The sequence below is a fragment of the Mustela putorius genome, unplaced genomic scaffold (genome assembly GCF_011764305.1).
Source record: "Mustela putorius furo isolate JIRA1106 unplaced genomic scaffold, ASM1176430v1.1 tig00000224_pilon_pilon_pilon, whole genome shotgun sequence".
Taxonomy (NCBI): domain Eukaryota; kingdom Metazoa; phylum Chordata; class Mammalia; order Carnivora; family Mustelidae; genus Mustela; species Mustela putorius.
In genome coordinates, this window is record NW_025421321.1 from 3,342,177 (window position 1) to 3,414,265 (window position 72,089).

The 72,089-nt window shown below is 40.5% G+C and overlaps 1 protein-coding gene and 1 pseudogene across 2 annotated transcripts; one reads left to right on the plus strand and one right to left on the minus strand.

Moving 5' to 3' along the window:
- Nucleotides 1–607: 607 nt before the first annotated feature.
- LOC101682727 (sulfotransferase 1C1) lies at nucleotides 608–48,436 on the minus strand. Of its 2 annotated transcripts, XM_045077608.1 has the most exons (9): nucleotides 48,242–48,436; nucleotides 30,004–30,186; nucleotides 27,643–27,771; nucleotides 10,961–11,058; nucleotides 5,299–5,425; nucleotides 4,276–4,370; nucleotides 2,178–2,358; nucleotides 1,798–1,944; nucleotides 608–1,298 (listed from the first exon to the last, which is right to left on the minus strand). In XM_045077608.1, the coding sequence occupies exons 2-8, from the start codon at nucleotides 30,173–30,175 to the stop codon at nucleotides 1,832–1,834; spliced, it is 915 nt and encodes a 304-aa protein (XP_044933543.1). In that variant the 5' UTR covers nucleotides 30,176–30,186; nucleotides 48,242–48,436; the 3' UTR covers nucleotides 608–1,298; nucleotides 1,798–1,831. The 2 variants fall into 2 exon arrangements, with proteins under 2 accessions (XP_044933543.1, XP_004764411.1); XM_004764354.3 differs by having other exon boundaries at nucleotides 608–1,944.
- Nucleotides 48,437–63,718: 15,282 nt separating this feature from the next.
- LOC123391385 lies at nucleotides 63,719–65,906 on the plus strand (annotated as a pseudogene).
- Nucleotides 65,907–72,089: the final 6,183 nt, after the last annotated feature.

The following is a 72,089-nucleotide window of genomic DNA, read 5'->3' on the forward strand; positions in this document are numbered from 1 at the left end:
AGTATATAGAGGAATGTGTGTGTGTGTGTGTGTGTGTGTGTAAATGTGTAACATGTGATTAGAATAAAAGTTATTTAAAATGTACCCATGGGGTTCACTTCATCACTTTCCTCAGAGCAGCTCAGTAGTGTGCGGAAATCCTGTATCGGATTACTTGTCACTGAGGTTAATGATTTTCATACTTACTTTAGAAAGGAGAACATGATAGAATGCAAACAGGGCTTTGTTCCTGGGTGGGGTTGTTATTTTCCTGTATCTTAAGATTTAGTGGCATTGGAAAGCACCACTCCCACAGGCTGCACCTTCCTGGCATTCTTTTAAAATAATACACTGATCTTCACACTACTTATGTAAATAATGCTGGCACTTTCTTGAGACAGGTTTTCTTGAAAAAAAAAAAAAAAAAAGACAGAACATGATTACATGTGTAGTTGAATAATTTGGCAATCCTGATAATTTTGAAAAGAGCCTCTTTTTTCTTTCTTTTTTTAAGATTGTTTTATTTATTTATTTGACAGACAGAGATCACAAGTACGCATAGAGCCAGGCAGAGAGAGAGGAAGGGAAGCAGGCTCCCTGCTGAGCAGAGAGCCCGATGCGGGGCTCATTGCAGGGCTCAATGCGGGGTTCGATTCCAGGACGCTGGGATCATGACCTGAGTCGAAGGCAGAGGCTTTAACCCACTGAGTCACCCAGGCACCCCCTAAGAGCCTCTTTTTAAGAAGCATGAAATGTGATCTTCATAGTTAAGATTTTCTTGAAGTGCATGTGGTGCTGGTATTTTATTTTATTTGGGGGAGGGAAGACTAATTTAAGGATTTTTCCCCCCCTTTCTAGCCCATCTGAAATATAAATATTTTCTGCCTTCCAGCTTTGTGTTGGCCTCAGAAGTGAACTGTTTATTGTTTGTCATGTGCTGCTCATCAGTCATTCCCACTCTGGCCCTTCTCTTTGGTCTTGAGACCATATCCAGCTTGAGACTGCCTGAATCAGGCACAGCTCACTAGCACTATCTGTGTCTCATAACCTAATACCTCCAAGAGCTGGACCATCTTCTGTGTTTCATTCTTATTGGTTAAGGATAAACCCTGGTTCCCCTTATGCATTCTTCATAGCATTCACTTCTCCTCTGCTTCTTGTTCACTTTCTCTTGTGTTGAAGTTTTATTATTTATTTCTCTGCTTTCATGAATTCTGCGTCTGTACAGCCAGGCTATTGCGAGCTAGTGATGGGGTTATGTCATGTGTCTTTCACATCCCACCATCCCTTCACACGGTCATACCAGGAGCCCCACAGCACTGGAGGGAAAAAGAGAGAAGGGGGGGCATCAATATCTACTTGAAACTTACAAAATGAGCATGGATATCTCAAATAAAAGGGACAAAGGCAGAAGACAAAGACCCTGGCCATAATTCTTATTTGCAGAAGACAGGACTTTTTAATATTTAGGGAGAGAATAAAAAGTATTCTGAATTCCTTGGTTTATATTTCAGCTCTTTGATTTATGGCCACATGAAATATTGTGTAGTGGCCAGGAATCATAATCTTTCTTTCCCCTGCATCACTGCATGGTGCCTAGATTAGTGTTACACAAAAGATAATTGTCTATGTGAATGGTCATGTTATTTAATTTTAAACTTCTACTCAAGACTTTATTTCATCAAACTTCTACCCAGGATTTGATTATACTGGGATGAAGTATATCATAGTGGCATGGAACTGTGGGTAGTGTAGGAAAGGTCAGGATTAGAGGATGGGTGTGTGGTAGTTTTAAGTATCCTTGATTATGACGCTCACATGTCTAAAATCTAGGAAGGAGATCCTCTTGCCCTCAGATCTCTGTGCGGAAGGTCAGGGTGCTCCCTGCCATCTTCTTCTGGTAGTCCTTGTCAAATTCTTCATTCTGGGCCACAGTGAAATAGTTCTTCCAATCCCCAGGCATCCCTGAAATAAGGCAAAATCTCAGAGGTTGCTGTAGGAGTACAGGGAGGAGGGAGCATGCATCCTTGGAACCAGCACAAGAATGGGGGAAAGAAGGAGGTTTGCCTCTGAAAAATTATGCAGTAGTGTCATTGACAGGAATGAATAATGGGGCATAAAACATGACTGGGAAATCTAAGCAGATGATGGATATCACAGAGTCCAATCTGGCACTTGAGAATATAAATCTTACATACCTTTCCTCATAAAAGGGGAGATAGATTGGTCCATGAGGATGGTGGGCAAAGTGGTGTAGTTGGCCATTGGGTTTTGCTTCATTACGTCGAAGGAGGTGTGATAGAGGATTTTATTCAGGACTTCTTCTGGCATTTCTTTCTCTAGGAACTTCAATATCTTCTGAATTTCCCTCTTTGGGTCCTATATGTAGAGCAATTATACAAAGCAAATAAATTTGGGCTTTCTATTACAGATGACATTCTGTTTGAACAAACAATATTTGGGAGGAATAAGTTAAGGGATCAGTTCAAATATATTCAACAACTACCCCTTAGGTGATAACTATGCGCAAGGCACTGTACCATCTCAGTTGCTGCCATGACACAAAGATGAGAGCTGTTCCTGCCCTCAGGAGTTCACCCCGCAATAGAGGGATGAATGAAGACATAACTAACTGCAAAACCTCACCCAGAAAACATGCTGCTGGCACACAGAGAGTGTCATGAGATTTGTTGAAGGGAGTAATTGTGTGTCTTGGCAGAGATCAGGAAAGGTTGTATAAAGGAAGGGAAAAGTTGCAGGTGAAGCACAGTATGATATACTCTTGTATTTGAGCTATAAAAGATGGCAAAAATATCTTTGAGTTTAACAGAAGCTTAGTAAGGGGATAGATACAAGAGATCTCAAGTTGACCCAGAAATGCAAATTATTGTGCACTGGTTCTTTCTGATCAAAGAGTTGCAGAAAAGGAGCTAAAACACTTAAAAAAAAGATTTATTATACTATGCAGCCATCAAAAGAAATGAAATCTTGCCATTTGCGACAACATGGATGGAACTAGAGCGTATCATGCTTAGCGAAATAAGTCAAGCAGAGAAAGACAACTATCATATGATCTCCCTGATATGAGGAAGTGGTGATGCAACATGGGGGCTTAAGTGGGTAGGAGAAGAATCAATGAAACAAGATGGGATTGGGAGGGAGACAAACCATAAGTGACTCTTAATCTCACAAAACAAACTGAGGGTTGCTGGGGGGAGGGGGTTTGGGAGAAGGGGGTGGGATTATGGACACTGGGGAGGGTATGTGCTTTGGTGAGTGCTGTGAAGTGTGTAAACCTGGTGATTCACAGACCTGTACCCCTGGGGATAAAAATATATGTTTATAAAAAATAAAAAATTAAAAAAAAAGGGGGTTCTTACACTGGAAACAGGATTATAGGAGAACATTTATTTTTTGCCTCATTGCAATGTTTTATTTATAGATTTTTGCAATGAGCATGAAATACACTTCTTCTAAAAAAAAAAGATTTATTTATTTACTTGATAGAGAAAGGACAGGGGGAAGGGCGAAGAGGGTGAATCCTCAAGCAGATGACCCACTGAGCATGGAGCTGGACACAGGGATCATTCCCACGACCCATGAGATCACAACCTGAGCTGAACCAAGAGTCAGACACTCAACTGACTGAGCCTCTTAGATGCTCCAGGGAGCTATAGTCTTTAAGTGTATTTCTCAACATTGGCATGATCAGTAGTTTGCAATTCTAGGATACTAACCCTCAGAGCAGTGAGAGTGAATCTGTCATGCTTCTCATACACAGTGACTTGAAAAGCAGAAATCTGTCCTCTGCCACAGTAGTGGGACCAATACTGCCTATGTTTATATGGACTAGACTTCATTTCTGATGTGGGACTGGGGTGTGGAACAGGGAGAAGTAAACTTTCCCTGAGCATTCACTGAACACAACTAGGCACTTTATAAATGTAATCTCATAAATCCTTATAATAATTTCATGAGATCAAAATGAGATGATACCCATTTGTAGCTGAAGACACGTGATTCATGAGTGTCAGGATTAATTCAACTATAAAGACATGTGATATTTCCTTAGGGGGAAGGATCTTCTGGAAACTGTGAACTGAAGCAAAGAAAATTGAGAAGAGCAGAAAAGTAGCTAGAACTTTTGAGGATAAAATTGAGTTGGGAAGAGTGTCATGGAGAGAAAGGACTTGCACTGAAGGCTCTTCTATGACAAGCCCACATGCCAGGGTCCCAAATGTGGTTTGCTGCACTGGAGAACATGGTGGGTCTAATGGAGATTGTACTGCCTTTCACCTCCTTCATGTCCTCATAGAAGAGGTAGAGAATACGATGCTTGTCTTTCGCATCCCACCATCCCTTCACATGGTTATACCAGGAGCCCCACAGCACTGGAGGAAAAAAGAGAGGAGGAGGGACATCAATATTTACTTGAAACTTACAAAATGAGCATGGATATATCAAATAAAAGGGACAAAGGCAGAAGACAAAGACCCTGGCCAGAATTCTTATTTGCAGAAGACAGGGACTTTTTAATATTTAGGGAGGCAATGACAAGTATTCTGAATTCCTTGGTTTATATTTTGACTCTTGAATTTACTGCCACGTGAGATACTGTGTAGTGGCCAGGAATCATAATCTTTCTTTCCCCGGCATCATCACTGCATGGTGCCTAGATTAGCATACACAGTAAACAGTGTCTCCTAGCGGGCTGATTTTCATTCTGAAAAATCTGTACTTACTAGATATTTGGGCACATTTACTCTCTGTAATAGTGACTTGGGGAAGAGAGGTGCACTGGGTGTCTTTTGTTGGCCCTGCCAAATCCATTCTGCACCCTCCTCCACCCTGCAAGGTTGACCTCGAAGGACTGTGTCACTGGGCTCCTTTGTGCTCAGGCTTCCACCTGGGATTTGCCAACAAATGGCCCTGAAAGGCTTTGGAGGCAGGAGGAGAGTGAGAAGGATGTGTTTATTTCCCTGATGCCCTTCCTTCTGACTCACTGTGGTGGACTCTTTCTCCTACTGGAGGCCTCTGCTCCTATTAAGGGGCCTTGTCCTCTCTCCAGGGGGCAATGGCTCCCTGCTGGTGTTCACCTCAAAACCTGTTGGTTTCTTTAAACTCTGCCTGTGCTTTCTAAAGAGTCTCTTAGCTAATTTCTCCCCAAATGATCCAGTTTGTATATGTCATTGACACCCTCCCATGACCTTGATGACCACAATCATTCAGTGAAAACTCTTCCTTTCTGATGTCAGTAGTGAACAAGGAAATGTGAAAAATGAATGAGCAAACATGAGCCCATAATTTCCTTTAACTTACCTTTTCCAGTTTTGAATGACTCAATATACTCCTCCCATGAACCAGGGTCAGGCATCATTTTAGTCATTCTTGAGAAATGGTAGTAGGACACCAGACAGTCCTTTGGATTTCTAGCCACATAGATAATCTGAAATCAACCAGCAAGGCGATTGAGACAGACAGCAAACAAAATAGAGAAAATTATTGCTTAATGCAGAGGACCATGACATTAGAAGAATCTTAGATAATCCTATTTGAGTAACTGAACTTGCATGCATTTTCTGCGAGCAGGATGACCACATTTTCCAGTTTGCATAGACAGTGTTCCATTGTATATCTGTTGTCTTAGATAATGATTAGGAGCATGCTTTCCCCCTCTCAAAAGTATCCTGATTTGAAGGAGATATACTATAGTTGCCCTAATTATAGTATTTATGAAGGCCACTGTTGTATTTTCCAGTATGTGAAAAGTAGGTCTTCCTTGGCTCATACTAAGCAAGGACTCTAATTCGGTTATTGCACAGGGGTTAGCTAAAGCAGTCAGCCGTCTAGTCTAGTCTCCCCTGTACATGATGAACTTCAGCCTTATAGATGAATGATCATTCATACTTTTCATTTGTGGTAAGATTGTAGGATCTTTGAAGGCAGTGCTAAGTCTGTTTTTGGAACTGCTTGTGATGGTTCTTCTTATTGGAAAAGCAGGGTTGTGGTATGGCTGGGGAGAGCTGACCTCTTGGCTTCTTGTCCTGCTGTTTCCTGCCCACCTGTGTTGCTGTGTGCATTCTCAGCAGAGCTGGGATGGAGGTGCACATTAATGGTTTCTCAAGCATTTCCACATGTCTCACTGAGCAGAATTTCTGTGTCCTAACAGAACCACTCACCCACTGACATTTCCCTCTTAGGCAATTGTCCCAAGCTCTTGCTTTCCCTACTGCCTTTCCATAGATTGCTGCTGTATAGGAACATGGACCAGGTCTGTTTCTCTGCCTCTTTTCCTACTGCTCAATTTTTCTCTGATATTTATGAGAGCATGTAGGGAACCCAAAGGTGTGACACAGCTGTAACATCTTGCCATAATATAAATGTCTTTCTTTCTTTTTCTTTTCTTCTTTTATTTATTTGAGAGAGAGAGAGAGAGAGCAGAGCAGGGGGAGGAAGAGGCAGAGGGAGAAGCAGACTCCCTGCTGAGCAGGGAGTTGGATGTGCAGCTTGGTCCCAGGACCCTGAGATCATGACCTGACCTAAAGGCCGACGCTTAACCAACTGAGCCATCCAGGTGCCCCTGTAAATGATTTTCTTTTTTTTTTTTTTTGAAAATTTGAGAAAATTTTAATATTCTTTTCTGAAAAATGCAGGCTACGAAATGCATATTTTAGCATATTAGCTTTTTTAAAAAATTAATTAATTTATTTTCAGAAAAACAGTATTCATTATTTTTTAACCACACCCAGTGCTCCATGCAATCGGTGCCCTCCATAATACCCACCACCTGGTACCCCAACCTCCGACCCCCCCGCCACTTCAAACCCCTCAGATTGTTTTTCAGAGTCCATAGTCTCTCATGATTCACCTCCCCTTCCAATTTACCCTAACTCCCTTCTTCTCTCTAACACCCCTTGTCCTCCATGATATTTGTTATGCTCCACAAATAAGTGAAACCATATAATTGACTCTCTCTGCTTGACTTATTTAACTCAGCATAATCTCTTCCAGTCCTGTCCATGTTGCTGTAAGTGATTTTCTTTTCTTTTTTTAAAATTTTTTATTTTTTATAAACATATATTATTATCCCCAGCGGTACAGGTCTGTGAATCACCAGGTTTACACACTTCACAGCACTCACCAAAGCACATACCCTCCCCAGTGTCCATAATCCCACCCCCTTCTCCCAAATCCCCTCCCCCCAGCAACCCTCAGTTTGTTTTGTGAGATTAAGAGTCACTTATGGTTTGTCTCCCTCCCAATCCCATCTTGTTTCATTGATTCTTCTCCTACCCACTTAAGCCCCCATGTTGCATCACCACTTCCTCATATCAGGGAGATCATATGATAGTTGTTTTTCTCTGCTTGACTTATTTCGCTAAGCATGATACGCTCTAGGTCCATCCATGTTGTCGCAAATGGCAAGATTTCATTTCTTTTGATGGCTGCATAGTATTCCATTGTGTATATATACCACATCTTCTTGATCCATTCATCTGTTGATGGACATCTAGGTTCTTTCCATAGTTTGGCTATTGTGGACATTGCTGCTATAAACATTCGGGTGCATGTGCCCCTTTGGATCACTATGTTTGTATCTTTAGGGTAAATACCCAATAGTGCAATTGCTGGGTCATAGGGCAGTTCTATTTTCAACATTTTGAGGAACCTCCATGCAGTTTTCCAGAGTGGTTGCACCAGCTTGCATTCCCACCAACAGTGTAGGAGGGTTCCCCTTTCTCCGCATCCTTGCCAGCATCTGTCATTTCCTGACTTGTTTATTTTAGCCATTCTGACTGGTGTGAGGTGATATCTCATTGCGGTTTTGATTTGTATTTCCCTGATGCTGAGTGATATGGAGCACTTTTTCATGTGTCTGTTGGCCATCTGGATGTCTTCTTTGCAGAAATGTCTGTTCGTGTCCTCTGCCCATTTCTTGATTGGATTATTTGTTCTTTGGGTGTTGAGTTTGCTAAGTTCTTTATAGATTCTGGACACTAGTCCTTTATCTGATATGTCGTTTGCAAATATCTTCTCCCATTCTGTCAGTTGTCTTTTGGTTTTGTTAACTGTTTCCTTTGCTGTGCAAAACCTTTGATCTTGATGAAATCCCAATAGTTCATTTTTGCCCTTGCTTCCCTTGCCTTTGGCGTTGTTCCTAGGAAGATGTTGCTGCGGCTGAGGAGGAAGACGTTACTGCCTGTGTTCTCCTCAAGGATTTTGATGGATTCCTTTCGCTCATTGAGGTCCTTCATCCATTTTGAGTCTATTTTTGTGTGTGGTGTAAGGAAATGGTCCAATTTCATTTTTCTGCATGTGGCTGTCCAATTTTCCCAGCACCATTTATTGAAGAGGCTGTCTTTTTTCCATTGGACATTCTTTCCTGCTTTGTCGAAGATTAGTTGACTGTAGAGTTGAGGGTCTATTTCTGGGCTCTCTATTCTGTTCCATTGATCTATGTGTCTGTTTTTGTGCCAGTACCATGCTGTCTTGATGATGACAGCTTTGTAATAGAGCTTGAAGTCCGGAATTGTGATGTCACCAATGTTGACTTTCTTTTTCAATATCCCTTTGGCTATTCGAGGTCTTTTCTGGTTCCATATAAATTTTAGGATTATTTGTTCCATTTCTTTGAAAAAGATGGATGGTACTTTGATAGGAATTGCATTAAGTGTGTAGATTGCTTTAGGTAGCATAGACATTTTCACAATATTTATTCTTCCAATCCAGGAGCATGGAACATTTTTCCCTTTCTTTGTGTCTTCCTCAATTTCTTTCATGAGTACTTTATAGTTTTCTGAGTATAGATTCTGTGCCTCTTTGATTAGGTTTATTCTTAGGTATCTTATGGTTTTGGGTGCAATTGTAAATGGGCTTGACTCCTTAATTTCTCTTTCTTCTGTCTTGTTGTTGGTGTAGAGAAATGCAACTGATTTCTGTGCATTGATTTTATATCCTGACACTTTACTGAATTCCTGTACAAGTTCTAGCAGTTTTGGAGTGGAGTCTTTTGGGTTTTCCACATATAGTATCATATCATCTGCGAAGAGTGATAATTTGACTTCTTCTTTGCCGATTTGGATGCCTTTAATTTCCTTTTGTTTGTAAATGATTTTCTTAATGCTTGTGTCAGTTATTGCCTTTTTGTAAGCCTGAGTAATTGCAAAGGGGCAGTCTGGGCTATACAGGGGACATATTCATTGTGTTTGTGGTAAGAGTCGGATGACCGGGTGTGACATAATGTCCAATACATTTTTTGCTGATCCATCTGTGTGATCTTCTCTGGTTGCAGTAACAAATTCCCAAAGATATAGTGGCTTAAAACAATAAGAAATTTATTTTCTTATGGTTCTGGAGGCTCAGGTCAAGCTGTTGGGAGGGCTGGTCCCTTTGGTGATGTTAGGGGAGAATCCCTTCCCTTGCTGTTGCTAGCATCTGGAGGCAACCTACATTCCTTGGCTCTTGACCCAATCCCTGGCTTCACTTGTCACATCTCTAACTTCTTTCTCTGATCTCTTGTGTCCTTCTTATAAGGATCCTTGTGATGATATTTAGGTACACCTAGATAACCCAGGATATAACCTTCCTTCTCAAGATCCCAAACTTAATCACATCTGCAAGCTCATTATATCATATAATGTCACATTAAGTTTCTGGTGATTAGGACATGGATATCTTTAGGCGGTGAATATTTAGCTTACTACTGTATCATAAAATGAAAATCTTGGCCTAAGCTCTCTAAGGTAACTTCCTACTCAAATAATTCACAACACTGAGAAGATAAAGGGAGGTGGTGTCATTGAGATTCTTACATTTTTAGAAGGCCTAATTTTATAAAAAGAAGGTGCTAGTATGATGACTAACAAGATGTTATTGTGTTTTCTGACATTGTATCTACACTATCATTTGGAAACAATATTGCTTCTTGAACAGCAACAGGCACATATGAGTGAAATTATCGATCTATGGGTATAAAGCAGGGAGTTTTCACAAGTCAAGGTGATCTGGGTGTAATCCCAGGGAAGCAGATCAGGAATGGGATAACACTTTGATATATCAAATCCCATTCAATTGTATTGTACCTTGTTTGGAGATGGGCAAGATGAAGAGCTGGTGATGCAGAGAATCCCAGAAAAAAGAGAGTAAAAAACAATCACTTGCACTGTGTATCATAATACTGCATGGAGGAGAGAGTGTTTTAGCTCACAGACTTGACCCTTATTTAAACCTTGGTAAGGTTTAAATCTGGGTTTCTAAAGTAGCTTGTTCACAAGGAGAAGACATGCTGGTTTAGTTGATATAAGCATTTGATTCTGCTGGATGGCTACACTTTTCATGGCAAATTTATAAGTCAATATTTGACTTATATTCCATATATCATTGACTTTAAGAGTCCCTGATGAAGCAGATTAAAAAGAAACACTAGTATATTTGATGTACATTGCACATCAAACCTGAATTTGAAAGTGTCAAAATAAATGAAAATTTCTGAAAATGGAGGACACAGTGGTATAACGGTTCCTGCGAGCTTTGCTCCATGAGATTTTCTCTAAGGGTGGCCAGTGTGGTACCATCTTCCTTTGTCTTTCTCTACCTTTCTATCCACAGGTTTTCCCTAAATAAATCCCTTTTATGTCTTCTTTGGACTTGACTTCTGCTTCATAGATGATTGGAACTAAGATAATATCCTTCTTCAGGAAATATGTGCTTTGTTTCACCTCTTCCTCTCTGGCTATAGCTTAATCAGCAGCTAACCAGAATGATTTTGTCTGAAAATTTCCTAGTATGTACCCAGAAATAATATTTTGAAAGAAAGCTGGATCCAACATGGAGTATGTGGGAATGTGGGAGTAATCCCACCGTCTGCCCTATACCTCCACTGGTTATTTATCTTTCAATGTCTTTGATTGTTTCTAGTTAGATGGAGATATTCTCTGTCCTTACTGACTCAAACTGGGTTTGAAAAGTTGGCTTTTCCTACCTTTGAATTTTCTTTCCAGAAAGAAGGTGGTAGCAACTGAGCAGGCAGGTGAGTCTTCAAAGTTCTAGGAGAAGGCATTTTGCTGGCCAGATCCAGACCTGGAAAGGAAGGCCACACCATTTAGCTGAATACTTTTTATCAGCTCCACAAATTCAATATTATGGTTTTGTAAAATATCTGAAATGAGGTTTATGAAATAGCTGGCTCTGCCTAAAATTATGGTTTTACATGCTTACCTCCTAATGACAACTTTACCATCTACAGATAGAGGAAAGCACTAATAAGATACTGGAAACCATTGAGACAACAGCACTCTCCTTATTTGCTGGGTATTGGTTATACTTGTGTGGGAAGATGAAGATGTTTTGGGAGGTATGAGGTTGGTGCAGCTATGATCCCAACAAGCACTTGGATATTTTGTCCTTTGGGTTTTTCTATTACTACAATGGGAAGTAGGTTAAGGCTGCTGGAGAAGAGCTGGCTTCCTTAAGAGAGGTGGGTTATTATTGGTTAGCTCTACAAGGCCAGAAGTTCCATGTATGTAGCTTCAGGCTTTCTTTTAGACTTTAGTTTCCAGGCCAAGAACTGCAACAGCTGCCAAACACCAGCACTGTGCTCTGTGCTGGGATGTATTTTCAGATGAAAAATTGAGCCTTACAGTGGTCAAGTAATTTCTCCAAATTAGTAAGTGTGACAGCTAGGACTGGAAATCCATTCATCTTGTGGGTGTGGAAAGCCATTGAGGGGGAGGCCTAAGAAACTTTGTGGAAAGCAGCAGAGAGGCAAGGAACAACTAGGTAAATCACAGATAAAATCCTCCTTGGAAACAGAATGTCCAATGCTGAATGTTAAAATACCAAATACAGGCACACATGGGTGGCTCAGTCAGTTAAGTGTCTGCCTTTGGCTCAGTTCATGATCCCAGGGTCCTGGAATCAAGCCCCAAATCGAGCTCCCTGTTCAGTGGGGTGTCTGCTTCTCCTTCTCCCTCTGCCCTTGTGCCTCCCCTGCTTGTGCGTGCTCTCTCTCTCAAATAAATAAAATTTATTTCATACAAATAATAAATACAGACTGGGATTTGGCCACATGCAGCACCAAACTCAGGAGAAGTGGCTTGCAAATGAGGCAAACTGGCAGCTTTGGTTGGAGAAGCAGTTTCTGTTAGAGAATCAGATATATCGAGAAGGGGAGACATCCCCTGGAGACCCAGCAGTGATAAGAAAGAAGAAAGTAAGAGGAAAAAAATTAAAAATCCTGCAGAAACAGAAGACATAGCCACTAATTCTCCACCCCTCCCTGCAACCACCAATAAATAAAATGGCACAGCAGAGGACAGATTGGACAGAAAATGATGCTTTCAAACTAGGAACTATGGCAATTAAATGAATACAAACAGAAAAAGCAGGTCTCATGAAGACAAAACTGCTATAAAAACCAGAAAAGGCAAATCAAGGCCTTAACCTGATAAACATTCTACCCCCAAACTCAACTGTAAACCTAAACAAAATTGTAACATGATACTCTAAACTTAATTAAATATCCAAAACAAACATTTGGAAATATGAACAACTAACTCAGAAAAATTAGGAACCAAAATAGAACCCTCCACCCCCCCCCCCAAAAAAAAGAGGAAAGGTGACAAATGAAAAAAGACTTGATGGAACTCAGGAGAGAAATAGAAGAAGACACAATAACATAAGAAGTGAAGATTAAATCATAAGGTTGACAATGAAGGATAGGTTTGAAAGAAAATTTAATAAGAAAGGAGTCAAAGAAAAGCAAGAGATAACCAAGCAACAGGCAGTGAGGAAATAAAGGGGAAAAAAAGTGGTCAGAGAGAAGGTGTCTGAGCTGGAAGACAGGCGCAGTGGCTATAATGTGAACATATACTGCAGTTCTTGAGAAGAAAATAAAAACAGTGAAATAGAACTAGTATTTAAATCTGCAATCTGAGCAAACTTTCTGAAAAGAGGACTTTAATTTGTCTCTATTGAGATTTTAGCTAAACTACTCCACAATGTTGTCATCTGTTCTGTGTGGTCAAGCAGCCTGCTGAGGCGTTGAACTGAATCTGTCCCTCCTGCAGTTCATGCACCAGCACCAGCTATACAATAGCCTGCAGAGGCCCTCCATGGCCCTGGGATCAACAGTCTCCCCTGCCTCCCAGGGCCTTCCCTTGGAGCACTTCCTTGGATAAGACCTCTGCAGAGCTTACCAAAAACTTCTCCTTTTGGTTTTAATTGACCAATATGGACTTAGCCCAGAAACCCCCAAATTTTCTACTTAGGGACACTAATAAGGGCATGTGCCTCATGTCCTGTCTCTCTGCCTGCACTGTCTCGACCCTCCTGTTTGGCCCCTAGAGGCATGCACTGTACTTCTTCCATGATGTGGGAGTAGTAAACCTATTTCAATTCTCTTTGCCCTTTTCTTAAGCTGGGGCTCACCAGCCCACCTGAGGCTCTACTTAACAAATGTCCACATAACGAAGTCACAGTTGGCTTCACAAGTAGGATGGATTGAGTTAGTTTTCCTTTGATAATGAAGAATGCATTTTAGCTGCAAAGGGTTTACTGACTAGCTTTCTCAGGTAAGTAGTCCACTGGGGAGGAGTCCATTGCCTGCTGGAATTTAGTCGCACTGCTTGTGCTGTTGCATGCTCTCTGTTCAAAGGGCTGCCTCAAGTTCCTAACCCAAAAGTGAAGCTCCAAAAAACAAACAAAACAAAACAAAACAAAACAAAACAAAACAACCCCAAACCAACCAGAGTTGTCTCAAACCTCAAGACCTCAAGAGTATTGCTAATTGGAACTAATTTGAGAGGCTATAGATGTGTTTGTCATTTATTAATAATGCCCAGGGGGTACCCACACTGGGTGTTAGACTTTGAGTGTGATTCTCAACTCTTAGTACAGATCCAGAGGCTGACTGTTAGGGACAGCTGGCTAAGATTTTGGCAAGGTTCTATTGCCCTTAGTTAACAGAGGTGAACTTGTGAGTTGCAAATCTTGCCCAAGTGTGGGATAAGATAAAGGTGCATTACCCCTACCAGGAGAGGGAGACTCTCCTGACCTGACTGGTTTTGCTTGTGGGAGGCACTAGGATTCTGAGTTTTAACTTGGATGATAGGGATGCCTTCACTGGGGAAGTCACAGTCCCTCAAAAAGGCAAGAGTGACTGAGGCCTGTGGTCCTTCTGTCACTGGATACTTTCCTGCTGTGGCAGCTTGTCTCCTGACCCTGTGGGGTGTCATGGGTCCCACTCCTGGTGTGTAGTTGCACAAAATCTAATGGCTAATACAAATGACCTGAACACCTGCTGCCTGCACCAACTAAAATGTTCAAGGAAATTAGCAAGCTCCCAACTAAATGTAAAACACTCATAAATGTGGCACTGATCAGTGTCGAGGTGTACCAACACGCCAAGGAGCTGGTTCTATATAGTCTTGGATTCTAGGGGTGAGCCTTAATGATCCTGCCACCACTGGGCTAGTGGAGGATAATCCCAAACCCAATGGGGTGGATTGGGACACCCTGGAGTGGAAAGCAGCTCGCAATGACCACTGGGGACGGCTGCCACAGTGACAATTCACAAGGTCAAATCTGTGGGGAATAATAAAGAATTAGAAACTGAAATTTGAAACTTTACATGCCTTAAGATTAAAAATATTTTAAAAGATTGTAGGCAGGAGGAAGGAAAGGGGCTGACTGGCTGTTGAGAGTGTTTAATACTGGCTCTGAGCTATTCAACCCATGGATGTGAATCAACTAGCCAGTATTTACAAGAACCCCACATGCTTAACCTTTTAAAAGACCTTCAGTGAGCACTGGATGTTACACAGAACTAATGAATCATTGAACGCTACATTAAAAACTAATGATGTACTCTATGCTGGCTAACTGAACATAATAATAAAAAATAAGTTAAAAAAACTCAAAAAGGAAAAGTTTAGCAGTTACAAAATAAAAAAACAAATAAATAAATAAATAACCCCCGAAGCCTGAAGGTCAAATTCTGTAGAGATGCATGTGACCCAACCTCCAATCCCTCATAGGGACTGTTGCAGGACTAATTCATCCAGAGTTAAAGCAAAAGCTCGCAGCTGTGGATGATCTCAGTGTCATAATTGGGATTTCTAATCACAAGGGAGAATCCAAACCCGAAGACACAAGCCCTAAAGATATAGAGGGACAATCTTGTCTCTGGTTACTTGGATTTTTATGGCTAGGCAGAGAGTCTGCCCTTCTATCCCCATAGTTATTAATACAAAGACTCAAAGCCAGTGGAAGATATTAGATGAGGCCCAGCCTCTTCCCCACATGACTGATACGGTCCAGTGGGTCTATCACTTCTTTGGATATAGCAACCCATTCTGGATTTCATTTCCAATCATTGAGGAGGCCCAATTGACCCTGAATCCAGAGAGTTCTTTTTCCATGGAGGATTGCCTCCCCTCACCGAATGACAGGGCCGAACTTCATTTTATGAGACCCTCCCATAATATTCAGGAGCCATGCTGGGAATAGACACGACAGCTCCTCAGGATGGAGTCCATCTCCCAATTTCTGAAACTTTACAGCACATAAAACATGCCCTCCCTGCAAAATAGACATGCCCACAACCTCAAGGTCAGCCTGCGGGTGCCAGCACCTTTCTCACCACCTTCCTGTAGCCCCTATTCCAGTCCCAAAAGGCAGCAACACCCAGAATGGTCCTAAATACCACAGAGATGTATCTTGGCAGCACTGCCAGCTGGGAGTCCCCAATGATCTCATATTTGGACAGTTCTGGCACAAGTTCCTCTCAAAAACTAGTGATCATCTTGGAACAGAACCCAATTTCAATGGCCCAGATCCTTGAAGGGGGTCCCAAAGCTCTTTCTGCCCCAAACAATATCACTGACCTGCGGGCCTGATAACCTCCCAGAGCATTATCCTAGAACTGAACAACTGCTGAGCTTGTCATCGCTTGGGGACAACTGCCTATTCATGACTCTGGTATTCCATAGGATCAAAGGCAGTAACCAGATATCCTTGCCTCTCTTAAACATCAGAGACCAAGTCATAGTAATTCCAGGCAATCCTTCTAAATTCCCCCAAAGAACCTCCTACAGCCTAGAGTCAGAACAGGTAAAACCATAAAGGTAGTACAAATAAAGTTGGATATGCCTACTGGCACCATATTTTCAAAACAGTTGCCAGTGGTGTTGGCCTTCCTGGCTCTTTTTTTCTATTATACGTATGGATGCCCTTACCTCATGACATGCCTGGTGGAATAAAGATAAATTCTGGATTTCATATAGGCCCTGCTAAAGGAGAACCTTCCAATTGTCCCTACTCGGATAAACACTAAATACACCACAGTATTGACTCAAGCAGGGTACACAGGGCCTTTGGTCTGTCATTAGAGATATGCTTGACACTGGGGTCATTCAGCCCACCAGGTCTCACTTTGATAGCCTAATCTGGCCGTGTGAAAACTGCCCACCAATGAATGGAGATTAACGATTGACTAATGAATCTTGAATGTTCAAGTTTCTGCCATTAAGACTCCCATTCCCAATATTATAGGGATGATAGACGATATCCAAAAAGCTTAGGGTCCTTACTTTGCTCTCCTAAGTTTAGCCAATTTGTTTCACTTGGTCCTGACAATGGAAGACTGGGAACTTCAACTTGCTTCCAGTTTCAAGTGCACCTTGAACCTTTAGTTAGCTGCCATGGGTTATTTAAGCACCCCTGCTATTGCATATAACCTATGCAGACAAGATTTAAATTCATTCAAACCAACCCGCTGCCATCTTTGGTATTATTTAAGTGGCATTCTCCCTCCAGGGCCCTTTGAGGATGCTATCCAGAAGACTTACAGCTAGTAACACATTTATAGCAGAGAGGATGGGCCATTACCCTGTATATAATCCAAGGACCAGCCACTTCCTTCAAGTTTCTTGGCATCAGGTGACAGCTGAGGAGTGTGAAATCCCTCTCACATAAAACATCAATTCCTCATAATTAAGCCTCTTATTACATTATGGCAGGCATAGCACATATTATGTGTCTTCACCTTTTGGGGGCAACATGTTCTATACTTACCATTTTACTGAAATTTGTGTTGTTAGATGCAAACCAGTTTCTTTCCATTTGGGAGAACCTTACCAAACTGTGTTGTAACTGGTCCAGCAAGCATACTGCAAGCTCTGTTCTTAGTCTCCCTGGGCTCAGACTTCTGATTTGAATCAGTGGAGACATCAGATTAGGCGTTCTGGAGTCTCTGGACTGAGCACAGCTTTAGTGGCTGCCCAAGAGGTTTGGACCAAAAATCTGCCCCAATGGCAGTACATACCAAATGAGCAACAAATTTTGGCAGCCCACTAGGCCCTTTTAGAGACAGAGGCATTCACAACCCACACTGTTTTGCAGCAAGTCCCCATCTGGCATTGGGTCAGGAATTCGACCCCATGGAAGCTTAGCATGGCCCCTGAGGCTTCACTGTTAAAATGAAAATGGCACCTTCAAAAAAGGGCTCAATCTGATGTTAGGGGCCTTTTCAGATTACAGGAGGATATGGCTCCCCCAAATTCAGTTTCTTTCCCACTGATAATGGAGGTGCAGCTGGTGGTACCCCCGCTGTTGGCCTCTCTAGTAGTTTGAGAAGCTCCCGGGGACTGACTGTCTGACATGGAAAGGGACACAGTGTTCTTCATCAACGGCAGTGCCACCACTGTGCACAGTGCAACCCATTGGCTGGCTGCAGCAAATTATCCTGCTAGCAGCATATCCCTAGTTGAGGAAGGCTCTCCGGCTTGGCCCAAATAGCATATTTGGTGGCAGTGTGCCTGGCTCTACAACAGGCTACAAAAGGGAGACTCCCAAGGGCATATGTTTTACTGACTCCTGGGCTGTTGGCCAGTGGGTTTGCAGTCTGGTCAGGATAATGGCAAAAGGATAATTTCATGATTCAGGAAAAGCCTCTCTGTGTGCCTCCCTTTGGAGAGTGATATGCCAATTATGGTCACTCATGTCTGTACACACATGCCAACAAATGCCAGAAGCACATTATAATAACGTTACAGACTCCTTATCCAAATTACATTCTTGTTCCGAAGCCTTGTGTGAGCCACCTCCCAGAATATCAGACCCAGCCCCCATATAGCTATTTCTCCAGAGATGCCATGCGGCTATGAGCCCATCTCACACCAGGTCACAGGGAAGTGACAGCACTCACCTTACACATGCTAGCAACCTGTTCAAGGGTGGATTGTGCAATATGACCCTCTTCTAATAGCCCAATGGGACAAATTTACCAAATTGCTTAGAAATCATGGCTCAGATCATGGTCTAGTACCAGCCACAAAGCTAAGGCCACTGGCTTTGCTCATTATTCTGGTTATAAAGTCTATTTCATTAAACCAAGTTTGTAAAAAGTTTTGTATGAGATTGGAATTATAGCTTCAGGGTTAACTAGTGGAACTGTGGATTTCAGAGAGAGGAAAAGAAGTGTTCTGCCTGGTGGATGCCAATCTCATTAGGAAATGAAGTCCACAAAGGAGTCCCAGAATCCAGTGGTCACTCTCAATGGACACAGGTCAGGTCCCTGCCCTGCCACAGAAGAAGAGGTATATGATCTCTTGCTGCAAGCCAACTGCACTCTTGCTTTGGTCAGTATCCAGATTGCTTGCCTTGAAGGATACCCCACAGGCTAGTCAAATGCAAATGTTCTCCTTTATTGTGGCTAGCCTGGATAATAGGGTTGTTGGTAGAGCACTCCAGCCTAGCCATATCTCGGGAAATGTGCTGGAAAAAAAGTCAGCCAGGCACACAGTTGCACCAAAGGATGGCTGAGCACCAAGGGCTGCAGGTCCTATTAGAAGGGCTTCTTTTAGCATGCCACCAGGTATGGATTCTGACCCAGAGCTCATCTCCCTCTATATTATATGGTGCCTATGGAAGTGATGCTTAAAAGAGTCATTCTATCCTTACACCATACCTCAAATTATATCCCAGGCTGAATGGCCCTACTGGTGTAACCTAACCAGACCCATCTGGCTGGCAGGTTTGTGCTCTAACCATCCTACCATAGTTCTAATCCATAGTTCTAATGGAACTATCTCTGGATTGTACAGCTGTCATCCACAAAATGTCCTTACGATGTGCCTGCCAGTGTGTCCAGAACCTATATGTATTGTGAATGGGGTCCTAACAAACTTTGTCACAAATTGTGTGTTCCTTTGTGAGTTGTAACCCCTGATAATCTGATGGAGCTCACTGAGATCTGCCCACCATGGAGGATAGCACACACTAGTAGTCTTATCCAGAGCCAACCCTCTAATATACATACTTGGAATTTAACACCAGCAGCCACTCCTACCTTTTATGAGTCTCTACCGGGGAAACCACCCTTTCCTGGCCCCTACCAACCCCAAGCATACCAACACTTCAGAGAACACTGCCCCAGCCTCAGAGCTCTTGCCACCATTGGAAGTGACTGCCCTATAAACATCAATGCCACCCCAAGGAAAAGATGAGGGAGACAATGTCCCTCAACCTCTCTTGATCTTGGGATTCCTACCTCTAGATTGCCTTCACACCAGGAAGGAAATGACTGGGGTGACTGTCACCATAGAGGCAGAGTTGCAAAAATCCCTCCAGTTGATAGAACCTGAGGACCTCATAGAGTTCCACTTTATGGAACTCCAGGTACAGAATACCTGGAGAAATTTGCCTCTATCAAAAACAATTGTAAAACCATGACTGAGTCTCCTGCTGACTCCCTGGTAGCACTAGACATCATTTCACCTTTATGGGAAGCCAAACAATGTATTCTAAACCATTCTAGCCACATTATGGCACTTCCTCACAACATCTTCTTTTTAAAATTAAATTTAATTTTTTAAGACGATTTTATTTATTTGGAACACCTAGGTGGCTCAGTCAGTTAAGTGCTCTCCTTTCGCTAAGGTCATGATCCTGGGTTCCTGGGATAACCATGCTCAGCTGGGAGTCTGCTTCTGCTATCTCCTTCTGCCCCCTTACTCACGTGTGTGTGCATGCACGCAGTATCTCTCTCTCTCCCCTCCAAATAAATAAAAGAGAGAGGGAGAGGCAAAAGCAGGGGTAACTCACAACACCTTCTTTACCATGCTTATCAGAAAAAGTTGATCCCTGTTGATCAACTTTGAAACATACCAAAGTATGTATTATTGGATTTTAAGATAAAGAAAAAAAAATCTTTAGTGCCTCCAGGTAAAAGACGAAGTGATTCATATAGTCAAGAAAATTAAACTGGCATCAGGTTTCTCTAAAAATAGCATACAAAGCAAGGAAAGAGCAGAGCAACATTTTAAAGAAACTTAGGGAAAGAAAGTGGGAATGGAAGGTAAGATACCCAGGCAAGCTGTGCTTCAAGTATCAAGATTATAAAAAGAAGCTTAGAACATGCAAGAACTCACAGAATACAATATATATGTATGTTCCTGAGCAGTTTACCAGGGTGAGTTTGATTCTACCAAGAGATTACCAGGAAATCATTATTACAAAACTTGATGATGAGCATTTCACAATATTTAGCATTAGAAGTAAAATTTAAAAGGGTGAAGGGATGAGTGGAAGAACATGTAAACCTTAAAGTTTCCAACAAAGCAGAAAGAATGAAATTTAAAATTTAGGGTAAGATTAATGATGGTTGTATATTAACAAGAATAAAAAAATTTCCTTTGAAACTGGCAGATCAAGTAGTAAAAGTTTAAGAGAAAAGAGGATTAAATACTTACAAAAGGTGATAATAATACACAGGCAAACAACAACTAAGAAAAAAATTAAAAATTTCTTAAAAACAAAACAAAAACTCGAAATAAAACCAAAAAAGTACACATAAAGGCATTCAAATTGGTAAGGAAGAAGTAAAACTTTCACAATTTGGAGATGACATGATACTGGGTACAGAAACCCCTAAAGATTCCACCAAGAAAGTACTTGAACTGATGAATTTGGTAGTGTCACAGGATGCAAAATCAACATACAGAAATCTGTTACATTTCTATACACTAATAATGAAGCAATAGAAAGAGAACTTAAGAAATCAATCTGATTTGCAATTGCACCAAAAATAGTAAAATACCTAGGAATAAACTTAACCAAGGAGTGAAATATCTGTACTCTTAAAACTGTAAAACACTGATGAAAGAAATTTAAGACATCACACACACACAAGACAGTTATTCCATGCTCATGGATTAGAAGAACAAATATTGTTAAAGTGTCCATACTATCCCCCCAAATCTACAGATTTAATGCAAGCCCTATCAAAATATCAACTGCATTTTTCTCAGAAACAAAACAAATAATCCTAAAATGTGGTATGGAACCACAAAAGACCCAGAATAGCCAAAGCAATTTTGAAAAAGAAAAACAAACTTGGAGGTATCACAATTCTAGATTTCATGTCATGCTACAAAGCTGTAGTGATCAAAACAGTATGGTGGTGGCACAAAAATAGACACATAAATCAATGGAACAACATGGAAAACCCAGAAACAAACCCACAACTATATGATTAATTAATCTTCAACGAAGCAGGAAAGAATATTTAGTGGGAAAAGGACTGTCTTTTCAAGAAATGGTGATGGGAAAACTGGATAGCTATATGCAAAAGAATGAAACTGGACCACTTCTTATACCACACACAAAAATAAATTCAAAATAGATTAGGAACCCGTATGTGAGACCTAAAACTGTAAAAATCCTAGAAGAGAGCACAGGCAATAATCTCTCTGACATCAGCCATATCAACATTTTTCTAGATATGTCTCCTGAGGCAAGGGTTAAAAAAAAAAAAAGCAAATATAAACTATTGGGACTATATAAAAATAAAAAGCTTCTGCACAGCCTAGGAAACAACAGCAAAAATAAAAGACATCCTACAGGATGGGAGAAGATATTTACAAATGATTTTTCCGACAAAAGGTTAGCATGCAAAATATATAAAGAAGATATGAAACTGAACACTTCAAAAAAATCTTATTAAAATTAACAGAGGACATGAATGGACATTTCTCCAAAGAAGACATACAGACGGCCAACAGACACATGAAAAGATGGTCAATATCACTGATCATCAGGGAAATGCAAATCAAAACTATAATGAAATATCACCTCATACCTGTAAGAATGGCTAAAATCAGCAGCATAAGAAACTACAGGAATTGGTAGGGCTGTGGGGAGAAAGGCACCCTCTTGCATTGCTGGTAGGAATGCAAACTGTTACAGCCACCATGGGAAACAGTATGGAGGTTCCTCAAAATAGTAAGAAAAGAACTGCCCTGCAATCCTATAATCATACTACTATTTACCCAAAGAATACAAAAACACTAATTTGAGAGGACAGATGCACTCCTATATTTTTTGAAGCATTATTTACAAAGCCAAAGTATGGAAGCAGTGCAAGTATCTATCAATAGATGAATGGATAAAGAACTTGTGGTACACACACACACACACACACACACACACTGGAACATTACTCAGCCACAGAAAAGAAAGAAATCTGGCCATTGTAATGACATGGATGGAGCTAAAGAGTATTATGCTAAATGAAGTAAGTTAGTCAGAGAAAGACGAGCACCATACCCTCTCACTAATATGTGGAACTTAAGAATAAAAGCAAATGAACAAAGGAAAAATAAAAAGAGAGAGAGAGACAAATTGAGAAACAGACTTAACTATACAGAACAAAGTGGTGTTTACCAGAGGGCAGGTGGATGACGGGCTGGGTTAAATAGCTAAAGGGGATTAAGATAACACTTACCATAACGAGTACAGAGTAACATGCAGAATTGTTGAATCACTATATTATATACCTGAAACTAATAACACCGTATGTGAACTATATTGAAATTAAAAAACTTAAGAAAACCCAAAACACCCACACTTTTTTTTTTGTTAGAAAAGATAAACAAAAGGGAAATGCTAAATAGGGAAAGAAACACAGTAAATATTACTTATTGCACATGATAATATTTTCACCAGCCAAACTGACCATGTTCACTTGTACCCACCAAACTGTCCCACATTTTTCTTTAAACTCTTCTTTTCAGCTTATCTCTTGACTCATACAAAAGACCTAGGTGAGCATAGCATCCTGTGATGGAAAACAAAACTACCCCTCAAGCAGTAATGGTTATCCTGTTGGTGAGCTCCAGCTGTCCCAAACCACCCTGACCAGTGTGAGCTAAACCCCAACTCACATTTGTGCAGGTGGATCATGCAGTGACTCATAGGTTGACCAACAGTTAATTTTAATTTATCATAATATTAAAACCTCATCCAAGGAGAAGCACAGGCTACATTAACATAATATGCAATGTATGTATAAGCATGCTTCCTTAAGGCACATGTGTGACCCAACACCTATCCCCCCTTTTTTTCCTCACCATAACACATACTCTCCCAATTTCCATCACACTGCTATCCCATCCCTTCCACCCCACCTCCCCTCCAGCATCCCTCTGTTTGTTTCCTGAGATTAAGAATCTCTTATGGTTTGTCTCCCTCCCCAGTCCCATCCTGTTTCCTTTTTACCTCCCTTCCCCTCACAACCCCCCACCCAGCCTCTCAAATTCCTCATATCTGAGAGATCATATGATAATTGTCTTTCTCCGATTGACTTATTTTGCTTAGTGTAATATCCTCTAGTTCCATCCACATCATTGCAAATGGCAAGATTTTTGTTTGTTTGTTTGGGTTTTGTGATGGCTGCATAGTATTCCATTATATATATCCCCCACTTCTTTTTTTATACATTCATCTGTTGATGGACATCTAGGCTCTTTCCATAGTTTGACTATTGTGGACATTGCTGCTATAAACATTTTGGTGCACTTGCCCCTTCAGATCACTACATTTGTATCTTTAGGGTAAATATCCAGTAGTGCAATTGCTGGGTTGTAGGGTAGCTCTATTTTTAACTTTTTTGGGACCCTCCATACTCTTTTCCAGAGTGGTTGTACCAGCTTGCATTCCTACCAACAGTGTAGGAGGGGTCCCCTTTTCCCCCATGCCTCCCACTTTATATAAATGACAAAACTCTCTTTCTAAATATTCATCCTAACCCTAAATAAAATAAACCCATTTACTCTTGTTGCAAGAGTCATAGCTTTGGAAATGATTCCCCAAGATCTCCTTATTTGCTGCAAATAAAGTTTTCTTTGTGTGGCAACTCCACCTGGTGTAATTTCTATCTGTGAATCACTAAGGAGTAAACTCATGTTAGTTTGGTTTCGATACAATATAATTGTAACCAAACATAACAATCATATCAATAAATGTGAGTGGGATTAAGATAACTATTAAAATTGCTCAAGGGGCACCTGGATGGCTTAGTAGGAAGAGCATGTGACTCTTGATCTCAGGTTTGTGAGTTTGAGCTCCACATTGTGTATAGAGATGACTTAAATGAATTTTAAAAAATTGTGCAAATTGGCTCATAAGGGAAATCCCAACCATATGCAGCATAGAAGACACACCTAAAACATAGAAGGAGTAAAAGTAAGGTGGTGGATAGTGATATAAAATGAAATTGGAAACTATAAAAAAGTATAGATCATGATGCTATCAGACAAAGTAGGATTCAGATCCCAAAGTATTATATTAGATAAAGAAGAAACTTTATATTGCTAAAGACTCCATTATTTCAATAAAATATAAAAATCATGAATATGTACATGCCAAATAACAGAATAACTACTTTTATAGAACAGAAACCACAGTAGATATAAGGAGAAATAGAAACACACTAAAAATTAATTTTTAGGATAAGTGGACAAAAAGAAAAAAGATAAAAGATTTAAATAAAATAAAGAATGTGTTAGATCTTTTAGATAATAGAGAATATATTCTTTAGATAATAGAGAATATATTCAAGTGCACATGAAAAATTCATAAAAGTTGATAATACGGCATAAATAAGAGTTTTCAAAAAACGTGGAATATACAAACAATACTCTTTGATCATAAGTAAAATAAAACTAGAAGTTAAACATAAAGTCAAAAAAAAAAAAAAAGATGCCTGCGTGGCTCAGTCAGTTAAACGTCTGCTTTTGGCTCAGGTGTTGCTCCTAGGGTCCTGAGATTGAGCCCCACAGTAGGCTCCTTGCTCAGCAGGGAGCCTGCTTCTCCCTCTGCCTACTGCTCCCCCTGGTTGTGCTCTCTCCCTCTGACAAATAAATAAGTAAAATAAAATTTAAAAAATTCCATTTGGAAATTAAAAACATTCACTAAATATCTCTGGTGTAAAATTACAGAAATTCTGAAAAATGTGGTAAAATGAAATTTTAGGAAAACACTACATATCAAAACCAAGAACATTTAAAATAGCAGTTAGAGAAAAATATATAGCCATAAACAGAAAATGACTGAAAATGAATGGATTAAATCCCCAGCTCAAATAACATTGACAAAATTCAACATTAATTTATGATTAAAAACTCTGACAAAATAAGGAATAGAAGGATATGAGCATCTACCAAAAGCAAAGCAAAGCAAAGCAAAGCAAAACAAAACAAAATGAAGCAAAACAAAAAAAGAAAACAAAAACAAAACTGCAGCTAGCATCATATTTGATGCTGAATACTTTTCCCTTAGGACCAGGAACAAGACAAGGATATCTGCTCTCATGATTTCTGTTCAACATTGCATTGGAGGTCCCAGGAGGTACAATAAAGCAAGAAAAAGAAATAACAAATATCCAGACTAGAAAGGAAGAAGTAAAATTTTCTTTATTCACAGAATATATGATGGTTCATGTAGAAAACCCAAGAGAATGTACAAAAATGTTACTAGAATCAATAAGCTAGGCTACAGGGCACAAGGTCATACAAGTATCAATCATATTTCAGTATACCAGCCACAAATAATTAAAAATTAAAATACAAAAATATGATTTATAATAGTATAAAATAAAAATATTTATAGTTAATTTTAATTGACACTGTGCCAGACGTAAGTAATGGAAGATATAAATCACTGGTGAGGGAAACTAAACAAGGCCCAAGTAGTTGAAGAGATAAATCACATTCAGAGATCAGAAAACCTGATTTTGTTAGGTTAAAAGTCCTCCCCAAATAGATCAATAGATTCAGTGCAATCCCAGCCAAATAGCAGAAGATTTTTTTCCCCACTGTGGAAACTTACAGCCTGACCTAGAGTTTACAAAGATCCTAAAATAGATAAAACAAACTTGAAAAAGAAAAAAAAATTGAAGCGTTTATACTATCTGATTTCAAAACTTACAAACCTACAGTAATCCAAAGGTGTGGTGTTGACATAAAGATAGACACACAATGGAAAGGAACAGAATAGAAAGTCCAGAATATACCCGTACATATGTAATTCATTGATTTTAGAAAAGGAGCCAAAGTTATTCAATGGGAAAAAGATATTTTTTTTCAACTAAATGTGCTAGAAATAGATGACTCAATCAATAATGGGTTTTCAATAGGTGTTACTTACAAATGAATAAAACTTGAGGTTTGACAGTTAATAATGTGCTCAATGCTACCCAGATAAAATATTTGAAGCTGAATTGTTTCATTCCAAAGTCTTGGACTTCACCACGAGGTTGTCTCCTATTACAAAAGCTACTGTTTGCTACTATTTACTTTATAAAAACATGTACTCTATTCTTAATTGACTTCAAGTTCTTTAAGGGTGCTGCATTTTATGTTTCTTAGTATCTTTGGTGTGAATGATAATTATTGACGATAATGATATTATATATAATTTAGTTCGATTCTGTGGTAGACAGGTTATAGATCAAATATATTTGAAGACAATCCTCTATGGGAAGGGAGCACAATGACAGAGGAATGTGGTTCTTCTTTTTTTTAATTATTTATTAAAATATAATGTATTATTTGCTTCAGGGGTACAGGTCTGTGAATCATCAGGCTTACACATTTCACAGCACTCACCATAGCACATACCCTCCAATGTCCTTAACCCAGCCATCGCCTAGCAACCCTCAGTTTGTTTCGTGAGATTAAGAGTCTCTTATGGTTTGTCTCCCTCCTGATCCCATCCCATTTCATTTTTCCCCTCCCCACCCCCATAATCCCCCTGCCCTGCCTCTCAACTTCCTCATAGCAGGGAGATCATATGATAGTTGTCTTTCTCTGATTGACTTATTTCGCTCAGCATAATAGCCTCTAGTTCTATCCACATCATTGCAAATGGCAAGATTTCATTTCTTTTGATGGCTGCATAGTATTCCATTGTGTGTGTGTGTGTGTGTATGTGTATATGTATTTACACACACACACACCACATCTTCTTTATTCATTCATCTGTTGATGGACATTTGAGGAATATGGTTCATAATCACTGGATGCTAGGAGTGCTCACCCTGCCTTCTCTGTGTTAGACATTCATCATCACTCTGGAATTCCCCATCATCAGTAGGGAATCTGCTGTCTCGTGCTACCCAATCATTCATTTTAGAAGAGAGATTTAAAAGTCTTATTTCCAAGTTGAAGTGAGTACATAGACCTTTACCGCTTTCCCAGTGTCCTTTGGAAATATTTTTCAGAAGGCTGATTGTAGAAACAATTCTCTTTTCAGTTGCAAATTGACCTAGCACAGTGGTTGTGGGTCTTCGTTACAGCCTCATGGGTTTTATTTGGGCGAGCTTACCTGAGTTGAGGGGCGGAGGTAGAGTCCACTCAATGAAAGGATGACGGTCAAAGGTGTTGGCCCTCTGGCACTTCTGCACATCTCCATCATTTTGGATCATGTCCACAATTTCTTGTGTCCAGGTTGTGCCTAGAGCATCAGTTATTGTCAATTCCATCCACTCACTGAACAATTTAATTCATTTCCTTGATTATTTATGTATTCAGTGAAATTCACATAGGCTGAATGTTAAGTGAAATCACCTCACTTATCACCTCCTCTTTAATTCCTAATGCCTTGCATAGGGCTTTGCACCTAGTAAATGTAGTCTGAATGAGTGAGCCTCGAATCAAATGAATGTAGGGAGATACAAAGATGAATTAACTCCTGTCCGTGTCCTAACAAGTTTATGATCTTTTTGGAAGAGATAAGTTAGGACAGAGACTACCTCTTGCCTAGCTTATATCCATTCTTCCCTTCCTTCTCAAATTAATAGATCCTTAATTTTTAGCTGGGCATGCAGCTACTTGCCTCAAAGGTAATACTTTCCAGTCTTTCTTGCATGATGTGGCCATGCCATTTTTGGAAGTCCCCCCCCACCCCAAGGGAAGGAACATGACCTTATTCCCCCCTTCCTACCTTCTTGCTGCTTTTTGGAATGTGTGTAGAAAGTTAGAAAGACCCAGGGTCTTGGATGATCAATACAGACACCATTTCAGCCCTGACTACTAATCTCCAGATTGCTTTTCCTTCTGGGTTTTCTGACACTTGTAGCCAAATTGAATCCTAATGGACACAGAAGAGGAGTGCAACTAGGCATAGAGGTCAGCAAAGAGCTAGACTGTGCTCACTGCCCACCGATATCCATTGTCCTTTTTCCACCGAAACCATTTTGTATCTCTCTGACTCTTAGCCAAACCTGCTGCTCACTTATACATACGATTACACAGATACACAGATAAATACACAGATAACTAGGAGATGAACAGTATACAGTAAGAGCCAAAAAGGATATGCAAAGGGTTGCAGGAGTTTGGAGGAGGAGGCCAACTTGCTGCGAAAAGGGTCAGTGAGGCTCAGTTCAGATGGTAGCTTTGGAGTGAAGAGTCAAAGCATGACTGGAATGTTCATCTGCATTGAGAAGCCAGGACATTCCATGCTTCTGGGGTGGGGGATTGGGCAGTGCGGACATTGGGGGGGGGTCTCAGGAACCAGGATAAAGACAGTCACATTTCCAGAATGGAAAGTATAAGTGGGCTCACAGAGGGTAAGAGGTAGTCGGGGAGGTGAGGGAATGACTGGAGATGTGGGGACTGTCCAGAGGGCCTTGGGATTGACTGCATAATTTCAAGGGTGAGCTGAAAAAAAGCGCCGGCTCTGAGGTATAATGCAAATTCAAGTTCAGTTCTGGGCAGAAGTGTCCAGTGCAAACCAGACAGAAACAGAGATTCTTGAGGAATAAAGCCCTGCTGACAGGAAGCCCCTGCCCTAGTTTTAAGTAATGTGAGTCATGAGAACAGAGTGAGGCTAAGGAGGGACTTCCAGCCACAGAGAACAGAAACAGTCTGAGGAGGTTTTGAAGAACTATGGTGAATGAACTCTTTTCTGAAATCTTTCTGGTTATGTATACTGAGAGTTCCTCTTGTGAAGTTAAATGGCCACTGAGAGATCTTCTCAAACTGGTTACAGCTTCAAGTTCATCACCTCACTTGCTTGCATGCCTTGATGTTACAAATACAGGCAGTGCAGGGGGACTGTCATTCTATTGGCCTCCCTGGTTAAGAGGGAGGTTTTCTGTTCCTCCAGAGAAGGAACCAATGTTCCTATGTCCTGCACAAGCCTCGCAATCCCTTGCCTTTGTAGTCCCTCGCTTTTGTCATAGCCTCCTCTTCATTTTATAAGATCCTGGTGAAGTGTCACCTCCCCATTCCCAGATCCTTCCCACTGCACTTGCAAGGGTGTTGGACACAAAGCTATTAGAACATTTCATATTGGGGTAAAAGCCTTCCTTCTCATGTTGGTGTCACCCCACTAAGAGATGCTTCTTACAGGCAAGGAATGTGGTCACTTCCCAGATTGCTTAGCTGATGGGAACAAGGAGTGGCTGGGTTGGCAAGATGACTGTGAGAACTTCTGTATAATTTCTCAGACTCTGTTTTAAACTAATCATGTAATTAATTCGGTCCTTCAGGATCTGAGATTCTACCCAAGTAAACAGGAGGACCTTGGATCCTCGGGGATTGGTGCTCAGAAGCAAGTCTGGTTTCATTTCTCCTGGGGGCAAGCCCTGGGGAAAACCTGCATTTTTAAAATAGGGTGGCCCCTCCAAGCATCCCTAGTTCTCTACAGCTGACTTCCCCACCACCAGTTTCCCAAACCTACCTGACTTTGCATAGGATGCAATGAGAAGATCATCAGGTTTTGCTTGGAAATTCCAGATTTTGTCCCAATTATCACTCATTATCTTGGTCATAAGGACTCCATTCACTTCCCTGGTTTCTGGTTGTATGTATTTTCCCACCAGCTGGAGATCTTTCATTTCATCCAGGGACATCTTAACAGATGCTTAAGAGAAAAGAATGCTTGTGTTAAAGCTCAAAACAGTCATTCCTATCAAGAAAAATATTCTCTGAAAAAGGAGAGGTGTCATGGGCATTCATTACTATGCTTATTAATATTAATTAGGTGCAAGAACTCAAAAGAGAGGGAGCCAGCATCATTTTCAATAGCTTCGTTTCAGGGTAACAGGATGGTAAAGACACAAACATATTTCAGAGGAAAGCACATTGGGAAATGTGCTAGACCAGACGGGTTTTGATGGGCTTGTTAGAGATGGCCTGAGGCCTGAGTGACAGGAAGACATCAGGTCAGAAGACCGGTAAGCTAACAGGCCCTTGTCAAGTTTGAGCAGTAAGAGAAGGTCAAAATGGAATCAGCACTTAGGCTGGCTGTCTACAGATCAACATCGAAGCAGGCTGTGGATAGGTTGGTGAAATCCACATCTGATCTAGATAGCTCTAGAGCTGGCACGAGTCACAGAGCAGGTGGGGCAGAAATAAACTCACATTAGGGTTCCCTTTCCACACAATGGCCATCAAAAGATTTCAGTGGGGCCAATCTGGAGTACATCAAAGTCTCTCTGTGGGTCAATAGCTCCAGGTGTCACTCTCTGCCCCAGATCTCTGGCTGAAGAGCAACATATGCTAGCTGAGGAGGTGACCCCAATTTGCTTGGGGAAGCAACGCCCACTGACATGGCATGCCATAGTGGTTCCTTTCGCAGAGAGCTTTGTTTCTGTTTCTTTATTATAGAAATGTAGCACACTAAAGCCAAGTACAGCATTGCTAGTTTTCAGAGTAATCTTGGCACATTTAATAAGTACTTTTTATATAGGAGCAACGTTAACATATTGGAATATCCAACAGATGAGCTTGTAATTAGAAGTCAATGTATTATTGAGGATTTTAATATGGAGACTCAGAATTTTAGGTTGAAAGTTTAGTTAATTTTACTAAGCTTACAAATGTTTAAGAGAATTTAAGAATCAATTCATAAACTTAATTTTACAAGATTTGTGAGGTTTAGTGAAGTAATTAGAATTTCTTTCTCTTTTTGTTATCATCAGACAACTGAGGTCCTTAAAGAGAGTAAATGCAATTGAAAATATTTAGGAAATTTTATTAACTAGGTTGAATAAGCCTTTGTAAGTGGAAAGCATTTACCCGTATGCCCCTGATACTCTGTGATCTGCTGTAGGGTGCAAGACTCTGGTTTTAATCTGAATTCTGAGTTTTGCTTTCCTCTCTGTAGAATGGCAAGGGAGGGGTCAGTCTGTAACTCTAAATTGCCTCTGATGTAACTATATATCTAGTTGTTCATATTCCTTAGCTGAAAGTCAAACAAAATAGTGACCACTCCCTTTACAGGAGGTTTTTGCTTTTTGTACTTGCTTCATTTTGAATAATTTCTATTGTCACCTCTCCAAGTTTACTAATTTTTTCTTCAACCAGTCTGTTGTTTATCCTGTTCAGAGTGTTGTTCATATTTGACATTGCTTCTTTTTTTAATTTCTAGGAGTTTAATTGGGTCTTTTTTTTTCTTTTTTATAAGATTTTATTTATTTATTTGATAGAGAGAGAGATCACAACCAGGCAGAGAGGCATGCAGAGAAAGAGAGGGAAGCAGGCTCCCTGCTGAGCAGAGAACCTGATGCAGGGCTTATTGCCAGGACCCTGAGACCATGACCTGAGTTGAAGGCAGAGGCCACCCAGGTGCCCCTGGGTTTGTTTTTTTTTTCTATCTTACATACCTCTTATATCATGCTTACACCTTATCTTTTTGAAGATATTTGTGGGGGGAATTTTAAAAAATTTTATTTTATGTAACCAGAGTAGTTCATCCATTTCTCTAACACCTTCTTCTCACCTGTGACAACCACCAGCCTGTTCTCTGTATCTATAAGCCTAGTTTTAAAAATATGTATTTTTTCTACATTCCACATATAAGAGAAAACCTATAGTATTTTTCTTTCTCTGTCAAATTTATTTCAGTTAACATAATGCCCTTGAAGTCCATCCATGTTGTTACAAATGGCAAGATTTCATTCTTTTTTTTTTTTTTTTTAATCTCTACACCCAGTGTGGGGCTAGAACTCACAACCCTGAGATAAAGAGTCACATGCTTTATAGACTGAGCTAGCCAGATGCCCCTCATTCTTATTTTATGGCTGAATAATATTCCGTTGTGTGTGTGTGTACATACACACTATATGTATATACATATGTATATGTATATACACACAGATATATATGATAAATCCCTTATCTGTTTATTCTTTGAGGTTCATTTAAGTTGTTTCCATATCTTGGGTATTATAAATAATGCTGAAGTAAACATAGGGATGCATATATTTTTTCGAATTAGTTTTTCATTTTCTTCATTAAATACGGAAAACGGAATTGCTGGATCATATGCTAGATCAATTTTTAATATTTTGAGAAATTTCCACACTGTTTTCCACAATGACTGCACCAAATCGCCTTCCCGTCAGCAGTTGCAGGCTCTCTTTCCTCCATATCCTCGCTATCGCTTGCTCTTTGTTACTGTTATGAGCAGGTGAGCCTCCTTCACTTTAGGTCTGGGCCTGATCTGCTGTCTCTGTGCTGGGACCCAGGGTCAGGAGTCTGAGCACATGAGCCACTTAAGAGCTGTTTCTCAGTTTGCTATATAGTCTTGTGGGTTTTGGGACACGAGCTTCCTTGGTTTGCAAAGTTAGATGTTTTGGAGACCCATCGCCCAGGTGTATGCCTTAAAAGTTGTGTGGCCCGATGTAGGGTGTGAACAATTTTCTCCTCAGGGAGAAGCTCTGGGTTTTGAGTTCCCTTCCAGGTGTGGGTTGTGGTGCCGAAGATAGGTTTTATGGTGAGATTGTGTCCCAGCCTGTCTCCCACTTCGATATGGTCTTCTCATTTGCCTGATGTGTCGCTGTCACTCAGCCAAACTTTAGGTTTTTATAGAGGAAATTGTTCCATTTGTAGCAGTGGACTCATGGAATTCATGAAAGGAGGTGAGTTCATGATCTTTCTACAATGCTACCTTGAGCCAGAACTCAATCTTGGATGAGGAAGCATATAAAAATAAATCCTCTCCACCCAGAATGTTCAAGTAAACTTGATCCTTCAGAGGTATGTAGTCTGTTTCAGGCACACCCTGGCCCACTGCACATATTTTCTGCAGCACTTGTGTTATTTAAAAATAAAATTAATAGGTTATGAGTATGGCAGGATGGCTTTAATAGGGCTTTACTCTTCTTTGTCTGATTCAACATTTATAGACTAGAACAGCCACTAAGAGTATAAAATTTGCCAATTTCTTCTTGTATTTCTCTCAATTTTTACTCTTTATACTTTGAATCTGCTAATGAGTGCATACTAGTTCAAACGTTTAACCTTTTGAATCAATTTTTCTTCTTATTATTATGAAATGCCACCTTTATCTCTGATACTGCTTTTTTCTTAAAGTTTTCTGTGTCCGATACCAATGGCCACAATAGTAGCTACTCTTTAGGTAGTATTTTCCAGGTATATATATTTCCCTAGCCTTTTAATTTCAATTTTACTCATTTTATTGTTTTCTGGTTTCTTTCTGCTACCAGGAAATCCACTGTCTTAACCATGTATATTTTTTCTAACATGTCTTTCTTCCCTACTTTGCAAAATCGTGTTTTATCTGGTGTTCTCAGATAAAGATATTGTCTGGTGGAACAATATCTACACTTATATTTATTCTTATTTATCTTTGCTGGAGCTTGTATTTCTGATATCAAGGATTTGTAAATTTCATAGATTTTGGAACATTTTCAGCTCTTCATATATTGTCTTTCTCCCACTCTCTTTGCTCTTACCTTGTGGAACTAACTGGCTTTGCGTCTGACCTGCTGATTCTGTCTTCATCTCTCTTGGCCTCTCCTTCACAGTTTCCTTTGCTTTGTTTCCCTGGTTCCAGTCTACTGGGGAGATAGGCGAGCCAGGTGAGCCCAGCTAATGAAATTGTGAAATCACAGGGCTGTGATTTCTCTAGTCCTGCCTTTCATTTGATGAATTCCCTTTTCAGCTGGAGAGCAGCAGTGTGCCATCCTGCCCAAAGCACAACAGTTATCAAAGATGGCTTGCTGGGCTTGTAGTGGTACAAAGGGTTATGCAGAGTGGTTTGCCCATGACAGGCCTCTTCTCTAGGGTTTTTCTGACTCATGGGCAGCTGTTAATGGTCTCCAGTTTGGTTAGGCTAATGGCAGCTGGACGATTTTCACATTCAAGGCCATCCTATTTGGGGGGTGTCTTAATTTGGAGGGAGATTGCCCAGAAATCAGTCACAATGAAGGTTACCCACACTTCAGCACATGCAAATGACCACACCAGAGGCTGTACTTAACCACAAGGTACATACTTTTCCCTTAGTCCAGGTTACTGGCTGTGGGGGCTGTCAACTTCTGACTTGCACAACTACTCTGCAGGTTCCACCCTTCACCATAAAATTATAGCTTATGACCCCCACCCCAGCCCATCAGTCCGTGGCTCTTCAGCTCCACCATTCTGGCCTGTCATAGTCACCACCCCCACACTCCTTATTGCTCCCATGTCTCTGCAGGTCATGTGGGGGCTGTTGCCACACTGGTCTGAGCTTACTGTGGGGCACTATACTTACAACAGTGCTTGCAAAATGCATTGTTTTGAATTGCAAATTATACTCTTAAACCATATTTTGCCAATATAAGCCAATAATTGCAAATTAAACTCCTAAACTAGAAACTGTCTGGTCATGCTTCTGTTCAGGGAGTTCAGCCACTGGTAATTTGATTTCATTGGATCACTACCTCTGTAAGTGGCACCACTGGCTTTTTTTTTTTTTTTTTTTTTTGCTATTATGTGTATGGATGCTATTATGTGTATAGGAACCAGCCTACTGCTTCCTATACCCACAAGGAACTTCCCTGAAGAGCAGATAATCTTGCTTTTCTAAATATGTCCTGCCCCCATTCAGCCTTCCTGACACCATTCACTCAGATCAAGGATCTCACCTTATTGCCCATATAACAGGGTCCTGGGCTCTCCTCTGGGACATCCAATGGAATTTTTACCTCCTGTTCCACCACAGACCTCTGGCATTACTGAATGCCTTGGTGGTCTTTTAAAATTATCATATGGTTTCACTTATTAGTGGAGCATAACAAATAGCATGGTGGACATGGGGAGTTATGAGAAGGGAGTTGAGGGAAATTGGAAGGGGATTGTGGTTAAGTACCATGAGAGACTATGGACTCTGAAAAATAATCTGAGGGGTTTTAAGTGGTGGGAGGGGTGGGAGGTTGGGGGAACCAGGTGGTGGGTATTAGAGAGGGCACGGATTGCATGGAGCACTGGGTGTGGTGCAAAAAACAATGAATACTCTTATGCTGAAAATAAATAAAAAATAAATTAAAAAAATAAAATACTCGCTTCTCAAGTTGCAGGGCAGTACATGGACTCCTAAATAGACTTCCCTGCTGCAGTGACACTTTAAACTCTTGGTCATATGGCCACCATTCTCCTTACACCAATTGGACTTGCCAGGCTATTATCAGAAGGGAATCTGTTGCCTTCATCTTATGGGAGAACATTCTTTACAAGTTTCCCAATACTTTTGAGTCCTCTTATCTATTTCAAATGTCAATCATGAGGTGCCTGGGTGGTTTAGTTGGTTAAGCATTTGACTCTTGATTTAGGCTCAGGTCATGATCTCAGGGTCTTGCATCAAGCTCCAAGCTCAGAATGGAGTCTACTTTAGATTCTCTCTCCCTTTCCTCCTCTCCCTGCTTGTGCATGCTCTCTCTCTCTCAAAATAAATAATTAAAAGTAATAATAAACCAAAGTAAAATGTCCATCATCACTCCTTCCAATACTCATTGGTGATCAAATGGGGGAATGCATGGTTAGCAATGACTCCCTGGTTGTAGACAGTCCTGACCCATTAGACCACACCTGGACCACACCTACCCACTGGATATGCAAATTCTAGCTGAAATTCAAAAATTCAGTGGCTTTAGTGGATGGCTCATATCTCCTAACCACAACTCCCTATAGGAAGTGGAGGCAATTGCACTTGGATCCCCCCAAGGGAATGGCCCTTGGTTGGCTGACACCAGCACCGTTAGAAGATGATGGTGTGGTGCAACAGTCACAACAGTTGGCTCTACTCCATTTTGGAGGAGACCATCAGTGGGCTGCTGACACACAATGGCCCCATAGTAAATACCTACATGGGGTAGGGACTGCGCAGGCACAAAAGTATAAAATGCAGATATTCACTGCTGCGGGCCTTATTCTGTGCCTCATGTGCCAAGTCATCTGGGTTGTGGGGATTCTCCTGGACCCCAGAGGGCAACTCTAGAAAGTTGTTGAAACCGCACAATCACTCACCTGCATTTGCCATGTTTACCCTAGGCTCCCTTGCTTGTTGCTTGACTGTGACGCAGGCTGCTTTCTGCTGTGACTTGAAGCCGTGGAAAGCCAAATTATGTGTCCAGTCTTACAACCTTGTGGGGCCCCTTTAAACACTTTACTCACTTGCTTGCTCTTACCACATCTGTTAGATTGGTCCACATTATGTGTCCTACTAAGAGTTAGTAAATTTATTTACTGTTGAGAGGACCCCTCCCTTGCTGCAGGTGACACCACCACCATGGAACCTCTATTTCAGGAACAAAGCTGCAGGGTTACCTTCTTAACCCCAACGGGACCCTTCCCCACAGTCACCACTCTGGGCTCCATAATCTCCCTATTAATAATCCCTCTAATAGACTTGCTTGTCAGTGCATTCCTTTGTGATTTCTTAGTGCAGATGGTTTTAGATAACTATTTAGCTTTATATTACTTAACAGGTCCAGCAAGGACATGTGTGTGCTGTACAGGCCACAACCTGCTGCATAAATATGAGTGATTCTGGACAAATTCAGACAACCCAACAGGTGCAAGTGTTCTGCAATCTCATCCTAGTTATCAAACACCTACCTTCACGTTATCCAAGGGCTTTGATGTATTTTCTTGGCTGGACTCAGTAAATGAAGGGACTGGTTTGTCAGGATTTCAAACTGTGGTTTGTTTAATGATCTTATTGATTGACATTTATGCTTTGCTCACATGTTTCATATGCTGCATGACCAGTCCCTGTTAGCAGCTTTTAATATCTCTGCTGTCTGGACAGTGCCCATGATTTTCCCTAAAGATAATGCCTGGGCATCTCAGGGTCAATTGTGATGAGCAAACAGCTATTTTGAGTTGTGCATAGGCATTTTATAGTGTGACAACCCTGTTCACACCCACGGTCTGCAATTCAGATAAGGACCTGGGTTTAGGGTGCCACCACAAGTTCCTGCTTCATTTCCCCCCAGGACATTTCTAAAATAACTACTTACAGTTAGGCCCACAAAAAGTCACTGACCTCCATCCTTGTAAGTAAGAGGTGCTTGCTACCCTGCTCTTGATCTACCACTTGCATGTAACTTGGGACCAGAAGAATGCCGTTTCCCCAGTTCATTGCAACACCTCCCTTCTGGGATCTCTAAATAATGAATCCTGTGGCTTTATTTCCTTTGTGTGGGTGTACTGAAACCGTATCTTAATTCAAAATGAATCCAGGGTTTTCAAGTCCTTGAAGTGGGAGCTCAGATGTCGAGGAAATACTTCTTGCTCCTAAGTGGGTGGCGTGTGCCTCCTTATTCAGCAGGTCAGAGTTCAACACACTTGCTCAGACTTCTCAGCACAATTCACCATCAGTAACCCTTTATTTGTGGGATTCTTTCACTCTGTTTTAAAGATAGGCTCCTCCAGAAAACATTTTTCCTTGCTCTGCTAGGCTGAGTGGCTGATTTTTAAGGATTTCAGCTGATCTTCTTCATGGAAGAATGAAGCTAGTAAATGTAAAAGGAATGATAGGTATAAAGACAGCACCAGTAGATGCTAAACACCCTTGGATACAGTGCTGAGAGAAATGCGATATTCACAGAGTTTCAAAATATCCACTCACAGCAGATTACAGAGGCAGAAATGTGCCTTCTGATTATCACCCTGCCCAATTGTAAATTAGCATGCCTGATAGCAGAATGAGCTGTATTATTGCCAGATGTAATGCAGTGAAATATCAGAAGCATAACTTGGGGTATTTTCCAGTAACAATGTTTTTCATTCTTCATATATTTTCATTCTTCATCTAATCATGAAGAAACAATTGGATACAACCACAATGAGAGATGTTCTATGAGACAATTGGCCCAAAATTTTCAAAAGCATCCCCATTAGGGAAATAGACAACAAAAGAAACCAAAATGGTTAGGGCCAGACTATAAGAGACAAAAGAGACATATCAAAATGCAATACAAGGGGGAGAGGAGTCAAGATGGCGGAGAAGTAGCAGGCTGAGATGACATCAGGTAGCAGGAGATCAGCTAGGTAGCTTATCTAACCATTGCAAACACCTACAAATCCAACAGGAAATCGAAGAGAAGAGCAATAATTCTAGAAACAGAAAATCAATCACTTTCTGAAAGGTAGGATATGCGGAGAAGTGAATTCAAAGCGAGGGGAAGATAGACTGCAGGGGGGAGGGGCCGGCTCCCGGCAAGTGGCGGAGAAACGGAGCACAAAATCAGGACTTTTAAAAGTCTTCTCCACGGAGGGACATTGCTCCAGAGGCTAAACTGGGGGGAAGCCCACGCGGGGTCAGCATAACCCCACGTCCCATGGGGTCACAGAAGGACCAGGGGTGTCTGAGTGTCGCAGAGCTTGCAGGCATTAGAGCAGGGAAGCCGGCTACAGTGACAAAGCCAAGGAGTGAGTTCTCAGCTCGGGGTTACCTTGAACTGGTCAGGGGCTGGGTGAGGTCAGAGCGTGGCCAGAGGCCACAGAGACAGAAACGACCAAGTGCTTTTCTCCAAGTGTGACAGATTGAGTGCTTTCCTACAAGCATGACCAGAGGCTAGGGAGATGGGGGCAGTTGGGCGCTTTTTTTCTGAGGGCGCACTGAGGAGCGGGACCCTGAGCTCTCGGCTCCTCTGTGCTGGATACTGGGAGACCGCCATCTTCATTCCTGTCCTCTGGAACTCTACGGAAAGCACTCAGGGAACAAAAGCTTCTGAAAGCAAATCTGAGCGGATTACTTAGCCAGGCCCCTGGTAAGGGTGGTGTAATTCTACCTGGGGCAAAGACACTTGAGAGTCACTACAACAGGCCCCTCCCCCAGAAGATCAATAAGAAACCCAGCCAAGACCAACTTCACTCACCTAGGAGAACAGCGGAATTCCAGAGGAGGAGAAAGCAAATCTTATCTGGACAAAATGACAAGGCAGAAAAACTCACCACAAAAAAAAGAACAAGAGGTAGTACCGAAGGCTGGGGACCTAATAAATACAGACATTGCTAATACAACAGATCTAGAGTTCAGAATGATGATTCTCAAGGTTCTAGCCAGGCTCGAAAAAGGCATAGAAGATATTAGAGAAACACTATCTGGAGAGATAAAAGCCATTTCTGGAGAAATAAAAGAACTAAAATCTAACTAAGTTGAAATAAAAAAAGCTATTAATGAGGTGCAATAAAAAATGGAGGCTCGTACTGGTAGGATGAATAAGGCAGAAGAAAGAATTAGTGACATAGAAGACCAAATGACAGAGACTAAAGCAGCTGATCAAAAGAGAGGCAAACAAATACTAGACCACGAGGAGAGAATTTGAGAGATAAGTGACACCATAAAATGGCACAACATTAGAGTAATTGGGATTCCAGAAGAAGAAAGAGAGGGGCGCCTGGGTGGCTCGTGGGTTAAGCCTCTGCCTTAGGCTCAGGTCATGGTCTCAGGGTCCTGGGATCGAGCCCCGCATCAGGCTCTCTGCTCAGCGGGGAGCCTGCTTCCCTTCCTCTCTCTCTCTGCCTGCCTCTATGCCTACTTGTGATTTCTGTCTGTCAAATAAAAAAAAAAAAAGAAAAGAAGAAAGAGAGAGGGGAGCAGAAGATATATTGAAGCGAATTATTGTAGAGAATTTCCCTAATATGGCAAAGGGAAGAAACATCAAAATCCAGGAGATGCTAAGAATGCCCCTCAAAATCAATAAAAATAGGTCCTCACCTCGTCACCTGAGAGTAAAATTTACGTCTTAGCGACAAAGAGAAAATCCTGAAAGCAGCCCGGGAAAAGAAGTCTGTAACATACAAGGGTAAAAACATTAGGTTGGCAGCGGACCTATCCACAGAGACCTGGCAGGTCAGAAAGAACTGGCATGATATATTCAGAGTACTAAAAGAGAAAAACATGCAGCCAAGAATACTATATCCAGCTAGGCTATCATTGAAAATAGAAGGAGAGATAAAAAGCTTCCAGGACAAACAAAAACTGAAAGAATTTGCAAACAGCAAACCAGCTCTACAGGAAATACTGAAAGAGGTCCTCTAAGCAAAGAGAGACCCTAAAAGTGGTAGATCAGAAAGGAACAGAGACCATATACAGTAACAGTCACCTTACAGGCAATACAATGGCACTAAATTCATATCTCTCAATAGTTACCCTGAATGTTAATGGGCTAAATGCCCCAATCAAAAGACACAGGGTATCAGAATGGATAAAAAACCAAAACCCATCAATATGCTGCCTACAAGGAACTCATTTCAGACCCAAAGACACCCCCAGATTTAAAGTGAGGGGGTGGAAAACAATGTACCATACTAATGGACATCAAAAGAGGGCTGAGATGGCAATCCTTATATCAGATCAATTAGATTTTAAGCCAAAGACTATAATAAGAGGTGAAGAAGGACACTATATCATACTCAAAGGGTCTGTCCAACAAGATGACCTAACAATTTTAAATAACTATGCCCCTAACGTGGGAGCAGCCAACTATATAAATCAATTAATAACAAATCAAAGAAATACATCGACAATAATACAATGATAGTAGGGGACTTTAACACTCCCCTCACTGAAATGGACAGATCATCTAAGCAAAAGATCAACAAGGAAATAAAGGCCTTAAATGACACACTGGACCAGATGGACATCACAGATATATTCAGAAAATTCCATCCCAAAGCAACAGAATACACATTTCTTCTCTAGTGCACATGGAACAATCTCCAGAATAGATCAAATCCTGGGACATAAATCAGGTCTCAACTGGTATCAGAAGTTTGGGATCATTCCCTGCATATTTTCAGACCACTCTGAAATATGCTCTGAAGCTAGAACACAATCACAAGAGGAAATTTGGAAAGAACCCAAATACATGGAGACTAAACAGCATTCTTCTAAAAAAATGAATGGATTAACAAAGAAATTAAAGAAGAATTGAAAAAATTCATGGAAACAAATGATAATGGAAACACAATGGTTCAAAATCTGTGGGACACAATAAAGCCAGTCTTGAGAGGAAAATATATAGTGCTACAAGCCTTTCTCAAGAAACAAGAAAGGTCTCCAATACACAACCTAACCCTACACTTAAAGGAGCTGGAGAAAGAACAACAAAGAAAGCCTAAACCCAGCAGAAGAGAAATCATAAAGATCAGAGCAGAAACCAATGAAATAAAAACCAAAAAAACAATAGAACAAGTCAATGAAACTAGGAGCTGGTTTGTTGAAAGAATTGATAAGATTGACAAAGCCCTGGCCAGACTTATCAAAAAGAAAAGAGAACGAACCCAAATAAATAAAATCATGAATGAAAGAGGAGGGATCACAACCAACACCAAAGAAATACAAACAATTATAAGGACATACTATGAGCAACTCTATGCCAACAAATTCAACAATCTGGAAGAAATGGATACATTTCTAGAGACATATAAACTACCACAACTGAACCAGGAAGAAATACAAAACCTGAACAGACCCATAACCAGTAAAGAGATTAAAACAGTCATCAAAAATCTCCAAACAAACAAAAAAGCCCAGGGCCAGATGGCTTCCCAGGGGAATTCTATCAAACATTTAAAGAAGAATTAATTCCTATTCTCCTGAAACTGTTCCAAAAAATAGAGATGGAAGGAAAACTTTCAAACTCATTTTATGAGGCCAGCATCACCTTGATCCCAAAACCAGACAAGGATCCCATCATAAAAGAGAATTACAGACCCATATCCTTAATGATCACAGATGCAAAAATTTTCACCAAAATACTCACCAATAGGATTCAACAGTACATTAAAAGGATTATTCACCATGACCAAGTGGGATTTATTCCAGGGCTGCAAGGTTGGTTCAACATCCACAAATCAATAATGTGATACAATGCATTAATAAAAGAAAAAAATAAGAACTATATGATACTTTCAATAGATGCTGTAAAAGCACTTGACAAAGTGCAGCATCCCTTCCTGATTAAAACTCTTCAAAGTGTAGGGATAGAGGGCACATACCTCAATATTATCAAAGCCATCTATGAAAAACTCACCGCAAATATCATTCTCAATGGAGAAAAACTGAAAGCTTTTCCGCTGAGGTCAGGAACATGGCAGGGATGTCCATTATCACCACTGCTATTCAACATGGTACTAGAAGTCCTAGTCCCAGCAATCAGACAACAAAAGGAAATTAAAGGCATCCAAATAGGCAAAGAAGAAGTCAAACTATCACTCTTCACAGATGATATGATACTATATATGGAAAACCCAAAGGACTCCACTCCAAAACTGCTAGAACTTGTATAGGAATTCAGTAAAGTATCAGGATATAAAATGAAATGCACAGAAATCAGTTGTATTTCTCTACACCAACAACAAGACAGAAGAAAGAGAAATTAAGGAGTCAAGCCCATTTATAATTGCACCCAAAACTAAGATACCTAGGAATAAACCTAACCAAAGAGGCACAGAATCTATACTCAGAAAACTATAAAGTACCCATGAATGAAATTGAGGAAGACACAAAGAAATGGAAAAATGTTCTATGCTCATGGATTGGAAGAATAAGTAGTGTGAAAGTGTCTATGCTACCTAAAGCAATCTACACATTTAATGCAATCCTTATCAAAATACCATCCATTTTTTTCAAAGAAATGGGACAAGTAATCCTAAAATTTATATGGAACCAGAAAAGACCTCGAATAGCCAAAGGGATATTGAAAAAGAAAGCCAAAGTTGGTGGCATCACAATTGCAGACTTCAAGCTCTATTACAAAGATGTCATCATCAAAACAGTGTGGTACTGGCACAAAAACAGACACATAGATCAATGGAACAGAATAGAGAGCCCAGAAATAGACCCTCAACTCTACAGTCAACTAATCTTTGACAAAGCAGGAAGGAATATCTAATGGAAAATAGACAGTCTCTTCAACAAATGGTGCTGGGAAAATTGGACAGCCACATGCAGAAAAATGAAATTGGACCATTTCCTTACACCACACACAAAAATAGACTCAAAATGGATGAAGGACCTCAATGTGAGAAAGGAATCCATCAAAATCCTTGAGGAGAACACAGGCAGCAATCTCTTTGACCTCAACCACAGCAACTTCTTCCTAGGAACATTGCCAAAGACAACGGAAGCAAGGGCAAAAATGAACTATTGGGACTTCATCAAAATAATAAGCTTTTGCACAGCAAAGGAAACAGTTAACTAAACTAAAAGACAACTGACAGAATGGGAGAAGATATTCACAAATGACATATCAGGTTAAGGGCTACTATCCAAAATCTATAACGAGCTTAGCAAACTCAACACCCAAAGATCAAAAAATCCAATCAAGAAATGGGCAGAGGACATGAACAGACATTTCTGCAAAGAAGACATCCAGATGGCCAACAGACACATGAAAAAGTACTCCACATCACTCAGCATCAGAAAAATACAAATCAAAACCGCAATGAGATACCACCTCACACCAGTCAGGATGGCTAAAATTAACAAGACAGGAAATGACAGATGCTGGCGAGGATGCAGAGAAAGTGGAACCCTCCTACACTGTTGGTGGGAAAGCAAGCTGGTGCAACCACTCTGGACAACAGCATGGAGGTTCCTCATATGACCCAGCAATTGCACTACTGGGTATATATCCTAAAGATACAAACGTGGTGCTCCCAAGGGGCACGTGCAACCGAATGTTTATAGCAGCAATGTCCACATGGCCAAACTATGGACAGAACCTAGATGTCCATCAACAGATGAATGGATAAAGAAGATGTGGTATATATACACGGTGGAATACTATGCAGCCATTAAAAGAAATGAAATCTTGCCATTTGTGACGACCTGGATGGAACTGGTAGGTATCATGCTTAGCGAAATAAGTCAATTGGAGGAAGACAACTATTATATGATCTCCCTGATATGAAGAAGTGGAGATGCAATGTGGGGGGTTGGGGGGAAGGAAAAGAAAAAATGAAAGAAGGTGGGATTGGGAGGGAAACAAACCATAAAAGACTCAATCTCAAAAAAAGACTGAGGGTTGCTGGGGGGGGGTGGGAGAGGGTGGTTGGGATATGGACATTGGGGAGGGTATGTGCTATGATGAGTGCTGTGAAATGTGTGAACCTGGTGATTCACAGACCTGTACCCCTGGGGATAAAAATATATTATATGTTTATTTAAAAAATAAATAAATTTAATAAAAAAAGAAAATGCAATGCAAGGAACTTAACTGAATTCTGAATAGGAAAAGAAAAAAAAAACAGCATTAAAGGACATTATTGGGACAGTTGGGGAAATTTGCCCAGACTGTATGTTTAGTAGTGTTATGATAAGAGAGTAGAATATCCTTACTTTTAGGAAATATCAGCTGAAGTATGCAGGGGGTGCAGTGTCAGAGTGACTTCAACTTACAGCCTGATGTTTCCTTAAAATAGTGTACATTTATTTGTATATATGGGTGTGTGTACCTATACATATATGTAGAGGGCAGATGGAGGGGAATGAGTGCAGAAAAATCTTATTAGTTGCTGAATCTGGGTGAATGTTTGTAGGTATTCTTTGAACTATTTAAAAAATTTCTATGTAGTTTTAAAATTTATAAAGAAAAATATGAGAAAAACAAGTCTCATTTGTTTTTCTGACACCTAGATAGTAGGAGCATGGGCTTCTAACACAGGTGACAGCCAGCAGCAGGTGGTTTTTCATGAGCAGGGAGATTTCACCTCCTTCTTCCCAATCCCCAACCCAAGACCAGGGAGTTCTCTTGCTGCACCTCTTCTCAGGGTGGGCTCTTCTAGGAGTTCTGTCTCTTCTCAGACTCCCCACCTTGTGTGACGCTGGGCTTTCTTTACTAGCTCTCCACTCCCACTGGTGTCAGCATCAGAGCTCAACTTCGGACACCTTCCCCCCAATGCACTTTTATCTTCCTGGGGAGCTTTCATGGTTATGGATTTTCCCTAAAGTTTTGCTGCAACAATACATTTTAAAATTCATATTTGAAAAATATTTTGTCTAGCTTTTAAAAAAGATGTTCTGCCACTATATGCTTGTTCTGGGTATTTACTTCTCTAAACATATAATTCTCCCTTTGGCTATGCCTTATCTATACTTAAAAGTATTGATGGCTTTCTATATTTATATTTCTATATTAAAGTTCTAAGAAGTGTTCATATGCTTTTGTCCTTTCTGCTGGTCCTTTCTAATGAGTTTTTAATTTGGGGCTGTGAGTTCATTTTCTGTGGGGACATGTGTCAGAGTCTTCTGTGGTCTGGTCCAGGTTTTGAATGTACCCCTGCTAGGTGGCCCAGGGGTATTACTAATCTGTGATTTATTTTTATATTAAGTTATTGGGCCAAGTGTGTTGTATAATTTGATCTGTAGCACAGACCCAAGCTTACAAATTCCAAGGGGACACTTCTTTTTCATCCACAACCCAGAATGACAGTAGTTAAGTTTCCTCACTATTTCCTGGTACAGAGGCCGGTTTTCTCCAGAGCACTTTGAAGAATCCAAGTTCACAAAAGAGCTGTATTTCAGGTTCCCTGAGGTCTCCATTCCTGACCTTCCTAAGCTTTAAGACGGAGATGGGCATTTTACCCACCACACCCAGAGCCAGTGTCCTGCTATGCCAAACTTTTTCCCCAGGTACTTTAAAATGTTCTGTTCTTTCTCTGTGCTCAGTTCCACATTTAATAGAATGTCTGTTGTATGTAACAGAATTTGTTGGTATTTGCATTGGCAGGATTTTCAAGTAATCTTGTCTGTTATTGGAACAGGAAGTTCCTTAATCTATTATTTTTGGTTTAAGTAAAAAACCATTATTCTGTAAACTGGCAGAAAGACCTCCCTGAGTACATGTTTAAACTTTTTAAGCTTCTTACACTGAGTAAAAAAATAAATAACATTTATTTAAAAACAAAATTATTTCTTAAATTAAAAGATCATCTAAACATGTTAAGTTTGGTGAAAATTTTCCACGACATAGGAAAACAGTGATACTGAAGCAAACTTTGCCCTGAAACTCTGTTAACAAACTCATTTCAGTTTCCTGGTCACAGGAAAAATGTTCTATTCATCTTGGTACCTCTAGTGCTGGTCTGATGACTGGCACAGGGTGGGAGCCTGATTTTTGTTTTGTCATTAAATGGATTTGAACTTGTTTATTCACCCACCAAATTGGAAGACACATATTTTTCTTCTTGAATCACAGCTTGCGTCTGCACAATCCTGACCCCAAATGTATGTCATCCCTGCTATTACTTAGAGACAAAGCCTTAGTCTGTGGATTTCCTTGGGGGAAAATGGAGATGACATGTGGCCTGCTCTCTTGTACCCTGTGGAGGTGGGAGTTTCATCCTGGTCCCAAGGGAGTTTCAGGTCCTCTGGGTACAACCTCAATCACAGCTAAGCCAGGGGAGGCATGTGTCAGACAGGACCTGCCTGGAACACTTAGCCCATGGGTGCCCACCATAGACCCCTTGTTCTGGTCCCCCATCCTGGTAGAATATGAATGTGTACCTTTGGGTCAGGGATATATCTTGCTTCCCCATCTATCTATTTATTGCATTTCCATACAACTTTGTTGAGCTCCAAGACAAGGTGAAGTGCCCAGGAACCCACACTGTCCTATAGAATAGCCTTCTGTTACTGGGAGGCTACTGGGGGGCAGGTCCCTCCAGAACACTAGCAGTGCACACTTGAGGGGAGGGATTCAGCTCTGGAAGGTGACAGGGATGTTTTCTGACTTGATCATGCTGGCCACACAGGGATTGCTCCACCACGAAAGTCTGGCATCTTCGGGTGCGTAAGGGAGGCTTTAGTAACAGGTCAACTGAGTTAAAGGGTGAGCTACTACAGAAACTTTGAGCCTGGTTATGCAAGATGTAGATTATACACTCCCTTGGTCTCCTCAGCCTCAGGCTCGGGTTTCTCCTGTGGCTTTGGAATGTCACAACTACCTGGGCTGAGCCTCCAAGATGCCTGGTACCCTTCTTCTGCTCATTGCTCTCCCACTCCCGTGATAAGGAACTTTGCCAGAACTTCAGTGATTCCAGAAGGTCAGAGCAAAGTGTCTATGATTGCCTAGCTGGAATCTTTTCTGAAGATGGTAAATTGGGGGAGGGAATTTTTCTGCAGCCACAGAAAAGCAAAGAAGGCCTGTGGTCAGCCCTGCAGGCTTTACCTGGCCTTCTGAATCTGCTGTCACTTTGCCCTTTGATTTTTTCTAAACAATTTTCAGTGAATAGGCTCAGGTGACACCCTTGGCAGAGAACCTGGGATCCAACTGTCCTTGGTTGGTCTGACCCCTGTCTTAGGGTGGCTGACATTTTCTGACAGATACAGATTGGGAACCTTTCTCCAGGGAGGTGGACCGGCAGTGTTTCCCACCTACAGGGAGGGGAAGGACCTGGTAATGGTGTGCTCAGGGGGGGATTTAACTTAACTCTGAGGAAAGAGTTATACTTTAATTTAATAAAGCCACTGTAGGACCAATGGACAGAGGCCTTGAGAAATTTGGGACTGGGGGCAGAAAAGTATTTTTTTCCCTTTAGATCTTTGAAAAACATGTTTTTCCTTTATGAGCTGGAGAAAATAATCTATTTTTCTCCCATCTTTCTGACCTTTCTCTCTTTCCTCTTAGAAGAACAAATCTAGTAATTCCATCTAAGGACGTTCAGGCAGTACTTACAAGATTCCAGGTGAGTGGGTTTAGGAGACCTTGATCTTTTCTTTCTGATGTTGACACTCGATGACTCTGTTTCCTTTAGGCTTTTCCTCCAGAATGCTTTGTCCCTGTAGCCTCAGATGTGTGCCACAGATTAGGAGGGCCATTGAAGGACTAACATTGATCCTGTCCCTTTGTTCCCTTGATATAGGACCTGCTTAAGGCAGGTCAAGGATCAGGCTACGTATAAGCACTTGACAATGGAAAGAGGAGGTGAAGGAAGTAACCAATGAAAGCCTGGGTGATTATCTCCTGCAGATCTTACTGATGACACAGACAGACCTTTGATTCCAAACTGTTTTGGCTTTATGGCTGCCTATTTTCTGGTGCTGGCAAACTATTTTGGAATTGCAGATTTGGAATTACAAGGAGTAATTATGTGGTATGCACAGTGTCACTTTCCCTCCAGTACCTCAGTGTACTTTGATAATTGATTGGGGTCCAATGAACCTGGAACAAAATAAAAACATGTTTTTCAAAGATCTAAAGGGGAAAAAAATACTTTTCTGCCCCCAGTCCCAAATTTCTCAAGGCCTCTGTCCATTGGTCCTACAGTGGCTTTATTAAATTAAAGTATAACTCTTTCCTCAGAGTTAAGTTAAATCCCCCCCTGAGCACACCATTTTTCCAGAGAGTCACTTCCAGTTGATAATATTTGGCTAAAAGAAGAAAACTTCTTGCCATCCCTGGCTTATAATGTACATAATGCTCTGATAGAATATAAGTTAAAGGTTAAAACTGCAATCAACTTTCTTTGTTTAGAATTCTATTTATTGATAATTGCAAACTAAGAATTTTTATTTTGTTTTGCTTGTTTAATTGAACTACCTGGGAGCCTCACATAATTCCATTATCATAAAATGTCCTTGTGGACACACTGAGTGGTTATCTTGCACCTTTAAAAAAATCTGCTTGTTTTTATTTATTTCACAAAGGGATAGCTACATTTCTTAGGATTTTATTCCACTGTAAGTGGAAAAATGATTTTATTCTACTGAGTACCTTCCATGTCCCAGGCATCTCCTGAGTATTGGTGTGGTGGGATGAAGCTTCACACCTGGTACAGGGAGACAGATAACAAAGTGATAAGACTGTAGCAGATGTGCTATGAAGAAATAAGGAAAGCTAGAGAGGGAGAACAATGGGGTCATGGCTAAGAAGCTGAGATTCATGGAAGTGCTCTTGAAGATGGTGGAATTCAGGCTTGAAGGAGGCCAGGCTGGCAAACAGCCTTGACCAGAGAATACCAGGTCGACAGAACTGCAAGTCCCAAGACTCAGGGCTTAACTCCTCCTGAGCCAATAGAGGGCTAGAGTCTCCAGTGTACTGACCAGGGGCTAGCTCAGAAATGTAGATGGGGATTAGGTAAAGTAGACTTTGGGACTGAAAGTGAGTGTGGGTTTAGTTCTAAATTAAGATGGCTCCTTTGAAGGGTTTGAGTCCCTTGCTTAAAATCAGAGCGGAGATTTACACCAGACAGGGAACACACTGGTTGCTGTTGGAAAAGGGTTGTTAGGGGACAGGAGCAAGAGCAGCGAGAGCAAGAGCATCTCAGAAACTCTTCTGCAGTCAAATAATTAATCATTGGAATTTGTTCAGCCTTGGAGTAATCTATGTATAATCTACATAGGCTCATTCTGGAGGACAAGTTTTGGCAACAGTTATGGGAACATGTACTCTGGCTAATGCTATTACAGACTTGTGGTGTCAATGGGGAAAGAACCAGTAGCAGATCCCAGCTGCCTTATCTGTTGGCTTCTTTTCAATGAATACACCTGTTGGGGTGTATTGATTTACCATTTGGAAACCTGCAATGGTCTTTAATTTCTTTCCACAATAGAAGCGTAGAGTCAGACTCACTACTCAGTTATTTGCGGGACGTCACATGATTTCATCATTGGTGGACGTAAGCTCAAACGTATACAACAACAAAAGGATTAGCAAAAATTTTTACCTGATCATGAGGAAATAGAGAGCATGTGGGAACCTGTGAACACATATATGGACTGTGGGGAGTGGCTGCTGGAGCTGCCCATTGACTTTGTCCTTCTTTACAGGTGAAGAGGAAAAATGCGGTTGAGTGAAACTCATTTCTCAGAAAGGGACAGGACTATAATTTAAGATGTTTGTATCTGAAACCAAAATGAAACAAAACAAAAAACTTTTTAGGGGAGGAAAGTAAACTTTTCTTAGAGATGAAGTCTGACTCCCAGGGAACTTGCTACCCCAATGTGTATTTCCTTAATAGATTCTTCTGTAATTACTGAACTTCCTGAGATAAGAGCCCTCCTATCTGCATGTCTCTAGTGCCTATTATTGGTCCTAGTTTTGAGGGGAGGTTATAGGACAGTGTGTAAGAGAGGGAGTCTGTGGGGATGGATCCTGGAGTTGTTCTAGGGACCTTGGGATTTTAGTGGGGTTCATGTCCCTTCAAGGGGAGACTCATGATTGTCAAGTTGGATGGCTGGGTTGGGAAAAAGCACCTGATCTGGCTCTAGAGTTGAACTAGAACCAAATAAGCCTTGGGTGGTTGGACACCCATGATGATGACATGGAGACTTTTCCCAGCAATGCTATAGGTAGGACTCTCTCTCTTAACCAAGCAGGAAAATGAACATAAAGAGTCTCTCCTGGATGGCTTGGATGTGCCTGGCCCTCAGCTTGTAACCACCCTTGGCATGTGTAGCTGGGAACTAGCCAGTTTGAAAGAGATTTCTAGAAATAAATTCAGAGACATTTGCTAAAGGTCAAGAGAAAATGGTATTTTCATTGTGATCTTTAGCAAGATACTATTGCCTCTGCCTGGACCATCACCAACTTAGTTTCTGGCCAGGATCTTATTATAGGTTCAACTGTGTCTCCCCAAATTCACACATTGAAGTTCTAACCCTTAGTACTTCAGAATGTGTATTTAGTGATGAGGTCTTTAATTAGTTAAAATGAAGTAATTATGGAGGACTCTAATCCAATCTGACTTGTGTTCTTATAAGGGAGTTGAGTAGGGCAGAGAGCACACAGAGGGAAGAACATGTGAGGACACAGCAAGATGGCAGCTGTCTACAAGCCAAGGAGAGAGGCCTCAGGAAAAAACAAACCTGGTAATATCTTGATCTTGGATTTCTAACCTCTAGAACTGTAAGAAAATATATTATGTTGTTTGAATCACTCAGTGTACAATATTTTGTGTATCAGTCCTAGCAAACTACTATAGACATTCTTAAGACTCAGCTGAAGCTTCCTTTTCTTTGGTAGTCTTCTTTGACCGTATCCCTGATCTAAGCTGTTTTGTGGCCTTCTCTTCATATAATTTATCACTTACTGGAGTGAAAGGGGACACTTTCAGCAATTCTCACAGGACAGTGGATTTAAAATTGTTATTTCCTGGGCAAAGAGGGGATGTAGGGTCATCCCTCTCCTCTCTGTGTTTCCATGACATTTTATGATATCATCTGTGATGTCACTTAACATGTTGTCAGTAGATCTCTTACTGAACATCTCTCCCTCACCAATAAGACCATAAGCATCTTAAGGGCTGGGTTGTGCTTTGGTGACTTTTTGTCCCAAGTCACTAGAACAGTGGCTGGCACATTGTAGACACCCAGCACATGTTTATTGAATGAATGAATGAATACATTTATGTACAAACTTGATAGCTTGATAGACTTAAAACATTAATAATATTTATTCAGTTAAAAAAAATCTCCAAAGTGAAAAAAAAAAGGAAGTTGACATAATTCCATGGGCTATAAACTTGTTAACATTTATTGAAAACTGAAAGTAAGAAAAAATTTAAGAATGCAAAGGCAATATAGAATGGAAAGTAATCTTTCTTCCTTCTATTTCTAGTCTCAGTTCTTCTCACTGAAGGTAAACAATTGTCCATGGTTTCTAGTGTATCTTTCCATTAAAAAGTTACTCTTGAGGAATTTGAGAGGCAGGGTGGGGATGGGGGTCATGGGGGACAAGGAGGGAAAAAATGAAACAAGATGGGACCATGGAGGGAGACAAACCCTAAAAGACTCTTCATCTCAGGAGACAAACTGAGGGTTGCTGTAGGTGGGGAAGGATAGGGTGGCTGAGTTATGAACATCGGGGATGGTATGTGCTATGGTGAGTGCTGTGAACTCAGTAAGCCTGATGATTCACAGACCTGTACCCCTGGGGCAAATAATACATTATATGTTAATAAAAAAAAGTTACACATATATGTCTGTAGGTCTACTATCTATCTATCATCTATCACTTATCAATCACCTTTGTTTCTTTCTCTCCTCTATTTTATTTCGTTTATCCAAAAGAGATCATCCTAAACACACTGCTCTGTTCCTTGCTTTTAAAAAAATTTTATTTATTTATTTGGGGGGGAGGGGCAGAGGGAGAAGGAGAAAGAATCTCCAGCAGACATCCCTCTGAGCACAGAGCCCAAATTGGGGCTCAATCTCACAACCCTAATATGATGACCTGAACCAACATCAAGAGTCAGATGCTTTACTGACTGAGCCTTCCAGGCGCCCCTATATCTTGCTTTTTAAAAACATTATATAGTCCATGTATCTTTTGATATGAGTGCTTACAGATGTTCCTTCTCATCCACTTTTTTACAGGAGTCGTCTTTATTCCATTAGATAGATGCACCCATAGTTTATTTAAGCAGTCGCCTATGCTGTAGAGGATTTTTTTGATATGTGTTTTGTAAAGTTTCATGATCAGGTCTGCAATGCAGATTGCAGGGCAGGGAAATGTACCTTTAAAATTTTGAGGATGCCTGGCTGGCTCAGTTGGTTAAGCGACTGCTTTGGCTCATGTCATGATCCTGGAGGCCTGAGATCGAGTCCCACATCAGACTTCCAGCTCCATAGGGAGTCTGTTTCTCCCTTTTACCTTCTCCCCTTTTGTGCTCTCTCTCTCTCAAATAAATAAATAAAATCTTTAAAAAAACAAATAAAATTTTGATAGATACAGCCAAATTTCCTCCAAACAAAGGAGTACACTCTGACTACAGGATGAGCATGTGACGGCTTCATCATACCTCTTTTGGTACTTGATGTTCTCCAACTTTGTGATGTTTATCAGTCTCTGAGGAGAAACATACCTTGTTTGTAAAAGCCATTTACATCTAAGAAAGCAAATATCTTGCACGTATATTTCAGTGTTTTTTTCCCCCCAGTTTGTTATTTGTCTTTTAGCTTTGTGGCATATCTATCCTGAAGTTATTATATATAAATATTTACATCCTTAAAGTGTCAATATTTTCCTTTATGGCTTCTGGGGTTTGTGTTCTGCTTTGGAAGAGCTTTTTTATTTTGAGATTTTAAATAATTTAACTCTCCAATTCTTTGATTTCTTTTTACCTTCAAACCATTGGCTCCTTAGGAATCATTAAGAATTGATTCATTTTAATAGGAAGACTGTGGTAAGATGTCAGATTTATTTGGTTCAAGTGTTAGCCCCTGATTTTTTTAAATTTAAATTCAAGTTAGTTAACATATATATCATTATTAGCTTCAAGTAGAATTCAGTAATTCATCAGATGTGTGTAACACCCAGAGCTTACTACATCAAGTATCCTCCCTAAGACTTCTCACCCAACCACCCCACTCCTGCACTCACATTCCCCACAGCAACCCTCAGTTTATTCCCTATGGGGAAGAATATCTTATGGTTTGCCTCCTTCTCCATTTTTATCTTATATTTCCTTCCCTTCCCCTTCCCCTATGTTCAAAAGTCTTGTTTCTTAAATTCCAATATGAGTGAAATCATATATCACTTGGCTTTCTCTAACTGACTTATTTCACTTAGCATAATACCCACTAGTTCCATCCATGTCATTGGAAATGGCAAGATTTCATTCTTTTTAATGACTAGTAATCCATGTATGCATGTGTGTGTGTGTATGTGTGTGTCTGTGTGTGTGTATTTGTATCCCTCTCTGGTTTCATTTTGTTTCATTATTCCCTCCCTTCCCTTATGATCCTCTGTCTTATTTGTCAAATTCCTCATATCAGAGAGATCATGTGATAATTGTCTTTCTCTGATTGATTTATTTTGCTTTGCATAATACCCTCTAGTTCCAACCATGTCATTGCAAATGGCATGATTTCAGGGGTTTTGATGGCTGCATAATATTCCAACGTGTGTGTATGTGTGTGTGTGCGTGTGTGTGTGTGTGTACCACATTTCTTTATCCATTCATCTGTTGATAGACATCTAGGCTCCTTCAATAGTTTGACTATTGTGGACATTGCTATTAAAAACACTGGGATTCACGTGTCCCTTTGGATCACTACACTTGTATCTTTAGGGTGAATACCCAGTAGTGCAATTGCTGGGTTGTAGGGTAGCTGTATTTTCAACTTTTTGAGGAATCTCCATACTATTTTCCAGAGTGGCTGTACCAGCTTGCATTCCCACAAACAGTGTAGGAGGGTTCCCCTTTCCTGCATCCTCACCAACACCTGTCATTTCCTGACTTGTTAATTGGTGGCCATTCTGACGGTGTGAGGTGGTATCTCACTATGGTTTTGATTTGTGTTTCCCTGAAGCCGAGTGATGTCTGTTTATGTCTTCTGCCCATTTCTGGATTGGATTATTTGTTCTGTGAGTGTTGAGTTTGATAGGGTCTTTCTAGATTTTGGATACTAGCCCTTTAGCTGACATGTCATTTGTGAATATCTTCTCCCCTTCTGTCAGTTGTCTTTTGGTTTTATTAACTGTTTCCTTTGCTGTGCAAAAGCTTTTGACCTTGATGAAGTCCTAATAGTTTGCCCTTGCTTCCCTTGCCTTTGATGATGGTTCTAGGAAGAAGTTGCTGCAGCTGAGGTTGAAGAGGTTGCTGCCTGTATTCTCCTCAAGGATTTTGATGAATTTCTGTCTCACATTTAGGTCTTTCTTCCATTTTGAGTCTATTTTTGTATGTGTGGTATAAGGAAATGGTCCAGTTTAATTCTTTTGTATGTGGCTGTCCAATTTTTCCAACACCATTTGTTGAAGAGACTTCCTTTTTTTCCATTGGACATTCTTTCCTGTTTTGTTGAAGAGTAGTTGACCATAGAGTTGAGGGTCCATTTCTGGGCTCTCTATTCTGTTCAGTTGATCTATGTGTCCGTTTTTGTGCCACTACCATACTGTTTTGATGATGACAGCTTTGTAATAGAGCTTGAAGTCTGAAATTGTGATGCCTCCAGCTTTGACTTTCTTTGTCAGCATCCCTCTGGCTATGTCTTTTCTGGTTCCATAGAAATTTTGGAATTATTTGTTCTATTTCTTTGAAAAAAGTTGATGGTATTTTGATAGGGATTGCATTAAATGTGTAGATTGCTCTAGGTACCATCAACATTTATTTATTCTTCCAATCCATAAACATGGAATGTTTTTCTATTTCTCTGGTCTTCCTCAAATTCTTTCATGAGTTTTCTATAGTTTTCTGAGTACAGATTCTTTGCCTCTTTGGTTAGATTTATTCCCAGGTGTCTTATGGTTTTGGGTGCAATCATTAATGGGATTGACTCCTTAATTTCTCTTTCTTCTGTTCTGTGTTGGTGTATAGAAATGTAACTGATTTCTGTGCATTGATTTTATATCCTGACACGTTTCTGAATTCCTGTATGAGTTCTAGCAGTTTTGGAGTGGAGTCTTTTGGGATTTCCACATAAAGTATCATACCATCTGCAAAAAATGAGTGTTTGGCTTCTTTGCTGATTTGGATAACTTTTATTTCTTCTTGTTGTCTGATTGCTGAGGCTAAGGCTTCTAGTACTGTGTAGAGAAGCAGTGGTGTTAGTGGATATCCCTGCCATGTTCCTGACCTTAGTGGAAAAGTTCTCAATTTTTCCCCATTCAGAATGATATTTTCTGTGGGTTTTTCATAGATGTTTTTGATGATATTGAGGTATGTGCCCTCTATCCCTACACTATGAAGAGTTTTGATCAGGAAGGGAGGCTGTACTTTGTCAAATGCTTTTTATGCATTTATTGAGAGTATCATATGGTTATTGTTCTTTCTTTTATTAATGTAGTGTATCACGTTGATTTTCAGGTGTTGAACCAACCTTGCAGTCTAGGAGTAAATCCCAGTTGGTCATGGTGAATAATTCTTTTAATGTACTGTTGGATCTTATTGGCTAATATTTTGGTGAGAATTTTGGTATCCATGTTCATCAGGGATATTGGTCTGTAATTCTCCTTTTTGATGGGGTCTTTGTCTGATTTTGGGATCTGGTTTTGGGATCAGGTAATGCTGGCCTCATAAAATGAGTTTGGCAGTTTTCCTTCCATTTCTATTTTTTGGAACAGTTTCAGGAGAATAGGAATTAATTCTTCTTTAAAGGTTTAGTAGAATTCCCCTGGGAAGCCTTCTGGCCCTAGGCTCTTGGGAGGTTTTTGGGAGACTTTTGATGACTTCTTCAATTTCCTTACTGGTTATGGGTCTATTCAGACTTCCTATTTCTTCCTGTCTCAGTTTTCATTGGTTATACATCTCTAGGAATGCATCCATTTCTTCCAAATTCTCTAATTTTCTGGCATATTGTTGCTCATAATATGTTCTTATAATTGTTAGTATTTCTTCAGTGTTGGTTGTGATCTCTCCTCTTTCATTCGTGATTTTATTAATTTGGGTTCTTTCTCTTTTCTTTTTGGTAAGTCTTGCCAGGGGATTATCAATGTTATTAATTCTTTCAAAGAACCAACTCCTAGTTTTATTGATCTGTTCTACTATTCTTTTGGTTTCTATTTCATCGATCTCTGCTCTGATATTTATTATTTCTCTTCTCCTGGCAGGTTTAGGTTTTATTTGCTGTTCTTTATCTAGCTCTTTTAGGTGGAGGGTTAGGCTGTGTAGTTGAGACTTTTTTTGTTTCCTGAGAAAGGCTTGTATTGCTATATACTTTTCTCTCAGGATCACCTTTGCTGTGTCCCAAAGATTTTGAGCAGTTGTGTTTTAATTTTCATTTGTTTCCATGAATTTTTCAATTCTTCTTTAATTTGATGTTGACCAATTCATTTTTTAGTAAGATGCTCTTTAGCCTCCATGTATTTGAGTTCTTTCCAACTTTCCTCTTATGGTTGGGTTCTAGTTTCAAAACATTGTGGTCTGAAAATATGCAGGGAATGATCCCATTCTTTTGGTGCCAATTGAGACCCGATTTGTGATCCAGAATGTGATCTATTCTGGAGCATGTTCTGTGTACACTAGAGAAGAATGTGTATTCTGTTGCTTTGGGATGGAATGTTCTGAATATATTTGTGATGTCCATTTATGTGGACATAAATGTGTCATTTAAGGTCTTTATTTCCTTGTTAAACTTTTGCTTGGATGAATTGTCCATTTGAGTGAGGAGGGAGTTAAAGTCCCCTACTATTATTATATTATGGTTGATGTGTTTCTTTGATTTTGTTATTAATTAGTTTACATTATTGGCTGCTCCCATGTCAGGAGCATAGGTAGTTAGATCTTCTTGGTGGACAGACCTTTTAAGTATCATATGGTATCCTTCCTCATATCTTATTATAGTCTTTGGGTTAAAATCTAATTTTCTGATATAAGGATTGCCACCCCAGCTTTCTTTTGTGTCCATTAGCATGGTAAACTGTTTCCCACTCCCTTACTTTAAATCTGGGGGTGTCTTTGGGTCTAAAATGAGTTTTTTGTAGACAGCATATTGATAGGTCCTATTTTTTTAACCATTCTGATACCCTGTCTCTTTTGATTGGAGCATTTAGCCCATTTATATTCAGAGTAACTATTGAAAGATATGAATTTTGTGACATTGTATTGCCTGTAAGGTGACTGTTACTGTATATTGTCTCTGTTCCTTTCTGATCTACTACTTTTAGGGTCTCTATTTGCTTAGACGACCACTTTCAGTATATCCTGTAGAGCTGGTTTGCTGTTTGCAAACTTTTTTAGTTTCTCTTTGTCCTGGAAGCTTTTTATCTCTATTTTCAATGACAGCCTAGGTGGATATAGTATTCTTGGCTGCATATTTTTCTTGTTTAGTGTTCCGAATATAACATGCCATTCCTTTCTGGCCTGCCAGGTCTCTGGATAGGTCTGCTGTCAGTTTAATATTTCTTCCATTCTATGTTATAGACCTCTTGTCTTGAGCTATTTTCAGGATTTTCTCTTTGTCACTGAGAATTGTAAGTTTTACTATTAGATGGTGGGGTGTTGACCTATTTTTATTGATTTTGACTCGGGTTCTCTGTGCTTCCTGGATTTTGATGCTTGTTCCCTTCACCAAGTTAGGAAAATTCTCTGGCAAAATTTGCTGCAATATACTTTCTGTCCCTCTCTCTCTTTCTTCTTCTGCTGGGATCCCAATTATTGTAGTATTGTTTCATCTTAATGTATCACTTATCTCTCAAATTCTCCCCTTGTGGTCCAGTAGTTGTTTGTCTCCCTTTTGCTCAGCTTCTTCATTCTCCATCATTTAGTCTTATATATCACTAATCCTCTCTTCTGTCTCATTTATCCTAGCAGTAAGAGGCTCCATTTTTTTCACCTCATTAATAGCTTCTTTGATTTCAACTTGGTTAGATTTTAGTTCTTTTATTTCTCCAGGAAGAGATTCTCTAGTATCTACCATGCTTTTTTCAAGTCCAGCTAACACATCAATAATCGTCATTCTGAACTCTAGTTCTGACAACCTACTAATGTCCATTTTGATTAGGTCCCTAGCTGTTGGTATTGCTTCTTTTTCTTTGTTTTGAGGTGAGTTTTTCTGTCTTGTCATTTCATTCAGGTACGGCTAGATGAATGAGAGAACAAAACACTAAAAGGATAGCAACGACCCCAGAAAAACATACACTAACCAAATCAGAAGAGACCAGAACCTGGGGGTAGGGGGTGGTCAGAAAAAAGGAGAAAATATGTGTGTGTGTGTGTGTGTGTGTGTGTGTGTAGAACAGAGCCACACACTTGATTTTGGGTGTATTTTGGTCTGTTAGAAGAAATTGCGTTCCAAAATTTTAAAGAAAGGAAAACTTTATATATACAAAAATAAGGGTAAACACAATGAAGAGATGGAATATGACTGTAAAGATGAAGATTAAAAAAAGATTCTAAAAAAGAAATTGATAAGATAAGAAGTTGGTTGAAAAAGAAAAAAAAAGGAAGAAAGAATGTGATCAGGCTGGAGACTAGAACAAAAGCATGCACTAGATTTAGGATATACTTTGATGTGTTAGAAGAAACTGTATTCCAAAATTTTAAATAAAGAAAAACCTATATGTATTCAAAAAATAAGTTTAAATACAATGAAGGGATAGAATATGACCATAACAATGAAAATTTAAAAAGGTTTTTAAAAATGTATTGATAGGGTGCCCGGGTGGCTCAGAGGGTTAAGCCTCTGCCTTCAGCGCAGGTCATGATCTCAGGGTCCTGGGATCAAGCCCCGCATTGGGCTCTCTGCTTAGTGAGAGCCTGCTTCCTCCTCTCTCTCTCTGCCTGCCTCTCTGCCTACTTGTGATCTCTGTCTGTCAAATAAATAAATAAAATCTTTAAAAAAATGTATTGATAAGATAAAATAATTTTAAAATGTTAAAATAGGAAAGAGGAAAAATTAGAAAAGATAAAATAAGAAAAAAATTTTAAAAATTTAACTTTCTAAGACTAAAGAATCATGGGAAAAAAGCCAAGAACTCTCTCTGCTGTATTCCTGTAACTCTCATTGATCAGTGAATTTGTCTTGGCTGGATGTTCTTGTTGAACTGGGGAGGGGCCTGTTGCAATGATTCTCAAATGTCTTTGCCCAAGGCAGAGTTGTGCCACCCTTGCCAGGGTCCAGGCTAAGTATTCTGCTCGGTTTTGTTTTCAGTAGCTTTTTTTCCTTGAACACTTTCCATACAGTTTTGGAAGACAGGAATGAAGATGGTTGCTTCTCAGTCTCCATCTCCAGAGAAGCCAAGAACTTGGGGGCCCACTCCTCAGTGCACCCTCAGGAAAAAGCTGTCAGTCACTCCTGTCTCCCTGGTCTCCAGCCACACTCTGTGTTCACCCAGCCTGTGACCGAGTGTTTCTGTCTCTGGCACATGGCCCCATTTGGGGTCTCCAAACCCAGCAGAATCCTGCAGGATGCTCCTGCTCCACTCCTCCTAGAGGAAAATGGAGGGATCTGCCACTGCGGGGTCCCTGCTTCAAGAGTAGAGGCCCAACTGTACCTTGAATCATGGTTTAAGGTTTAAGGTAACCCCAAGCTGAGAGCTCAATCTTTGGCTCTGTCCTTGCAGCTGGCTTCCCCACTCCAATACCACCCTCAGGTTATTGGACACCTGAGGGGGCTCTGCCACACTCAGACAGCCCCGTTCTTTCTGTGACCCTGCAGGTTCTGAGACCACACTGTCCCAGCAAGGGCTCCACCCGCCACTTAGCCTCTGGAGAGATGTCCCTTAGTGGAATGGGCTTCCAAAAGTTCTGGTTTTGTGCTCTGCTGCTCTACTGCTTGCTGGGAACTGGCCCTTTCCACCATGGTCTATCTTCCTCAGATTCACTTCTCCACATGTGCTATCTTCCAGGAAGAGGTCGCTTTTCTGTTCCTAGAATTGCTTCTATTCTTCTCTCTGGTTTTCTATTGAGTTTGTAGGCATTCAGGATAGTTTGAGAACTATTTAGGACCTGATGATATTTAGGTCTCCTACAGAAATCTTAAAGCTGAAAAAATGAGGAGTGAACTGAAGAATTCAATAGAGAGTGTTAACATCAAGATTCAATGATGCAGAAGAAAGAATCAATGACCTGAAGACAGGGCATTTGAAATTTCAGTAGAGGAGGAAAAAAAAATATTGAAGAAAGTCTATGGGCCTTATGGGACATGACTGAAAGGAATGATATCTGCAGTATGGGAATTTCAAAAGGATAAGAGGAAGAAAAAGGGATAGAAGGCATATTTAAAACAATATTGGCTGAAAACTTCCCAAACCTGAGAAGAACGGACATCTAGATCCATGAAGTGCAAAAGATTCCAATTACGCTAAATCCAAAGAGGGCTGCCCTGGGACACATCAGACAAAAATCCTCAAAACTTAAAAAAGAATGAATTTTGGAAGCAGCAAGAGAAAAGAGGGACAATAAATATAAGAGAACTTCCATAAGACTTTTGTTGGTTTTCTCAACAGAAACATTTCAAGCTAGATGAGAATGGGAACATACATTCAAGATATTTTTAAAAATCCGAAACAACCTGTCAACCAAGAACCCTATACTAGGCAAGCTGTCCTTCTAAAACAATGGGGAGATAGACCTTCCTGAACACACAACAGACGAGGAGATCATCAGTATCATATTTGCCTTACAAAAGGTGCCTGAGGGAATTATTTTAAGTGATATGAGTCACACAGGGAAATACAATTACTTATGATGTTACAATACCTGGAATCTCAAAGAACAACCAAACTCAGGAAAAGGCATCTGATTTGTGCTTACTAGAGACAGGGGGTGAATTACATACCACTTTTACTATATTTCAGAATCTAACTTTGACTACATATTTACAATTACCAGAGAGTTTTGCCCTACTTTTTTATGTTTTTATGATGTTAATTAGCACCCTTTTACTTACACTCAAAGAACTCCCTTTAGCACTAGGTGAAGATGGTGACAAGGTACAAACTTCCAGTTATAAGATAAATAAATACTAAGAATGTAATGTATAGCCTGGTGATTATAGTTCACACTGTGGTATGGTATTTATGAAAGTTTTTTAAAGAATGAATCCTAAAAGTTCTCATCACAAGGGCAAAATATTTTTTCCCTTTCTCTCCTCTCTTTCTTTCTTTCTTTCTTCTCTCTTTTTTCTTTCCTTCTTTCTTTCTCCATGAGATAATGGGTATTAACTAAACTTACTACAGTAATCATTTCATGATATATGAAAGTAAAGCATTTTGCTATATGTCAATTATAATCTCAGTAAAACTGGAAAAATATTTCAAAAACAAATGGGCTGAACATAGCAATCTAAATGCTTCTCTCTTAACATATTAAATACAATTGAGACACAGGTCTATGACAACTACCATAATATAGGAGTAGTCGTGAACATGAATAATATTTTATAACTGTAAAGGGATAAGAAAAATCTGTGCTTTCTTTTCAAAGTCACAGATACTTCTAATACTACATTCATAAGAAATTGAAGGAAATTGTGTATTTTGGTGAGGTAGTAACACAAGTGAAATTTTTTGTCCCATATATCTTGATATATTTTCCCTGAATTCTATTCCTGGTCCTTTAAGATGAAAGTGGAAGGAACACTTGACAATACTGTATTAAATGACATATATGGGAAGGTATATCCATGAAATGATGGGAAAATCCCAAGGCAGTTTAGAGCTGACTTCAGGGTTATCTGCTGGAGGTGATAATTTTCAAGCTAGAGAGAATCAGCATATGCCAGCCAAGTTTAGAAAGCGGGAGACAGTGATCTAGCTGGAGAAGCTTTACGAAGCATTCAGGTGCGTGAGAGGGCTCTGGCTGGGGGCCTATCACTGCAGAGGGGCCTGCAGAACAAGTGGACACAAAAGGGGCCTTTTCTGGATATAAGAAAGATGCCTATCTCTGGGGACACAGATTCGTAAGTCCCAGGGGTACATGGGAGAGTGATGGAGGTGGTAGTCTCTGCAGAATCAAAAAAGAAGAAATGTAAGGAGAAGAGAAGGTACCCATAGAAGACACTGACCAGGACCATCAGAAAAAAGAGAGAGGAGGAAAGAAGATCATGAAGGCCATGTCAGGTGGAAGTACAAGGAGTCTGCACGTTCTGCAGAGTCCAGAGTGTTAGAGAACTGCTGAGACTGAGGATGCTGACCTGCCTGCGACACTCTATGGGTTGAGGTGAGGATTTGTGAGCTCTTGTGTGGGGAAGCACCTGTAACTATGGGGAACCTGTTGAATAATACATAGAGATGTGTGGGGCCTCCTGTGCTTGGTAGTTGTATTAATGATTATGTTTCATAGTTTATATTTTCTAGCATTCTTGTCTTATTTTGTCTTATTTGGTTTGCAATTTAAAACAGATAGTAGGCCGCCGCCGCCCGCCGGGTGTTAGCAGCAACCGGCCGGCGAGGCCGAGCCCGTGCCGAGCCCCGTGCCCGCCGCCCTGCAGCCCGCGGCCCAACGGCGCTGGGGCGGCCGTGTCCCCTGCCCCCCGTCCCGCTCCACAGCCAGGCGACCCACCCCCGCCCCCGCCCGAGAGGAGGAGCCGAGGCGAGGGGGAGGAGGGGGAGGAGGAGGAGGAGGGAGAGGGAGAGCTTTGCGAGAGGGAGCCAGGCCGCGCGAGCCGGCGGCTGTTCGTATTACCGGGGTCGGAAGGAGGAGTCGGGCCGGGCCCGCCGACAGGCGCGGGCGGGCGGGAGGCGCGGAGGAGGCGGGGCGGCCCGGTCGCGAGGAGACAGGCGTGGGGCCAGGGGGCTGCGGGTTTGGGCGGGAGAGCTCTAGGCGGCGGGGCGGGGGGGCGCCCTCCCTCCCCCGCAGCCCTCCGCGGGGCTCTGGCGGCCAGGCCTCACCTGCCCGCAGGCCCAGGAGCCGCCCGCCGCCGCCCAGGGTCCGTCCCCGCGGCCGGCGGCGCATGAAGGTGCGGACGCCAGGCGCGGGGGTCCGCGCGGAGGCCTGGGCGGCGTGGCCGGGGGATGCTGGGCCCCTGGGCTTCTGCAGCGGAGAGGGCACCCCCAGAACAGCCGTGCCCCCGGGCTGCCCCAGCGAGGCGCTTGACAGTGAACCCTGGGGAAGTTGGGCAGCTGTGAGTTTGCCTGTCGCCGCCTTTAAGTGCCCTTAGGATGCAGTGATTAAGGAATTAGGCTCTCCCTCCGGGAGGGGCACTACCTGCGCTTGAGAACTCCGTGCAGAGAAAAAGGACAGAATGATGCTGTCCGAGCAAGCCCAAAAGTGGTTTCCTACCCACGTGCAGGTCATAGTGCTCCAAGCCAAAGATCTTAAGCCAAAAGGCAAAAGTGGCACCAATGACACATACACTATAATTCAGCTGGGCAAGGAAAAGTACTCCACCTCTGTAGCTGAGAAGTGTGGAAAGAGGAAGCCTCTTTTGAGCTACCTGGATTGCTAATGCAGAGGAATCCAGAAAAATACATTCTTTTCCTCATAGTTATGCACAGGTCCCTGGTGGGTCTGCATAAGTTTTTAGTGGCAATCAATCTCTATGACATCTTTGAGGACAAAGAAGGAAAACAAAGTGGTTTAGATTAGAATCCAAACAAGGAAAAAGAGCCAAAAACAGGGGTGAGATCAAAGTCAATATTCAATTCATGAGGAACAATATGACAGCAAGTATGTTTGACTTATCAATGAAAGACAAAACAAGATCTCCTTTTGCAAAATTAAAAGATAAGATGAAAGGTAGAAAAAATGATGGAACATTTTCTGATACGTCTTCTTCAATCATTCCAAGTTCTCACATACCCGATGCCAGTACTGAATTTTCAAGTGGTGAAATACAGATGAAATCCAAACCAAAAAAGCCTTTCCTTTTGGGTCCTCAGCGACTCTCTTCAGCACATTCAATGTCTGATTTAACTGGGACACACATATCTTCTGAGAAACTCAAGTCCGGCACCATTGGTCAGACGCATCTTCTCCGACGGCAGATAGATGCCTTTGGAGTGGTTCCAGAAAGTGGAAGTCTCAAATCTCCACACAGAAGAACATTAAGCTTTGATACTTCTAACATGAACCAACCTGACAGCAGTGTGGATGAAGGTGAATCGTCTTTCAGAAGACAAAATGACCCATTTACAAATGTGACTGCTTCATTACCCCCAAAATTTGCAGCACTGCCAAGGAAGAAAAAACCATTTGAAGAAAGCAGTGAATCATAGGACAGCGGCATGAATTTATTTTCAAAATCAGTTGAAGTAAGAAAAGAAAATAAAAGAGAGAAAAGGGAGAAAGTTAGCCTATTTGAGAGAGTGACTGGAAAAAAAGATAGCCGAAGATCCGATAAACTTAGCAATGGGGGATCTGATAGCCCTTGTGACTTGAAATCACCTAACGCATTTAGTAAAAATCGTCAGGACTATTTTGATTATGAGTCAACTAATCCGTTTACAACAAAATTCAGGGCTTCACATATAATGCCGTCTTCAAGTTTTCATATGAATCCGACAAGTAATGAGGAGCTCAGGAAAATCCCGGACAGCAATCGTTTTGATGCCACAGCAGGGTATCCTGGTCTGACCTAGGAGGAGGTCCTCCAGGAGCTAGTGAAGCACAAAGAGCTCCTTCGGAGGAAAGACACCCACATCCGGGAACTCGAGGACTACATCGACAACCTCCTCGTGAGGGTCATGGAGGAGACCCCCAGTATTCTCAGAGTGCCCTACGAACCGTCCCGGAAAGCTGGCAAATTCGCCAACAGTTAATCAGCCAGGAGTACTGCATTTGTGATTGGGGCAAAAAGGAAAGAAGAAAGAGAAAAAGAAGAAAATCTTGGTACTGCAAGAAACTACATTATCAGGCTTCATTATATACTCTACTCCGTTGCGAAAAATTCCTTTACCTGTAAATATTAGCAGGGACCATCAAGAGTGACCTTTGAAGTGAGCTAAATAATTTAAACATTTAAAATGAAAATGGGCCAGATTCTCAATGAATAAGCAGTTCCTTAGGATTTTCATTGAGGTGCCGCCGCCGGCCTCCTAACCTGCCATAGGCCTAGGGATCACTTCAGAAGTACACGACTTTTTATTCCTCAGGACTAGAGCTCACAAAGCAGAATTGATGCTGGGGCTGGTTTCTTAGAAGTCAGTTTGTAAGCTGCAGGAATACTGCTTATTATAAACACTAAAAAAAGTTCACATTTTATATGCATATATATATACATGAATATATGTTCATATATCTTTGTATATAAAATACATGCATATACCTCACATATACATGTGTTTTTAGAACATTTAAAAACAGCTGATTGCCTCTAAAATTAGGATACCAGTTTCTTAATTTGGAAATCCGTGTGTGCTCTATCAATGCATTGCTACTAGTACAGTTTGTTGTAGGGAAGCTGCTTCAGATCACTCTTGACTTTGCAAATCTTGGTTTCACAGTGAGAGCCTCTCCTATATATTATTCCAGCATCAGATGTTTGCTCTTTTTCTAAAAAGAATGATTCCAAGTTTTTTTTTGGTTTTCTTTTTTTAGGCATGACATATTTAAGGAAAATTGACTAGCATCACAATAGTACAAATTTCTTAAGTTCATCTTTTAACATTTGCGTTTCATTCAGTAGAAGGGGAGCTAATGTAGTCTGTCCTGTTGAGATTCTGAATGCCTTGAAGGACATTATTAGGAAGTTAGATCTGAAAAGAATTCTGAGGGGGGGAAAAGTAGGGGATCATCTGATGCCTGATAACCCAGAGCAATGGGCAAATTCTAGGAATGAAGAATTCGGTGTGGTTTCAGGTTACGTAAATAATAGAACAGATGGTTGCATTTGGGTCTTGAACCAAAATAAGAGTCACTAAAGGAGGAGTGAGTTGTTGGAACCACCCTTTGCTAGCATGGCACTGTACACACTGTTCTACATGGACCCTTAAGAATTGGTTTGTTGCAAAAGTCTGTGTCAGCTCTTTTAAGTCTCTCCCCCAAAATATCAATTACTTCCGTGAATTGTCTTCATAGATTTGTACAAAATAAGCCTGAAATGTAAAGTGGAAAACAATGGTATGAAAATATTACTAGTCATCTGCTTATTTTTTCCCTTAAAAATCTGAAATACGTTTTCTATGAAACACTGAATCTGTGTTTCTGGTTTTAAAAGAAAAAAACTTCATCTATATGTGGAGACCTGTATCCTCCAGGCTTTTAATGAACTGTTGTCGAATATTTTTCTCCACAAAGACTTTATTGAAAATTCAGTACAAAGCAGATAGAACTGTTGTCGAATATTTCTCTCCACAAAGACTTTATTGAAAATTCGGTACAAAGCAGATAGAATAGTTTTGCTCATTTTAATATTCTGAGTCAGATATCTTGGCCAAGTATATATTCGTGAGCTAAAATTGCTCATTTGTATTTTCTGAGTTTCTTTAGTTTTCCTATGGGAACATATGTTTTGAAATTCTAGGAAGTTTTCCTAAACACAAAAAAATTAAATAATTTTTTAAAATGGAGAAATGGAGAAGGAAAAGTAGCTTTTACCAACTTTTTTTTTTTCCACTTCTGAATTTCTGTACTAAACCTCAAAATCTGGTTTAGAATTCTTTTTTCTCCTTGAGGTCTTAGTACTTATTATTTTTTAACACAGTGCCATTTTTAGTTAGCGTTTTATTCAATATTACAAAATTTTTAGCATTTTTTTCTGTTAGTATAAGTGAACCTATTCTTACACTTTTTAAACTGCTAAAATCCATGTGTTTTCAGTATTATGCCAGATTATCTGCAGATATTTTAATATGCTTTGGCCAAATTTATTCTTTATAAAATGAACCAAGATGCCAGTTTTGTATTGGGGATTTGTTTTATGTAAATAGAATTCGTTAAAAAGTATTGTTCAAATATCACTATTCTTTTTGTGAGGAAGTTCATTTTTTTTTTTTTAAAGATTTTATTTATTTATTTGACAGAGAGAGATGACAAGCAGGCAGAGAGGCAGGCAGAGAGAGGAGGAAGCAGGCTCCCTGCCGAGCAGAGAGCCCAATGTGGGGCTCGATCCCAGGACCCTGAGATCATGACCTGAGCCGAAGGCAGCAGCTTAACCCACTGAGCCACCCAGGCACCCTGAGGAAGTTCATTTCTAAGAAGAGGTTCTCTGCCAGGTTGGAAGTGTTTAGGATTAAACTTACCAGACGTGAATAATCTGGTGATAACCAAATCAATGTTTTTATCTTTCAACCTGACACAAGAATTGTGCTGAAAATGAATCCACACTTGTCACTGCCTGAAAATGTGCTGTCCCAATGTTTATGAACTTCCGCTCATGACCTGGAGTCAGACTTATTATGTGTTTTCATAATTTGGTCAATATGAAACACTAAAAAAAGTAAAAATGAATTCCCAAGCAAACATGTCAGTGTTTCTTGTGTTTGGGCAGAAGAGCAAACAGAGTAGTTTTAGTTTCTAGTATTGTGGAGAAAAAAAGCCAAGAAGTTCACCTTCAGTTAATTTCTCCAAAATGTAACTTTTAAGTATTCTAATGGTATATTTTGTTAGTAGTTTAGACATAGAAATAAAAGTACGCACTCGTTAAATAATGCACAGCACAGTAGACTTACAGACAGATTTTGCTTTTAGGCGTGAAGAATATTCCCACCATAAGAGAATTTTTTTTTAAATCACAGAACCGATGTTTGTCCTAAACCTATCTTGAGCTAATGTATTTCTGTTACTGACTAAAGTATTTCTGCTGTTATTTTCAAAGCAGTATTGTTTTCCAACCGATTCCCCTACCAGTTCTAAATTTGGCTTTGACAGTATTGAACCTCCTGTCTTCCCACTTAGGCTTCAAACTGCATTTACCTAATCCCAGGGTTATAGCTTAGAATTGTACATAAAGTGACATGTCACCCATTCATGAAAAACGTTCAAGTATTGCTTTTTGCTACTACATTGTGCATAGAACCTTGTTTTGCCACCCCCCCCCCGTGAACATAGTAGTATCCAGAGATTATGCATAATTACAGCTATTGCTTTTGGCAGTAAATGAAGATTTTGTTGTAATTTTCCAGCTGTGAAAATGTTGCCTTGTATTTAAAAGGATTTCATGAATGGAAACCTAAGTAAAACTCAGCTCATTAGTGACAGACTTGCTTTCCTCACATCCTAACCTTCACCTACTTCTCCATCCTCGGAACCCCCTCCGCCCCCCTCCTTCCATCCCCATAAGGGTGCTTATTCTTTAGCAAGGAGAATCTTAAAAAACTGCTGTCTTTAATGTATCTAGTAATTGTTATACTAGAGCTTTTATTTTCCCCTGTAGCTTTTTAGGAGAAGCAACCTACTTTGGATTTGTAATTCAAGCTAAAACTTTTTGATGTCTATGTACTCATATGTCTTATAGATATGGTGGGTGTCTGTGTGTGTGGGTGTGTGTGTGTAAGTGAAGTATAAAGCATGTTCATTCACTCGAGCTCTTTGAAGTAAGAGGTAAAGGACCACAGTGCCACTGGTTCACAGAGATGTAAGGGTCTGTCAGCACCATCGAAAGCCCCCATTTTCACAGATTTATAACATTAATAATCCAGATGCAATCATTGGAAGTATTTAATATGCAATAGGTAGCACCTTAACTAATTAATCTGCATATGAAGGGTTTTCTGATGTATTTAATAAGAAGTGTAGAAGCTTTCAAGCATTAAACTAGAGTTGACGTTTTATTTCATTTATATTCTGTGTTGAAAATTTCCACTCTTACAATGGAATTGAGGTCCGTAAAAAACGAAATGTTGGACCTATTAATCTTTGAATCTTCAGGCGGTTTGTATTTTGAGGTACAAAAAAAAATTAAAAAATGCTGCAGATCTAGAAATGTATATATTTAGCAGGTACTTGAAAGACACAAGCATTATTTATAACTGAAGAGTATTACATCCTATTAAGTAAAATGCTCTGGTAACTTGTATACATTTTTACAGGTACAAACCCAAAAGTCTGTAAGCATTGCATAATGTGACAGTTGTATAATTTATGTAATCTGATGCATGAATCAGAATTTTTATATAATATATAATTATCAATTTATTATAGTTGATTAAAGTGTTTAATCTTAAAACAAAACAAAACAAAACAAAACAAAAACAACAACAAAAAAACCCAGATAGGGCGCCTGGGTGGCTCAGTGGGTTAAGCCCCTGCCTTCGGCTCAGGTCATGATCTCAGGGTCCTGGGATCGAGTCCCGCATCGGGCTCTCTACTCAGCAGAGAGCCTGCTTCTCTCTCTCTCTCTCTGCCTGCCTCTCCATCTACTTGTGATTTCTCTCTGTCAAATAAATAAATAAAATCTTTAAAAAAAAAAAAAAAAAACCCAGATAGTAGTGTTACAACTGTTTCATTGATTTTAAAATAAAGTTAGTGTCAGGATAGATGACCCATCAAACTCATAGTCAGGGTTAAATATGGCACTCAGGGGGTCTTAAAGCACTGACTCACAATGTGGCAGTTAGGGAAGCTCCACAGAGTCTCAGAACCTCTGGGCTCTGACATGTGGAACGTTGTCCTGTCCTGGATAAGATCCACCTGTTGACAGGCCCTAACTCTTTTCCCCTGGGTTGCTTTTCCCCCAAAATGCTCCAAGCCCCAAAGAGCTTCATAGTAGGATGGGCCAACCCAGCAGAGTGAACCTGATCTCCCAGGAGCAAAGCCCTGATGAATAAGAGCTTGGCTAGGTACATTAGTGTCTGGTCTTTGTCCAGGGCTTCTTGGTGGCTCCTTCTTGACTCCTTCTGGCTTGTCCTGAGTCAATGCTCAGGAACCACCCCTCCAGCTGGACCTCAGGCAGATGTTATACAGAACAGAAGCCAAGGTTTGTTAGTTTGTTTTAATATAAGCAATGTATGTTGACATTGAAACTTGTTCTTGAATTAAAAAATAACCTTTCAGTAAAATTACACTGCAAAATTAATATGCAGCTGTTCTCTGTGGACATTTACTTGATCTAATCTTTCTTTTGTGAGTTTTCTAATGCTGCTGCAAAGGGAATATGTGATTCCCAGTAGTCTTGCTGGGTGCTGAGAGCTTTCAGAGGCCTCTATAATCAGCTCGCCCTTTACTGCCAACAGGTGTCCCAATTGCCCTGACACTGGAACTTTGTAACTGGAAGTTTTCACTAAACAATGGGAATTTCTTCTCCAGATCAGGCTGCTTTGCTTATTGATATTAACAATGCAATAGGTATCATTTATTAATGGCATAATCTATGCTAAACAATTTACAGAAATTTTTATTTTAAATATTAAGTGACTAATGTAAAATGTACCTCTTTTACAGAATGGATCTGAGACTCAGAGAGCTTGAGTCATTCACCTAATAAGAGACAAGGCTGAGATTTGAATCCTGGTCTGTCACCCTCCTGATGTCAAGCTCTCAATAACTAGTAGTAGCCCGAGTCTGCTGCCACAGCAAAACAGTACTGTAGAATACAATTCTTCTTTAAACATCTTTCATGCAATTAGGCAAAGACTTCAACAGAGTTAGATTTTATTGGTGAACTCATGAAAGTCAGCAAGGTGTTTCAGATCATGTCTCACCCAGGTTTCTACTCTGTGAAGTAATTGTTTTATCACAAACATGAAGCCATTGTGTGTGTGTGTGTGTATGTGTGTGTGTGTGATGATGATGATTAATGTGGGTTGAATGTCCCCACTTACTCCTGTGCCCTCATGGTAGCAAGATAGCAGAGAGATTTTGAGGGCTGGAAAGGCTTACCTGATGACTCAGGAACCAGAAGTAGCAGCACATTGGTCTTAGTTAAAATCAGCTCATGTGAATCTGGAACCAAGTCCTAGGGACACTGTGCAAGGGCACATTAGATGGAGCTTCAGCTGTAGAAACAAAGAATCCTACTTGGACACATGTGTTTATATGGCTAGTGGGTAGAGAACAGGCAAGGAATGCTCCTGATTCTCCAGAGCTTTTGAAGGAAGATGGAGGCTGCGGAGAGTGGGAAATATCTTGGAATGGCTAGCAGTTCTGAGGTAGGTCTTTGCCAAGGAGAACTTTGCATCCACTGGCTTTGTTCTGCCTCCACCAGATGCTGATATTTGCCCCAGCTGCAAATCTAATCCCAGCTCTGCTGTGCTCTGCTGACCTAGGCGACCACAAAATTTGTGGTCCCTGCTTCCCACATGGCTTCTGCAAACAATCAGTAAT

Bases quoted from the DNA above. Each gene is read 5' to 3' on its own strand.
- LOC101682727 (XM_045077608.1), bottom strand. From the start codon at position 30,175: ATGTCCCTGGATGAAATGAAAGATCTCCAGCTGGTGGGAAAATACATA. The intron at 4,371-5,298 runs GTAAGTTAAAGG...TTTTTCCTCCAG, and splicing joins GTCATTCAAAACTGGAAAAG to TGCTGTGGGGCTCCTGGTAT. The intron at 2,359-4,275 runs GTGAAAGGCAGT...CTCTACATATAG, and splicing joins TCTATGAGGACATGAAGGAG to GACCCAAAGAGGGAAATTCA.